Source organism: Astatotilapia calliptera, chromosome 13 (genome assembly GCF_900246225.1).
Source record: "Astatotilapia calliptera chromosome 13, fAstCal1.2, whole genome shotgun sequence".
NCBI classification, from domain to species: domain Eukaryota; kingdom Metazoa; phylum Chordata; class Actinopteri; order Cichliformes; family Cichlidae; genus Astatotilapia; species Astatotilapia calliptera.
In genome coordinates this window covers 17,901,964-17,964,881 of record NC_039314.1, presented here as the reverse complement: position 1 = coordinate 17,964,881, position 62,918 = coordinate 17,901,964, and the positions used below count along the sequence as shown (strand labels likewise).

Below are 62,918 nucleotides of genomic sequence, written 5' to 3'. Positions count from 1 at the left end.
TGATCTGAAAACTGCTCTTTTCTTTATCTCCATCTATCTCTCTATCATTCACACTTTGTTTGCTTTGGTGAAATAACAAAAGTCTTTGGGGTTGTCTAAAGATTCACTTTGTAATCTCGAGAGTGAGAATTATGACAGTGTAGCAGAGGGCTCTGGTATAACACTGGCTGGGGGTAAAGAGTGAAGGTTGGCTCAGGCAGGCAGCAGGCACAGCTGCAGGTTATCAGGTTGATTAGCAGCCTGATAAATAGCAGCCTGATAAATAGGCTTTCTCTTGGCTGAGGCTGCAGGGATATGCACACAACCACTGGCAAGTGTTTCACAATGAAGCTGAGTGTTGCATTTTGAATTGTTTAGTTTGTGCTTAAATGAAGAAGGTGCGCATGTCTATGCCCTGGTGTATGTCAAAGTAACTATGCAAAGCTAGTGCATTTCTTTTTTGTTGTTGTTAAGCTGTATTTTTTATACAGATGTAAAATGTTTACTTTCCTCCACTGAATTATCTTCCTGCTGCAACATCACACATTTGGGACAGAAATTTAAAAAGATCACAACTTGTCTAAACAAATGACTCCTAACCCCATGATGGAAGGGTAAATTTTTACGCTTCACCAAGGTGGAAATGCTGGCGTATTAATAAAATCAGACAGGCAAATACATCATGAGCTATATGAGGCATGTGACCTAAAAATTCTCTCAAGCTTTTTCATCATGGAAGGCAAACACCACCCTGGCAGGTGAAACCATCACATATGCAGTACCGTTTATGCCTCGGAGAGTTTCCTCCAGGTGCTATGATGATTCTAAACCGGTCATGGATGTGGTACATAAAGTCTTTCAAGTAAATAGAATAAAGTAATCTGTGAATGAATGGTTATGGTTGCATTTGGCTTGTAGTCTAAAGCACTTTGCGTGGTCAGTAAAAACTGAAATTATACATTATGTCACAGTGCCGTGAAAGGGTTCCCCCCCCCCCCCTTTCACAGATGTTAAAATCTGTATTTATTCCACAACCAAAATAGACAAAGTATTTGTGGCGGGGCGTGGCCTGCGGTGCCGTGCAGAGGAGGCGGACGCACCTGCACGGCATCCGCAATCACGCCCCGCCGAATTAAATATTGTACTGGGTCCTGTGGTTGGGGTGGTGATAGTGTTGAGCGGGCAGCGGGAGAGCTGCAGCTCTGTGAGTATTGTGGACAGCAACCGTCAAAGCTTTAATAAAAAGCATCAAAATGCCACTGGGTCTGCCGTGGTCGTTTACAGTGGTGCCGAAACCCAGGACGGGAGGCACGGCAGATCCAGGAGTGGGCCAGCAGAGGGAGGAGCTGGCGAGAATAGTGGCCGAGCTGGCGGCCACGCAGCAGGAGCAGGCGGCGGTGTGGCGCCGCAGGCGGGAAGAGCTGCAGGACCAGACTGAACGCCATCTGCAGAGAATGGAGAATCTGGCGGCGCTGATCCGGTCCTGCCCGACACCACCACCACCCCCACCGGCGCTCCCCAATGGCGCTGGAGTGGAGGAGATCCAGTCCGTGCAGGCGCCAGTGCCGGCCCCCAGGTTGCGACCAGCTAGCACGCAGCCTGCCACAGCGCCTGTCCCCACACCTCGCGTAGGAGCCGCTGGGGCTCTGCAGGGCCCGGTGCCCGTTCCTGCGCCCCGGAAGAAGGCGGCGGAGCCGGCAGCGGTGGAGGCGGCGCCCGAGGAGCCGCTCCAGCCGGGAGAGACAGCGGCGATGGCGGCGCCCGAGGAGCCGCTCCAGCCGGTAGGGGCAGCGGCGATGGCGGCGCCCGAGGAGCCGCTCCAGCCGGGAGAGACAGCGGCGATGGCGGCGCCCGAGGAGCCGCTCCAGCCGGTAGGGGCAGCGGCGATGGCGGCGCCCGAGGAGCCGCTCCAGCCGGTAGGGGCAGCGGCGATGGCGGCGCCCGAGGAGCCGCTCCAGCCGGTAGGGGCAGCGGCGATGGCGGCGCCCGAGGAGCCGCTCCAGCCGGTAGGGGCAGCGGCGATGGCGGCGCCCGAGGAGCCGCTCCAGCCGGTAGGGGCAGCGGCGGAGGCGCAGCGAGGGGAACGTGAGCTGCTCCCACCGGGAGGGGCGGAGAAGCCGCGGGATAAGTCGGTGGTGCCCGTGCTAAGGGAGTCCGTGCCACCGAAGCCCGAGGTTAGCAGGGTGAGCAGAGCGGCCTCACCTCCACCAGAGGCCGGTGCCTGCCGGACATCTGCCCAGCTGCCTGCGAGCCGGGGCGCACGACCGTACCGACCGCGCCGCGTCCACCTGCCACGTGGCCGACCTCTGGACCAGCTTCGCCGAAGCTGCTGGGTTCGCGGGCAGCCACTTGAACTCACAACTCCCCGTCGCTTGGCCAGGGCCCGGGGGCGCCGATGGTTCGGGCTGATCCCCTCTCCCGCTCGCGGTGGGGGGAGTACGTTCGGCCGGATGGTTCCCCGGCCTCAGTCGGGCGATGGGGGTATGTGGCGGGGCGTGGCCTGCGGTGCCGTGCAGAGGAGGCGGACGCACCTGCACGGCATCCGCAATCACGCCCCGCCGAATTAAATATTGTACTGGGTCCTGTGGTTGGGGTGGTGATAGTGTTGAGCGGGCAGCGGGAGAGCTGCAGCTCTGTGAGTATTGTGGACAGCAACCGTCAAAGCTTTAATAAAAAGCATCAAAATGCCACTGGGTCTGCCGTGGTCGTTTACAGTATTATTGCTTTTATTACAGTTTTTGTCTTTGCTACACTTTGCAGTTGTGATGAATAAAACTGCTTTGGGCCTCTAATGGACTGGTGACCTCTACACTGTGTATGCTACTTTTCTCCCATTGACAGCTGGGTTTATGGAAGGATTATAAATTAAGCCTCAATTCATATATGTCTGAAAGCATCTGTAGTGTCGGAAATTAATTCAGCGTTATTTATATAGTGCTAAATCGCAACAACAGTTGCTGCAAGGCACTTTATATTTTAAGGTAAAGGCCTTGCAGTAATGGAGAGAAAACCCCAAACTTAGATGATCCCCTGTGAGCAAACACCTGGAAACACAGGGAAGGAAAAATTCCCTTTTAACAGGAAGACACCTCTGGCAGAACCAGGCTTAGGGAAGGTCAGCCATCTGCCACTACTGGCTTAGGGGAGGACTAAGGACACAATATGTCAGATAGCCAGATTTTAATAATAACTAATGATTAAATGCAAAGCGGTGTATTAACACAGTGAAAACAGGTGAGCAAAGAAGAAACAATCTTCTTGTGCAATACGGGAAGCCCCCAGCAGATAACGCCTATTGCCGCATTACTAAGAAAGGATCCACCGTCACCTGATCCAGGCCTAACTATAAGCTTTTTCAAAAAGGAAAGTTTTAAACCTAATCTTAAAAGTAGAGAGGCTGCATGTTCCCCGAATCGACACTGGGAGCTAACATCATTTTTTTCTTTATTGTTTCTCTTGATATCTTAAATGTCGTTCAAACTGCGACGCCACTACAGAAAACACACATTTTCTACTGCGATACTGAATAGTGACATTAGGCAAGTGAGTGCTTACAAACAAGAGAACAGTAGATGAAAGCAATGTGAATTCATTTAACCATTTGACCTTTTGTCTTTTGGGGTTCTGTTGTTGACTGTGATAGCCCCTTATGGGATGTACTAAATGTCACGGTAGAGTAATGTGGCCAGAACTTTGATTCTAACAGTTAACACAGAGAACTGCATCTACTGGTGTATTTCCTGGTGACATAGAGACCTTAGAAAAATTGAGTTACATGTGTGATATCACGAAAAATCAAGATACGTACCGTATTTCCCGGACTACAAAGCGCACCTAAATATTAGCCGCACAAGCTAAAATCAGGGGAAAATCCTGTTTTGTACATACATTAGCCGCACCTGACCAAAAGCCGCAGGTGTTTCAATGTTGACTTATCATATGTAAGAGAATATGCACAAAGGGAATTGTCAGGAAAGAGATGGCTGTTTGGAGACATCACTTTTATTAATATTTTGAAAAACAAGTTATGGGTACATATTTGCACATGTAGTACATAACAATAACCTACAGCACACCAGAACAATAGATTCGGCCTACCTTTTAGGCTCAGGTGCAGTGACACAGCTTTAACAAGAAGAAAAGTCAGTCATTCACCACCATCTTTCTCTTCTTCCTACGCACTAAAACCACCAAAGTCCTCTTCTCCAGTGTCGGATACAAACAGGCTCATGATGGCTTCGTCATCCACTCTTCTTCTCTCCTTCGTTGTCACTTTCAAAACCAAAGAAATCCTCATTGTCAGTGTCAGAGTCAAACACCCTCAGAAGGGCCGTGGCGGTGTCCTCCTCTCCATCATGCAGCAGTCCAGCCCTTCAAAATCCGTTGGTGATCGTGGATGTTTTCACACTTTTCCACGCTGTCAGAATCCACCGGTGGAGTTGGGCATAACTTGCTTTTTGGGCATAACTTGCAAGTTTATCGCCGCTCATCATCCACGACTCCCGCTGAACGCGTAGCGCTACTTTGAAGTTTGTTTTTCGCGCTACTTCGTACGGCACTACGTTGCCTGGCGGACGGACATGTGACTAACATACCACTCTTGAACCCCGATCCTTCCGCCAGGCAACGTAGTGCCGTACAACAGCGGAACACACAAAACAAATCGTCTTACGATATGACAAAAATCATGGACAATCCATAGAAAAGCCGCACCTGACTAAAAGCCGCAGGGTTCAAAGCTTGTGCAAAAAGTAGCGGCTTATAGCCCGACATTTACGGTAAATAAAGTGGCATTTGTGTGTCTTTTACTTCAAAAGTATCAATGTTTTACACACTGGCTCAACAAGATATGACCTGCTGTCCCTGTTTTCTTTTGCAGTTCAAGGCTGCCGTTTGTGTCAAATGCAGACAGCCAGCAAATTGAACATTGGAAGTAGTGTACTGAGGGATGAAAAGGAGAAAGACAGCTGGAAGTGCAAGTAAAGAAGTTTTATTTTGTTGAGCTTTTTGTAAGGTGGGTTTATCACTGTCAGTGATGCAGGTGTTGATTTCCAAACACAAGCCAAAAATGAAGCTTCTGTGTTTTTGATCTATTGTTGGATAGGTGCCAGCTGAATGTTTTAATTTGAAAGTTGGCCTCGGTGAAACATTTGTGATTTGTTTGGTTGTTTTTTCATTAAGCCCATCTGATATTCTGGATAAATAGACAAGAAAATAAGCTAGCTGAAAACTCTCATTTGTGATGAGATGAAGAACGAAGACAAGTGTAGCGTGTTTGAGTTTTTGCCTATTACATTGTTTTGGTTTTATATAGCTGCGGAGCATTAACATTCTTGCTTGTGACACCCTAAAATATGTTACAGAATATAGACATATTTTTATAGACATATTTTTAATTCAGTTGATGACTTTTCAAGTGGAAAAGCCAGCAAATATAGACCAACACTACATTATGCTGAGTTTTAAAAGCTTGCACTTCAGTGTTGTTTGATATGTCTCAAAACACAAGAGCACTTTTATCAAAGCAACTAATGCTTTATTGTCATAGACTTTATAAGAGTAGAAGGCATATGTCTCATGATTTTACAGTAACACTTTTGAGGGTTTTTTTGTGTTGTTGTTGTTTTTTATTCAGGTGCTGAATCCTTCCCACTACACCACTCAGCAATTTCACACTATACAACTCTGTGGTTGTGATAATCTGTGTTTTGAAATGTCCAAAGAATAGTTATTCCCCCTGCACCAGCTTTTCTATAAATCCCAGCTGGTAGCTTCTTCAAAGATGACTTCTCAACATGCATTCCAAGACGAATGTGCATTGCTCTTATTTGCTGTCATAGTTTATGCTACACAAACTAGGTTACTAGTTCATTTTGAGGTCATCCTGGTTAATGGCCTTCCTTTTGTGAGAAGGTGCAGGACACCCGCTTTCCTAGAAAACAACCCTATCCTTTATGATAAATACAGTAGCTGTCTTTGTGTGTGAGATAAAATAGCAGTTACAGCAAATTGTGAAAAATGTGGAAAAATATTGACGTGCAAAAATCTTGTGCATGATTTCTTCAGAATATAAATGCAGGCATATGCATTTGTTTATACTCTGTCATTACCTGGCGATTACATGATGCAGAGTAATGCAATATAAATGTAATTAGTAGTGAAAGAAATAGATTTTTGCTGCGAGCAAATAAGTAATGCCTTACTTTCTCTGCTTTTTTGTTAAATAAAGACCCCAACATTGTCCAAGAGTGCACTGCTCCGGTGTACTGTGACTATGTTTTACTGCTGAGGTTTTGGATTTCCAGTCAAACAGATCAATTGTACAACAGTCTGATCCTGCGTCTAAGCCAGGGACACTCTTTCCAAGTCCAAACAAACCACAGCTTACCAGAAAGTATCACTGCAGCTCCTTTTTTTGGCTGCAAATCACCTCACTGTTCAGTCAGTCATATGCCATACATGTGTGTGCACACATAAACCCACACACAGACACTAAATACTATATCCAGAATGGAGTTAATGGCTAAAAGAGACTGCCTTCACAATGATAATGCGATGCAGGCCAAGCTTCTTGGATCCAGTTCAGCAGATAGACACTAAAAACAAAAAAAGAAAAAGAAAGCACACAGTGTCCCCAAATTTCCCCCTCAGACTCGTTCCTCAAAGCAGGGATTGAATATCTTCTTGACATATTTGGTTTCACCGTTTCACTGATGTTGCTTTAAAGCTTCATGGCAAAAACGGTTCAAGGTACCTGCCAATGAAAATGACAAAATTCCAAGTAGGAAGCAGTTTTAAGGATAGTATGTTGGAACCATGGATTTAAATGTTGCCTGGTGCAAAGTAAAATATCTCAGCAGTTGGACAAATTGGTGTACTTGTAAATCTCCTAACTCATATAACTCAAAGTGCCCCGATGTTCTCCTTGCACCACCATTTGTGGTTTTGAGCCGTTCCTGATAGATTCCCATGATACGCAGTGTGGTGCACATATGCAGCCCTTATACAGTGCAATCATTTGATGCTCCCTTATCTGAAACAGTCATCAAGTAAGACTTTTAACTTGTGTATGAATTTGGTTTATGACATTATATGAGCTCAGCTGACAACCCAATCAGCTGAGCTGGAGCTTATGTAAAGTGGTAATTAGCAAATGTTGGCACGCGTCTTGCATCCTAAATGAAGACTGTGGCAGTGTTAAACATTTTACCTCTTTCACATCATCACAGAGCTGATGTGAAGATGTAGGCTAATGGGCTTGTTTACAGTGCGCATGTATGAGTATGTTTACTTTTTGATGCATGATACAATGTGTTGCATAAACAGAGAGATGTCAGCACCAGTAATCGTTCATTTGAAGTCACAATATCTGAAGAAGAAGTGTTACATTTGCTTCACACATCTGGTGGCTAGCATTGCCTTTTCAATTTTCCTTAAACATTGTAGTAATTAATTCTGCATATGTTTCAGGGGACATAGTGTTCCTTCATAATTTATAGGACCTGACAACACAACACTTCAGACCCTAAGATGAAAGCATGCCCTTTCCCAGAACACTCAAATTAGTTCGTCAAACTTAATGATTTTTTTGTATAGATCAATTCTTCCTCTGGCACACCAAAGGAAAGATAGGAAGAGCTCTTAGAGAATCAAGAACCTAATAATACTTTAAAGCATCTGACAAGACCCAAAGACTGTATTTTGGCTCATAAATCACTCATTTTAACTTCAAGGACTTTCCCTTCAAGAAAACATCTGAATTATACAACGTGTTCCTGTGTAATACATGAGGGGTTTTAAAAAAGGCAGACAGGCAAAGCTATAGGCACTGTAGAAGTGTGTTACTATGTGTACACATATCTGCTGACATGTGTAGGCATCAGATTAAGTTTATTTTTATATAATTATTTAACATCTGATTTAGGAGAAGAGAAAAATGTTGCGTGTTCTGTTGACTCTCTCAGTTTCTGCTGTGACATGTGGATCGTGGGGTAAGAGTATGGTGTAAGGATCCATCCTGCCTTGCATCAACGGTTCAGAGTACTGATGATTGTGTAATAGTGCGGAGGATATTTTCTTAGCGTGTTTTGGGCGGCTTAGGACCAGCCGAGTATTTTCCATGACCATAGTTTATCCGAATGTTATTGCTGACCATTTCCATCCCTTTATAACCAAAATATATGAGTCTTCTGATGGCAGCTTCAAGCAGGATCATTAATGTGGAGCACCTTTGGATTGTGGTGGAATTAGAGATTTGCATCATGGATGTGTGCAGCTATCATGTCAGCATGGCCCACCCTAAATTAGATTTATATTTATAATATATATTTGGGCTCTCATCTCATTTGAACATGATTTAATGAGAATTTCCAGTAATTTAATACAGTGTAATTTCAAATGTATTATTTCAGTAATAATAAATTAAAAAGGTCAGACCCTGAAAGAAAAATATTTGGCTATAAAGCACCAGTAGCTTTAGGCGCAGTGTTTGCCATGGCTAAATAGAACCCACTTAATCAGCTGACAAAGGATACAACAAATATAGTTCCTCTATTTTTTTGTTACTTTATTAATGAATCTGTATCAACAAAGCCAGTGTTTAACCATAATTGTCAGGCTCAGGAGAGACTCGGAGGCAGACCGTCACTAAGGTTCACAATTTTATTTACACGTAGACACCAGGTGCGGGTATATACAAGTGAGGGGGCACAGGAAGAGGGTCTCCGGGGAACACAGGCACGGGAAGGGAACGGCTATATACACAATCCACTGAAGCTCAGGTAGCTCGGGCTCCGGTCTTTAGGTCACCGAACGGCGGTCCTCAGGCTGGCGAGAAATCTGGCACAGAGAGGAAAGGCAGGTAAGTAGTAGCACGACAGAAACTCGGAAAAAGGCTCAGATAGGTGATGACACTGACGAGTGTTACACAATAATCCAGCGAGGAAGCACTCTCAGCAGCCGCCTTAAGAAGTGAGTGAGATGATTGTCTGCAGGTGTCCGAGCCAGGGGCTGGAGCCGTCATGACTCTGCCCCGGTAGAGCGCAGTGCGCGGAAGGGGAGAGAGGGAGATGCAGCACAACAAAAACACTTGTAGCCATACAGAGTCAGCCGAGAAGGCACAGGGTCATGACAATAATTGTACCATATTAATACATTTTCAGATATTTTATGTAATTTTGTATATTTTTTTTAGTTTTGCTTTAAGCTTATGGCAAGAAACTTAAAGCACAAATAAGCTGATATCAGGTATATTCAGAAACATTCCTGAATAATAAATTGATTCTGGTTCTGCTGTGTTTGAATGTAATGTCATCTTTTAAATATGCTTTTTATTCATGTCAAACCCTTAGGTCTTGCTGGGGCTGCAAGATTGTTAGATCAGCTCACCACATGTTGGACTCTTTTACTCTCTGGCAAAGTGGGAGATTTATATTCAAAGAAAACAGGAGAAGTCATGAGTAATTTAAAAAAAAAAAGCTCAGTGGAAAAAAACAATATTGATTGGGCTGTGTCTTGACATTGCATAAATTGTAAGCATACTCAAAATCTTATTCTCATCAGTGTGCTTATATTGAAATAACAAGAATTTGATACATGTAAGCAAACACAGCAGTTTTATTGCAACAATTATTGTGAATTATGAATGTGATCACTCATAAAATTGTTTAAAAATGTTCAAGATGAATTTGAAGTTTCTTCATTCATCTGTCAATCTTTTCTTTTTTCATCCTGTACGCCAAAGATGTTCCAGGTGAGACAGAACGGAGGCTGATGAAGTCGGTGTCTGGAGTTTTGAAAAAGCGTCTCTGTTTTCTCTCTCATCCTACATCTGCTATTTTCAATTTCGACAGACACTTCTGCCGTCCACTCTCCTAGCTGCTAAAGTGCAGCTTTCACTGCACCTTTTATTGATCCTGCAGAGACACAAACTTTCAGATGTGCGAGCGGGATCAAAGGGCCAGAGCTTGAGCAGCAGTCATAAAGAAATAATAAACCCTGTAGGTGAAAGCTGCTGGTAAGTTTCTTTAAAACAGACTCTAAAGTGGAGCAGAACAGAACATAAATGACATCAGTATCACACTGACAAGTGCAGACGATAATGATGCATGAAAAGGCACTACACACTCGACAACAATGTCTTTAAGATAGAAACACTACCACATGTTTTATTCATATGATTGAAAGCATATGTTTTTCCCTTTAGCCTGTCATTTTTAGATGAACACGGTGCTTTTCAAATTTATTAGAACACCTGCCATAAAATCAAGAAAAAGCAAATTTTTTGGAAATCTTTCAAACTAATTTAAAGCAAAAAGAAATATTATATCATAATCATATTATATTGTTGGTTGTTGATTGATTTGTCAGACAAATAACAAACTGAATTCACATTTTTATACCCAAACTTATCTGAGAAGTAAGAAGTAAGAAGTTAATCAAGCATGACAATCAACCACTAAAACATTTTTTTTCTATTTTCTAAAAAATAATAAAACTGTTGGATCAAACATTATGGAAACATGGAAAGGATGTCGGGAAGTACCAGTTTTACTACTAATTTATGGCCGCTGTGGCATGAACCAAATTTTTTTCACCATTGTACCTCCTACCTCTAAAGGTCACATCCCTCATATACTTCATAGAGAATGAAAAAAGTATTTCAGATCAAACCTTTTAATATTTTTTAAATTAATTTTAAAAATATCTTAATGACCAACACTGATCTTTACTCGAGTTTAACAGCACAATGGATCCTATGAATGTAAAGATGACATGTACATTATTACAGAGCCCTGTCAGAGACATTCAAGGTGGAAAGAAAAGATGAACTAAATGAGATCCTGAGTTACTTTTGTGAGATCCTGCAAAGGTTTTGCAAGATCCTGGAAATCGTACTTCTAGCTGTCCAGAGTCTGCAGCTGGTTGCTAATCAAGTCAACAAAGAGGTCAGAGTACGCCTCACGATGATGGTGTCCCCTTAAACTAAGAACTTTCTTCAGATATCTCTCACTTATATAAAAAACGTGTCTCCTGCTAAGAACTGATTTAATGTCTTTATAGTGTAGGCCAAGCTCCAAATAAAAATTGCATGGTTGTGTGTCTTCCATCACTATAGTTGTTTCCAAGGTCTCAGTACTGACCTGGAAGTGCATGGACTTTTGCGCAAAAGTAACTCAGGATCTCGCAAAAGTACATTTTCGATCTTTTTTTACTCCGATGTCCCTTACAGGGCTCCTTACTTTCTATACTTCTTGTATTTCCTGAAAAAAACAAACATGTATGTCATATGAAAGGAAAGTAAGTTTTAAAATGCTTGCTAATTAATACAAACAGCCAAACCTGAAATGTTTTGAAATGCAAAGCTCCTTTGATTTATTTGGAAAAGCAGTGGAGCAAGGCTGCTGTCCATTAGAGACAAAGTGAGGCTGCTTTTCTCTAAAATCCTCTTGCAATTTGACCACTATTTATTGCAGGTGCAATAAATGCAAACACAACACATCCAAATACACAGACTAATACAGAATTGGGTTAATGATGGTCAGCATCACGGTTTTGCAAACAAGTGTTATCATTAAAAAGACATGATGTACCTGACATTATGCAGCACAGGGAGCAGTCCCCCCTTCAGGCAAGCTAAGCCTCTCTTATTTATCAAGTGATGAAGTAAATTCTAGAATGTCCAAACAGGTTTAAATGGGCTGACAAGCCAAGCCTTCAATGAGATTTCAGTGGAGACTGCACAACAGAATCACTTTAAGCTCTTCATAGTCACTGAAATCTTGATTTGCCATCAGTTAAAAAACATGTATGAACAAATCTGGGGAATAGTAAAAAAGAAAGAAAGAAAGAAAGAAAGAAAGAAAGAAAGAAAGAAAGACAAAAATGGTATTAGTAAAAAAAAATATTAATCAGTTATTTTGAAAAATACATGGCCTAGTTCTGAATAGCAAAACAGAAGCATAACATGTAGCGTATATTGAGCAAGTTGAGTATATCCGGCTGCAATAAGCTGCAGTCAAAAATAATGGCTAATATAGCACAATAATGTTAAAAAAAAAAAGCTAACAATGTGTGGCTCATTTGATGCTTTTCAAAAATGATAAAGAGAAATGCTTTCATTTTCTAATTTCAGTAATTATTGTGCTCCATCCCATAAACTGTAATGCAACCAAGCGCTGAACATTTAATGCTTGGCGAGGAGGAAAAAGGAAGCAGGACTCAGTCACTGGTGTATGCAGAGGCAGCGCATAGGGTCGATGCACAACACAGTCCCAGAGGAAATGCACAGCCACAGATCTTAGCAGCTCATAGTCAGCCCTTATTAAAAACCAGGGCCAGGCAAGCCTCGGCTGTATATCATAAGCCTTTATCTTTTAATGTGCTGGCAGAGCATTATACCACATTTAACCAGTCCAGCCAAAATGCAGTCACTTGGTGTCTAATTTTAACAAGTTATTTTATTTTTCGAGGAAAACCTTATCGCTCTAAACGCAGGACTGCCGAATTCTCACATTAAAAGGCCGCTTCATTCATTTCAGAAACGAAGCTCATGATGAGAATTGTATGAGGCTGAATTAAACTAAACATTCATATTCCAAACGCCACCTGTGTTTTGAAATGATCTTCTTTTCAGTTTTGAAGGGGAGTCGGTTGCCTTTTCTAAGCAGCTGGCTGTAATAAACAATGACACATCCAATTAAAAATGCACAACAATAAACGGTTTAAAATTAAGAACATTTCACACTTTACAACTAAGATGCTGTGAATTGCAGGTATGTTAATGCTCGCTATGCACACTTTTAACTCATCAGCATTTGAGCTGAAATAAGGTACATCATCAGTTCAAGGACCTAATGTCTTTTTGCTGATGAGGGAAATGAACATCACTTGCAAATGCAACCTGTGGCTGTATATTCTTCACTCTTTTTCTCTAACTAAATGCTTGCTGCCAAAAACTCTTTATGCTCCGGTTTAAACGTTATCCTTGAAATATGAGTGCGCTCTGTGTTATTTTTATTCTAGATTCAGCTCTTTTTTTCTTATTAACCCATCAGGCGTGACAGAGTAGAACTAACTGGCACTAACTTTAGGTGATTAACATGTGAGTTGTGTTAAGTGTCTGTGCTTTCAACTGACTATACTACTCAGAAACCACTGCCTCGCCTGCATCATTGACATCTTTAAACTGCCATCAAAGTGCTTGCTTTATTATAACCACCAGCCTCTCCCTGTGGCTAATATTACAAAGGGACTATTTGGAGAGCTGCCACATATGACAAACGTCCCACAAGCCTTTAGTGATTGCAATGAATCCAGCATGAAAGTTATTTGAATGTCATTGATATGGAGATTATGTTTATACACAGCAATTATGAATTGGGGATATTTGGGCTGAACTTCCCCCAAAGTCCAAACTTCCAATTTTTAAGCTGATATTTGAAGTGGATCTTGAAAAAAAGAAATTCCATTAGTGTATTATGTGGAAAAGCCTCCAGGAATGTATACTCTGTATGCGGCTGTGTAGGGCAGCGTACTGTGTATAATATGCATATTTTAAACCTTGACGTTGAGAAGCCAAATGTGAGCTACCTGCTAGCCAAGTTTATGGGGCATAAACAGTAAATAATGCTGCTGTGTCACATTTTCCTAGAAACTTTATTTAGATGCACTCACACTTTATTAAGTACCCCTTGCTTGTACCCACCTTTAACTACAGAACTGCAGCAAAAATCTCAAGCCACCCCTCATTTCTTTATATTTGTTTGGGAAATGGGAAACAGGTGCAGGCATTTATTGAAACATATGCAAAAACAGAATTCATACAGTTCTGATGAATTTACTGTAAAGTCCATATTTGGGTAAATCCCTTTTCAACAAAGTCTGAACTCTTTTAGGCAAGATTTTCTGTAATTTCTTTAAGTACTCTTCAGAAAGCATTCCAGGCTTCTTGAAGGACATTCAAGGCTCTTCTTATGATGTTGGCTGTCTTTAGTTTCTTTCTCAGTCAAGATGGTGCTACACTACTTCAATAATATTGAGGTCTGGGAGGAGGCCAGGATTTTGGTCCACATTAACATGACATGTATGCAGTGGCTGCAGATTTGTCGGCTGCACATCTGTGATGCAAATATCCATCACATGCCATAGGTGCTCTATTGGATTGAGATCTGGAACTAAATTAATTTATTATGTTCAACAAACTCATTTTTCGCTGATAAAATCCACTCAAAGTATCCAGTGTGAGTTAATATCTTTTGGCACTCAGCACTTCAGGGAATACTTGTGGACTTAGTATTCAGTCTTCTTCCATAATCTTTTCTTTTTTGACGAAATCAAAACTCTAGGAAACTGTGACTTCTGATCTCCAGTATTAAAGCCCTGTGCTCCGTACATTTGCTACCCCCCCACCTCACTTGAAAATTATTTTAATGAAAAACACAATCCAGGCAACTGTGCTTCCCCAAATATGCAGTTAGCAGTAGAATACAAATGTAGCAAGATGCTCTCAGATATCACAAATCTCTGCCTAGGCAGAACTGTATTGGATTTTCTATATGTTGCTTTTTTCCCTTTATTTTCTTTAAATATAATTTAAGTCTTTTGTACAGCAGTAAATATCAAATGAGGGTAGCATGACAAATATTTACTTTAATTACACAAAAATTATGTAGGAGTAATGGATAATACTGATAATATTGATTTATGAATAACTGGACTTGAATAACTTGAGCTTATTATATATTATACTGCAGTGTATTGCTGACTGAACAGCTCGTTCTCTTTCTCCCGACAATACTTTCCTTTAGGGTTATAACGCATTTTTGAAAGAACTTGACAGAAAAGATTTGAAATATAAAAGTGAGCTCAGAGGTCAAATATGACAAACTATAATTCTAGGCAGTTAAATTTAATGCGTTGTTTTAAAGATGAAAGAAATTTTAAGAAATTTTGACCCTGAAAAAGAGGTCAAACTAACATGAAAGTGAGAATTACCATACATCCCATTCCCTTTATGCCTACATGTTGTTAATACAAACAACAGCAGTAAGAATCATAGTTTTAAATAGCTCCTTTTAGCTATCATCGCTTCGGACTTCAGATCAAGCAATTAACCTTGAAGGAGAGGTCAGAGGTCAAATGTGACATTTTTCTGTTGACAGAATACCCATACTTCTAAAAATCCTACTCTCTAAGTTATAAGGCTTTCTGTCATTTTTCGACCAATAAATCATTACGTTGAAGACCTTGGTGGACATGAGCCAAATTTTTAGGGACCTTTAATACAACCCTTCTCCATACCACTAAAATGTTTTTAAGAATGCATTCAAAACATTTTGGGCTATTGTCTTCACAGACAGAACAGCACACAGGCATGCACACACGCAAACACTACCAAACATGTAATCTTTCTGATAACAATTAGTAAGACACAGTAGTAAGAGGGTGTCCTTGTAGTGCAGTTTTAGTACTGCACAATTTCAGCATTAATGAACATATATCATGATTTAACCTATCAACATTTATCAACAAGATGCTTGCTTAAGGTCATCTTAATATTTTAGGTGTTTTTACACAAGTTTCTGTTAAGTATATTTTAAGGTATAATAGCTAGTATACGATTAGCATCAGGCACATTTTATAAACATTTTGTCATGTATGACGATAAAATGATTTAAGCAGAAACTTAATCTGAGCATTAGCTGCATATTGTGAATAAGACCTTAAAAGTGAATTCATAACTGTCTTGGATACAGTGAATGCAAACACTTAAACACTTAAGCCCTGTCAAATGTAGATCTCTCTCTCTCTCTCTCTCTCTCTCTCTCTCTCTCTCTCTCTCGCTCTCTCTCTCCCTCTCTTTAAGTCTCTTTACCTGGGAGGACTTGCTAATGGAGAATAATCCCTTTAGAACTCCCCAAATCCTCTGTAAATCAAAATACAGGGGGATTTTGTGGGACATGTATTTACTTCAATGAAAAATGTCTTCAGAGCACACTAGTAAGATGATAGGCATCATAATCTGCTCCAGTTTGGGCTTTTTAGACCTAAATTCCATCTCTGAGTGCACTTTGTATTTTTGTATACCCATTCTTTCCCCTAGTTCTCTAAAAAAAACAAAAAACAAAACATTAATAGAGAATCCAGATTTAATGCAATTCCACATGACTGATGCTTTTAGCATCTTCCCAAACAACCAGAGAAAACTAAAGACATCTTGCAATCTCTCCACTCCACTCCATAGGCAGAGGTGCGTGACAGGGGCATTATCGGTGCATTACTCTCCACTGATTCAAGATAGTCCATGCTAGTCCATGCACTGGGTCTGAGCATAGACTGAAGAAAACTGGGGCCATGTGTGTGTATTTTTTAACAGTATTTTGTGTTTCTTTTTTTCTGCTGAGATGCAAAAAATCCATCACAGAGAGTCTGAGTTGAATCATTAAATGTATTACTTTATGTGGCTTAGTGAAAAAAAAAAATGTACACAGCAGCAGCCATTAAAAAAAAAACATACCTAGGAAAATACTTGACGTATTATAAAGAAGCAAAGTGGAAAATGAACAACGCACTGTAAAATGCATGCCATTACATTTAATTTTAAAATGCACTGGAACAAAGAGCATTAAAGGAAGAACCAATGACTTTTCTTCTTTCTCATTCTCACACTGCTCAACCTTTCCCCTGCTCTTTGTGTTGAAGAATGGAAACAGAGAGTGTGTAATAGTGTTCTCCACTATCAAAGACAATCATTCATGGAGCATGAGGGTCCATTAACCAGAGGTTTGCAGTGCATTTCAGGCCCTCATTTTGTCTTATTGTTTTGCTACCCATGTTTGCTGAAGTCACACTAATAATAACAATGCAAGTTTTCAACTTACTTCCAGTTTTCTTTTTTTTACTTAGATATAACAATGTTTTTGAAAAACTTCAGTCTGGATCAGGCATTTTGGTGTCTTATGAAAAAAACATTACACTGATTAATGACCGCTATTACCAGGTTTTCCCCTCTTGTAGAATCTTAATCTACAAATCTTCTCTTTTAGTGGTATCAGTGAAAAGATTTTGACTTTACAATGTATGTTTAGCTTTATTAGGGTAGATTGTGAGTAGATATCTGTAATCTGGGCTGTCTTTGGTGTGAATATGTTGGTGATTTAAATCTGAAATCGGTCTTTTTATCATGTGACTTGAAGGAATGACCTAACATGTATTCTGTCATTTCTCTAATTTACACTGAAAGGTGTTTGACATCAATTGCTGCAAGAGCTTTTAGTCAAAGTAGATATGTCTCCTTAACATGTCTTAAAATAATCATATACTATGTCAGTGTAAGTGAAATAATATACAAATAGAAGAGAAAGATGACTCTACTATGAACAAATGCCAAAATAATGTATTTTTTAAATAACCATACAGCCCATGGGAGTTTTTAAAGTGAACTGTCCTTTTAAGGGTCTAAGAAATATTGAAGTTAAAGTTATAAAATTAAATATTAAATTCAGGTGTGTGGTATGTGTGCTCTCACTGCATGAAAGTCAGGCGCCCTTTCCCTGCACTGGCGCTGCATATTGGCAGTAAGTAATGAAATGTAGATTCATCTAATATGAATATAATTCCAATTTCCATTATCCTCAGTGCACCTCTTTTCCAGTCCAATTTCTCTTGGTTCTTTTGTAAATAAGTTTATTAGTAAGCCTTTGAAGATATTGCAATTACGGCCCAGAAAATATCCATCCATTTATCCATGTTCATCCATCCGTCCATCCATCCTGCTTATCCAATTTAAGGCCCTGCTGGGCTAGACCCACACCCTGCACAGGTGGCTAGTCTAATATAGGGAGACAGACAACCATTCACCTATGGCCAATTTTAGAATCACTGTTTAATATAACTAGCTCTGCTTAGGACTGTGCTTGAAGGTTGAAGTGCCTGAAGAAAAGCCACACACACACACACACACACACACACACACACACACACACACACACACACACACACACACACACACACACACACACACACACACACACACACACAGAGAACATGGAAACCCTTCGTGCTGCGAGGCAACAGTGCTAACCACAGTCCCACTGTGCCCATACCTAAAAAAACAAAACAAAACCCCCCACAAAATATAAATCCTTCCATCAGTGGAGTACAACAATACTATAATAATGTCATGAATAGCTTGAGTGCACGAGAGGAACATGCTTTGTTTTTCATGTCTACACTACAAAGGTTTGCAGGAAAATGGTTATTGTAAAATATAACTAGATTGTTTGAGCACTATAAAAAAGCAATTATCTTTTACCATGCAATCTGGATAATTATCTCTATTATCCCGCTTTCATTATTTGCCTTTGCTTACATTGTTTCTTTCTTTAGAATGGCAGAGTTGATAGAAGTGCTAATGTAACATTTAGGGATTCTACAGGCACGAGTCTGGCAGGCGTCCTACTTTAATTTGTATGGAAGCCGTGATGCATGTGCAATGCCACTGGCTGAGTTAAAAAGAAGTGGTTCTAGTTGATGAGACTGAGGAATTGATAGGACTTAGCCCACTTAGATGGTGTGTCCAGAAAGCATAAGGAACACATATAGCACTTGGAAAATCACAATTTGGGGAAAGAACTCTGATTGCCTCAGTAAGTTGTAATTTCAGAAGTGACCCATGTTTAAGTGTGAGGTCTCTGCTTTGCTAGTGTGTGGCTGTTGTGTGGTTTCTCAGGTAACATTTGACTGAACTTTTTCTATATAATTGATGTATCTGGTAGAACGGCTCAACTTGTACTCTGCAAGTTGATAAGTAAAACTTCACAATTACATAGTTTGTGTAACAGTTTGAAATGTTTTTTCGTGGATGTGTGTGTGTGTGTGTGTGTGTGTGTGTGTGTGTGTGTGTGTGTGTGTGTGTGTGTGTGTGTGTGTGTGTGTGTGTGTGCCACCCATGTTTGAGAGGTTGAAAGAGAGGAGCGGGGTTGGTATTTGCAAACTGAGCCGCACACATCGTGATGTCCCACTGTGCAGGTAAGAGGGCCAGTTGTATTCAGAGGCGAAAATGTTACGCATAATGTGATTATGGTCTCAGTAGAGACAGAATTGGAAACACATTTCAAGCCATTATTAGGAGCGCTACTCAAATGCTAAGCCAGAATTGTTTGTTCACGGCATAACAAGTTTATTGTTTTGTTTTTTTTTCCTTCTCAATATTTCCGTGCTGCTGAAGAGCTCTTCTGAGAGCAGCAGGTGCTTCTTGATCCCAGCAGTGCTGCTCTGTTCCTCCCTGTGCTGCTTGTCAGAATGACATCTACCTCTGCACCCAGGTCTCGCCGCTGCGGTCTGTTTACCTGACAGAGAATTAATAAAGGTTCTCCACTGTACCTTACTCCTGCTCTGAAAGTCTGTGGTTTAGCCCACTGTGCTTCAATTACCCCTCGTGCTTTTCCCTCAATATACATACTGTAGAGTTGAGCAACTAAAATGGCTCAGAGAGTCTAATTTGTACACTTACAATTCAGACAAATGAATTAGTAATATAAAGTGTACTGTGGAACACTGATTGAAACTTGTAGTTGCCAGAGGGGGAAAAAGAGATTATTCTAGTAAGCAACTGAATGTTCAGTAAATCGCTGCCCTGAGGAGGAATTGTCCAATCATAGCTTAACCAATGTAAGCTGAGCCGACTTGTCAAGCTTTGTAATTCTGCTCATGCAAGAGTGACGTAAGAGTGATACTTCAAGCATAGTGTCTGTTTTTAGCAAACAAAATCAGAAACACAACAGCAAAAGTGTGAGGAATGGATTAAACTGTGCTCTAATCTGACATATTTTGCTTGTCCAACAAAGTGAACATTTAACATTTAACTTGCAATTTGTTGCCTTAGAAATGGTTGCTTTGAAGACAGAGACCAGGCCTGTGACCACCTGAAGTCGGTTGACTGAGCCATTATTCCGTACAGTATAGCTGCTATTAATCCAGGAAAGACAAAACAAACTAATTACATTAGTTTGTAGAATTAGAATGTGTAATGAAATGGCCCATTCATGACTACCACATCCACACTTTACCATTACCAGCTGGACATTCAGCTTTTTCAGCTAGGAACTTAATTGGTAAGTCAGCTGATAAAGTCTGCCAACTCCTGTTGTGATTTTCAGCTGGTAATTGCTGGCTAGAAAAGCAGAAAAGAAAAGCATTCTTTTGTGTACTTCTGTTTGAATCCAACCCCATTGTTCCAAATAAAGGTCGTTCCAAATAAAGCAGTAAGTCTCCCATCGTATTCCAACATTTCAATTTGAAAGCTTTAGCCAGGTGGCATGCTTAAACAGATGGTCAGTTGTAGGAGGAAAAAAAGTTTTTTGGCATCCCTGTCAAGTTTCCATCTGAGGACATCAAACCTTCATCCATGCTGACAGTGGCTGCTCTGGAAAACAAATGAAACATGACAGCACAAATTCCTTATGCTTAGATGCATCAATGGCCAGTTGCCAGAACATGTACTGCTCAACATCTGGACTTCTCATGAACTTATAAGTGCAACTAAAGACAGCAGAGCAGTACTTCTCCTTCAGAGACTTGGGAATAGACCAGTTCTTAAGTTACTTAACTGCAGTGACGTCCCTCCACTGATGGCTAGCATTATTTCATTATTTTTGACGTGATTAAAGGAAGCATGCAACATTTATCTGTGGGTTTTGTTCTGCTGACTGCTGTCAACCACATCCTTTTCCTCTCAAGAAGGCCGATCAATATTTAAGTGCCTCTTTTCTTTTGTGTGAGATGTCTAAAGTTCATCTCACCTCAAGCATGTGGCAAGGATTTTTGTCTGGTCATCAGCTCCTCTCTCTTCAAAGTGAACACCTAAAATATTTAGCAAGAACAGTCAGGTATTCAGATGCAAACCCTGCTCGGCCAGAAATCCTGGATGCTGGATGAACTTACCAAGCAAAACTTTTTCTAAGACCTGAAGTAAACAAGTTGCAATGCTCCTTATAGCTTTCAATTCTCCATGAGTGCTGCATTTTGCACAGCTAGGTGCTTTTTTTTTAAGGGGTGTGTGTGTCTTGTTTACACCAGTTGACCGAAGGAATGACATCTAACTAGAACAAGCAATCCATGCTACAGCCTTGTGATTAATAAAGCACATATTGTAGTTGAAGGGAATTGGGAGGATAAGTTGAGGCTGGGAGGAGACAGCTTTCACTTAAGTGTTCACGCATTTTGGAAAATGGCTTACAATCCGAACAGAGGATGGAAAGTATGGTCAAATCTCTGCAGATTTTAGTGAGTCTGAGACAGAATCGTTTTCTCCCTCAACAGGCAGCTTTATACTGTTTTGTCTTCCATATCCACTGTACACTCGGCCTCTCCTCTGTACACACCAACACCGTTTCAGGATTTGCAGATAAACAGTTGCCTGCAAATTACATTAAAGATCACTTGCTGTACATAAAAGGAATCAAGTGTAGATATGACCTAAATGTTAGGTGTTGCCTCTGGTATTTCTTAAATCTTATAAACGAAAAAGCCTCTTTTTTCATGAGCTGATAAGTGGCAGCTGCATCATGTGGCAGTGGAAAAAAAAATCACTTTTTTCTCCTGGGAGATTGTCGTCTTGTCTGAGCTGTGGTAAAGCTCCACTGGAAATCCCTGGTATGCTGATGAGGGTTTAAAAAGGAATAGCTCATATAATGGGGTGATCCTGGGTGACTTATCCAGATCCCTCACTCATCTTCTTTTATTGCTGTTCACTTTGTCCCCTGTGGCTGATCCACACATGGTGGGTGAGCAATGCTGGAGAAATCCTCAGTGTATTGCCTGTTAATTTTCATCTGCTCTGGTTTTGTCTCATCGGAACAGACAGAGTTATCAAGAATGCATTTTAAATGATTTTGAGTACAACTTTTGCAACAGCCAAAGCAGTGATGAATCAAGGGTTTTGCCAGTGGAGATTTTAAAACCAATGAAAGGGGCTATTATTTAATTTCCATTCATGGCTCAGATATTAAACTTGTAGACACAATGTGAAGGCATACAGGGAATCACAGTATAATACAGTGCTGCAAAGTCTTTTGAGAATACAAACCGTAAGATATCTACTGGCTCCTGCTTGTCATTTCAGCATTTAGCAAAATGTTCTCAGACTATTGTATCTTATCAGTTACTGCACTACACAGTTATTTTTCAATGCTAAACTGTGGAAGATGAGTTCAGTAATCTCACAGCCTGAGGAAAGAAACCACTCCACAGTCTCCTGGTATGGCAGCAGATACTCTTGTTTTCCAGATGGTAGATGGTGGTTCTGGATACTTTTCATCACCTGTTACACTCCAGCAGTTATGATGCTTTCTATCTAATACAAATCTGGTCTTCTATAATTTTATTAAACAGTTATTTGTAAGCTTTCTGTACTGGGTGGGCCATGACATCATCTGTGTGATATTGATATAAATTGGTCAACCTAATATTGATGTAAACAGGAGTGTCTTAGACTCCTTTTTTTCCCATTTTCCTTAGGTTTGTTGATACTGAGCAGCAGGTTGTTCTCTGTGCACCACAGTGCAAGATGACTCATCATTGTTTGTAAAATTCCAATTTCAGTACACAAAATAAAGTGGAAGCCACGTCATTAAAATCCAATTTCTATGAACAACTTTTCTATTGTACAGGTAACACGCTGAGACATTGTTTCCATTTCTGCTGCCAAACTGCGCCGAGGCTTTGCAGATTACAGTTTGTGTCCTCTGACTTATTTCTGGGATCAGTATAATATTTCACAAGTCAGATCACCAAAGATAAAATATTAATTTAACCGATTGCAAAGAATTCTAGATGGCAGACACAAAGATCCAGTTAATGTTCTGAGCCTCGTTGTTGTGTTTGTGTAATTAGACTTTTGCAGGCCTTTATCGGCATAAGATGGTGTTTCTTTGCATCTCATTATAAGCCGCAGTTTCATGAATTAATCATTTTTTGCAAAATATCTGCCGGATCCAATTACATTGTTCCTTGCATGACCAATATTCAATTTGTCATCATGGCATGTCTCTTACTAAACTTTTAAATTAGGCACACGCTCTTTAATGACGATTCAGCAGCTAAATACAGGATAATTGCAATACGTACATGATATTAATCAGAAGTGTCAGGTCATGTTTTACACCGAACCTTTTAAAACTTCAAATCAAAGACAGAGAGGACATGATGAGGGACGCTAGACGTTACACAGAAGAATGCTTCACTAACAGTTTTCTGACTCTTAAAAGGATCTAGTCAACTCTTGACAACGCTAATGTGGCTATTAGCTATGTTTGAGTTGTATTTTCCATTTCTGGGAATATTGTTTTGCGTTACAATACAAAACTGAATTTTATATAATAGCTAAATTTACAAGTTGCACTATTTTGCAATGTTATGTTCCAGTAAGTTTCAATCACCAATACATTACTGAATTTTGGTTTAGGCTGAAAAAGTTGACCTCGGCAAGGATGTCAAAGGAGAATGAATTTTCCACTGCATTTCAACAGGAGCAGAGTAAATAGCAATGTTTGACTTGTATTGACTATTTAAAGTAAGCTGCAGCCATTTGCTTTTGTAATGTTTCTAATACACACAGCATAAAATGTTGTTGTTCTTTTTCTTTATGTTTAGTCCTGCTTCAGTGAGCTCCATGCAGGCCTACTCCTCTCAATAAAGGTTATCTAATATTTGTTTTGGTAATGAGCAGGTATATAGGACTGACATAAACTTGTCTGTGTTGCTTACATCTACTTTTTTATAGTTAAACTAAATTTTAAACTAAATTTAAATATAGATAAAGATAAAGTGAGCACTGTATTCTTAATAATAGATATTATCAGTTAAGGTTTTATCCATGGGTACGGATGAGATAACATAATGGATGCCTCTAATTAAAATTCTGTGGAGAGGACAGTTAGGCCTCATCCTCATCCTGAAGTCAACTTGAACAATAAACAAAATGACTTAAAGTAAAAAAAAAGTTGAAATTCCTGTTTGAGGGGATTGCATCAGACCAATAGACAGCGTTACTTAACGACCTCCCTGCAACCTTGAATATATTCACTGGGGTTTGTGCAAGAAGTGATGTTATCGTTATCCCTGAATAAAATGCAAAGATTATGTCCTGAGGAAGATGTTCCTTTGAGAAAAAATGTAAATGTAACCCCAAACTAGTCCATTTAATTAATTCATCTTAACTATGGCCTGTAAAAAAAAATATATATACATCAAATGACTTTGCTCAGAATCTGCTCCAGTGTGTGCGCATTTGTAAGCCTGAGTTTCTGTGTGTATGCTAGAGCATGCAAATGCTGGCATGCGTGTCTCAGTGCTTGTTATATTAGCTCGTAAAAAAAAAAAAGAAAGAAAGGAAAAAAAGGCCTTTAGTTATGAGAGGATCTTTTCTCACCGGGAAGATGACCATCCACATCTCGATGAGAGATGTTTGTGTGTAAATAAATCAGTAAAGGTCAAAACCTCCACCAGTCTGCAACCACAATTAGAGCCAGTCCTGAACTCATGGGTCTCTTGAGTGCGGGGGCACAGTGTCTCTAACCCCCACCCCCCTGTTTCCCACCAGTGTAATGTCAGAAACCCAAGCAGAGAGAATCTGAGTGGGAGGTAGATTCAATGGGAAGCTCTCACGCTGTTTACCACTTCTAATGCTGCACTGGGTGTGACTGGGTGTGATGCTGACATATGCAGCGGGATCCTCTTCTGTTGCTAGAGCTTTGCTGACAAAACCTGTGTATAAGTCACGGATTGCCTAATAGTTACTTTTTGGAGTTGAGCTCGTGCACCGCTGTTATTAGATGTGAAATCTTTTCAATATTTAAAAGCCTCTACAGCAGACCAGGATCTGGCTGACAAATATGTTGGTGGTGAATAATTTAAAGGGAACAATTTACAAAGACTAGCCACAGCAGAGGTTATGAGTCTCTCTTTTTGTTTTCCTCTGCGGCATCCTGTTGAAATGAGAACAGGAATGAGACAGAGAGTTTTTGCATGGACGGTCTGTGTGCACATGCTTTAAAATCTATGCTTACATATGCATGTGTGCCAGATGAATGTCCTGCATCGCACTGTGTGGCATAAAGGGCCTGAAGCCATTTGTTAGTTTGCTGTGAAGGCAATTTCATAATGTCCTTGTATTACACAACAGTTTTTGTCTTTTTTTCCCTCAATACATATATTCATGAAAGCTGAAAGCAGGATGGGGCTTTGTTATCAAGATACCCAATGTTTTATTTTCAGTTTTTGTATTTTTTATGAAGTGGAATGATAAGGCTGCTTCAAATTGTTGTTTATGGTACAGTGATGATGCAGCAAAACATTTTCAAGGTGAAATGCATATTACAAAATGGTGTTTATCACAGCAGGGAGGATGCTTCCACCCATATACACTGCAAACTTATAAAATCTATATTTGTCCTATTACAAGCCAAGATATCTTTCTTGTAAAAGTATACTATAAAATGAATCTCAGTGATGGAAGGAGTCATAGGCCAGTCAATTTATAAGGAAGAGATGGAGACGAGTGAGAGAAAGAGGGAGACAGGGTGAGAAAAGAGACTGATTGCCTTCTCTCTTTTTATATCATTGATTTATTCACACATGGAAATGGGGGCAAAACAGTATTTTGTCACAGTGATTAAAACTCAATAGAAAGATTGAGCCTCTTCTTCTTTGTCTTTGCACATTCATTTTGCTTCACATTTAAAGGGTAATTGATCATTGATGATCAATATTCAGCACCAAAGACACCAAAGACCAATCAACCAATTGGAGACGGAGAGTCTCCCAGAGCCCACTAGACTGCAGACCCCAATTATGGGCTCACGAGAAGGGATAGCTTGTGATGTATTGGATGTTGAAGATGGTAATAATGATTACATAATGAATATTTAGTGATGCTTGTGCTCACATTCATAAAAGACTATGTTGAATGCAGCCCATGTAGCAAAGAAAGCTACTGTTCAAACAAATCCATGAGAAAGAAAGAGAAAAAACATGGAAAAAGTAAACCAAACAGCCTATTATTAAATTAATTAAGCAGCATTTCATGTCTTGAATAGCCCAGGCATACATTTCGCCATCTGTTAGGTGAGGCGAGCAATGCTGCAGTGGAAATGCATGCTAATACAAAATGCAAACTTCTGACACTGGTCACACTCCAGGCATTTGCAATTAAAAAAGTTGTTTATCACAGCTCCCAGTTATTGTATTGAAAAGCATAGCAATGAACTGCAGTGCTTTAATCAGACTTAGACAGTGCTAAGAATTAAACCGTGTGGGTGAAAGATGATGGCCACTGCTGGTTTTTATTATTAGCTTTATGACACCCGCCGAGCTTCGCTGAATAATTATAAGGTTTATTAATTATTATGAAATACCTCATTCCAACTTAGCTATATGAGAAAGATTTTGCCGAAGATGTTGTTCTCTTGCTTAGTGAAACATTTAAATTGTGTGCTGGTAATCTGGTGATAAATATGAATTGAAGATAGTCACTGTTAAGATATTAGGGTTGGCTTGAATCTGCAAACAAACATTAGGGTTCTGTGGTTTTACCAGAAGGTTCAGCAGTGTAAACTTTATCAGAAGGCGAGTGGTCACAGAGGTCAGAATCAATGCTTAGACATTATGTGGCAATCTAAACGATGCTCAGCTGGTACTCAGTGGCCCAAAGCATGCCAGGAAAATATTCTGCACACCACACCACCACCACAAGCCTGAACTGTTACAAGGCAGGATGGCTCCAAGCTTTCAATGTAATGCAAAAGTGTGACCCTATTTCTGCTGTGACAGGTCACAGCAGAAATCAAGACTTATCAGACCAGGAAACATTTTCAAATCTTCTGCTGTACAGTTTTGGTAAGCCTGCGTGAACTTATTTCCTTTTTTTAGTTGAAAGGAGTGGCAGTTGGCATGGCCTTCTGCTGCTGTAGCCCATCTGCATCAAGTTATGCCTGTTGTGCATGCAGATATGCCCGGAGATGGTTATGCAGAAAAATCCCAGTAGATCAATATATTCTGAAATACTAAGTCCAGCCTGCCTGATTTCAACAAGTCACATTCACAGTCACTTAAACCATGAACTGAGATGGTCTGTCTGTCTATCTATCTATCTATCTATCTATCTATCTGTCTATCTATCTATCTATCTATCTATCTATCTATCTATCTATCTATCTGTCTATCTGTCTATCTGTCTATCTGTCTGTCTGTCTGTCTGTCTGTCTGTCTTTTCATTTTGTTGATGTTCCTTGATTTGAAGGCGTCTCCTCACAGCTAAAAAAAGCACAGTTTTACATGCAGTTGTTTGCAGCATTTGCTGTCGCTGAGTTTTAATTTCAAATAGCACTGTAGTTTTATACTTTATTATGTTGCACTCTAGTTTCCCCTTGTCAATATTCCCGTTGCTGTTTCACATGACAAAAAACAAACAAACAAACAAACAAAAAACAAACAGCATTGTTCTGTCCAATTTCTTAACTGCTGATTAAATTGAGAGCTGTGGGGGGGAAAGGAAATCTTCCACCAAAAAGTATACCACTGTCTGTGTCATGTAGTGATATTTCTTGTTATTAAACAACGAACAGTAATCTTTTATGACAGCAGAAATATTTAGTTCAGGTTTCAAGCAGGTTTATTACATTAGTAGCTGACAGCAGCCTTTAATTTGGCTCACATCTGTGTTTGTTGACTACCCGGTGTGTGTGTGAAGACACAGGATATAGATTTACATAACAACAAAAGCATATCCAAAAAATATTCTGCTTCGTTTCACATCAAGCAGAATATGTTACAGATGCATAAACATCAGGACAGTTCTGCCTTTTTTAAAACTGTCAGATGAAAATGTCAAAACTACAATGAAATGCGATACAAAGGTTAGTCACTGAGAGCACACACACACACACACACACACACACACACACAAACCTCTCCTTGATATATTTAATTCATGCTGAGTGAACAAACTGTCCAAACGATTCTCCTCTGTTTATGTATGTGTCCTTTTAAACAAAATAAAAAACTGGATGTGCCACAGCTTTAGAGAGGTAATATTGCCTGTTATGGTTATCTGCCACATACTTAGGTGCAAGTTCTCACGAGTGACTGACTCATTTTCCATCAGTCGTACAGTACTAAAACACGGCAGCAGGAACAGCAGCAGCCTCATCGCTACTACAACAGATTTAAAAGCAAAAACACAAAGCTGTGAAACTGAGCAGCAGTGCAGCGTTTGCAAATGTCTGAACATCTATATGTGTGTAAAACATCAAAGCTTCTTCTCAGAGGCCACTCGCTGTGTTACTCCTTTAATGAGTTTAGGCCATGTGGTAACAAGTTAGCTGATAGATGAGGCGATTATATCCCTCCTTCACTTCACTCGAGGACAGTCCCCAGTTTCTAATTGGTAAGAGAGCTTATGACAAGGGAAGAGACATCTCCCGTGTTTTCTCTCCTTTCCCCCCTCTGTCCCTTACTACTTCCCCAGTTCCCAGTCATTTAACTAATCTTGTTTTATCCCCTTGTCGACAGGCGCAGGACTCAGGCAGTAAAATGGAGTGCAGTAGAGATAACTTGCATGGCAGGGCCACAGTAATTTAATGGGAACAGATGTTTTCCCTGCCAGACTGACAGCAGATCCTTCTCCGGCTCCCTAAAGGGAGGAGAGGACACATTACAGATGGTTGGTGTGCCGCTGGTCATCATTACTAAGGCCCGGTTTTAGACTGGGCTCCAGTTTGGTTGAAGACATGAAAGCAGTGATGGACAGAAGAGCCCTAGGATAAAATGACTAAAGAAGTCTTGGGATTAAATCTTGAAGCAGAATCCATCGTGCAAAAGCATGGCAACTAGAAGAAGAAGAAAAAGGAGTCTAAATACTGAAATACAGCATGTGAGATTTTTGTGTGTCCGCGCGTGTGTGTCCTTGTTTCCATGAAGTCATTTTCCGTGTTTGTACTCAATGTGTGGGCTTTCCTTTATTTGTGTATGAGAGTACACGTGGGCATCTGAGACACAGTCTTCACAACGCTGTCACCAGAGATATCTGTGAGGCAGCAGACCCTGATCAGCTCAGGCACCGTACAACAAACAGTGGCAACAACACACAGCATTAACACTCCCAGAGAGACAAAAATGTGCCTGAAATGTATTCCTCTGCATTTTCTCTCTCTGTTCACATTCGGAAAGATGAATCCCTCGCTCTAACCTGCTCAAATTGAATTCTTTTCTTTTGTGCTGTGGGGGAAAAAAAGAAAGCATTTCATCAAGCCATAGTTTTTCGTATCATGCTTGTAATTTGACTTGTCAGCTGTGCTCTGTAGGTCAGCCTCACACCACATTTTCTTGGCTGTGATGCCATTCACTTCTTCTATTTTAAGGTCAAATATGAAGATCTGATGAATTTTAATGTTTTACTTTTTTAATCAAAGTTTCTAATAATATTTAAAGCCTATTTTTTCATGACCGAAAAATCCTGAGTGTGTGCACTTCAAGAACAAGCTTAATAGGAGATGAAAAAATTGTAATCTATGATTCTGAGTCAAAATGAACTAAATGCATTTGAGAATAAAAGCAGTAATACCTAATGCTATTTAGTTGATAAACACAACACAAGTGGAATGACACTGTAAAGCTTATGATCATTAAAAAACGGCAACATTTACTGTAAATCCCATGGCCCCTGCGGAGGATGATAACACTTCCAAATCACACATCCACTCAATATTGGAGCTTTTCATTTTGATCATCCTGTCAGCTCGTTCTGCACCGATATTTTTCAGTGATTGCACATCCTAACAGTTTCTCTGAAAGGTGATCCATTCAGGTAAACAAGGATTTTGGTAATCACTCCCTTTGCTTCTGTCCAAAACTCTTCAGCAAAAATGTATTTTATGATACAATCTAGCCACACTGCACAAACGCTGCCATTTTTTTTTTCTTTTGTATGGACTGTAAAAGCTGTATTTTCTTTGTATCTCACATGTGTGTATTTTTCTTCGTTACTTGTATTTCTGCAGCTTCCTGTTTAGCAGTTTTCAGTGGATTTTAAAGTGCAAAGAAAGCTCTAAAAGTGCATTTCTGTCTCTGCTCATATGACTCTCAGTCAGTCTTTTCTTCAAATCTGTATTCAAACTGCTTGCTAGTACTTATTCTTATATATTCATCACACTGAACATTAACTTTTGCAGTTATTTATATGTATGGACCGTAAATTATGTATATAAGCATGTGCATGTACAACTAGAAATCTTTTGATTGGATAACAATAGCATCAGAGCTGAAAGGAGTGCACCATGGGACTCCCAGAAACTTTCATCGTTAACTGACACATCCAGTGTCAAAAAGCCCCACCATACTGACTTTACAGTATATGTAAGCTCCCCAATAGGCAAAAATGCAATTTATGTGCATATTAAATGCAAGATCACTCCTGGTTTTGGGAAAGAAAAGCTGTCATATTCGTAAGAGGATGTGCCAATTGGAAAGGTCACAAATGTCTATAGAGAACAAATGAGGCCGGTAATCGTTTTTCCTGCCAGCCTTCTACAGGCACATAAAAGACCAGGTGCTTGTCTGAATCTTGATGATCCCCTCTAAGTGAAATCATTGACGCACATCCAGCTCAATTAAGCAGCTACTATGGTGAGCAAGAAATGATCACATTCTGTAGTAGAAAAATTCACACTGTGCGACAAGCATCGTGAGGATACGTTAAATTACTGGCTATGATTGGCTGTAATGTAACAAATGACTCTGTGAGGAACTGTTCTTAAATCCTGTTTCGAAACAACTTATTCTCCCATGAAGTCCAGCAGCAGCAGCAGTACATCTGAGTAAGTATACCTCGGTGAGAACTCAGGAGCTATTAAAACAGCGTGTAGTGTTACACCTCAAGGTCGTGTGTAGCAGTGGGTGAGGAGGATTACAGGCCTAATGGACACTGCTCAAGTTTAATGAAGAGTCCTGATGAGGAAACAGATTGGTCTCTATCAACTGTTCAGGCGCTGCCATTTCCATTTTCATGGGTGCCCAGATGCTTCACGTGGGCGAGGGATGTTACAGCTGACTGCTGATCCCTGTGGACTAAATCTGTTGTTCAAACACATACACAGCGTGTGCATTTATGTGTTTGATTTTTACAGTAGTCGAGGCCAAAACTAATCCATTTCAGATACGTTGGCGAGTTTATCCTGAATTGTCTCGCTGACTTCTTTGATCCTGATCTGGGTTTCACAGCTCTATCATGTCTGGAAGTTGTGGATCATTCAGAAACACGATGTACTGAAAATAGGTTACAGACTTTACTGTATGTCAGGCAGCCATACACACATATGAAGCTTATATGAAGACTAATTTAAAAAAAAGAAAAAGAAACGGTTAGAACTTCTAGCCTGTGAAGAAGAAAAAAAATATCTGATGCAGCTTTTTTGCAGTCTGCAGAGCAGCTGGGAATGTGAATTGGATTGTGGTTGAGTCCATGATACTTAATCATTTTCTTATCAGTGGTTGCTGTCAGCGCCCAGCTAAGGAATGACCCCAAAAGAAAAAGGAGAAATGAAGGACGGAGGGCGCCTTATGTTAGCCTGTCTTCTTCCTTGAGCTCAGCAACACACCTGCCTGTTGACACTGGTGCTTTATTCCACCTGAAATCCCCTCCTGATATTCACTCTGTGAAGGTTAATGGGGGATAAAGCATTTTGTCATAAAGCTCACAGCAGCACCTTTTCTCTTGCTCTGGCATTAGACCCAACAGGCAGGACAGAAAGAAAAATTTATATCACTGCCAGCGGTCACTAGTGAACAACTTGTCACGATGGCCTATTTCAGAAAAATATGCCCGCTAGTGCCAAGCTGCAGATGTTTCAAGTACAAGGACACCGCTTAAGATGTGCAGCTTGGATTTGCCACGGACTGCAAGCAGCATTCCTGTGTTAGGCATGAATGAACGAAATCAACACTGTAACTGAACAATCTAAAGAAATAAAAAGAAACCGTGATGTTAAAGGCTTAAAGTCATGATGTGAAGAAATCGGTTCTTCCCATGGGATGAAAAGAAGTGATGAAGGTCAGGCTGAGGTGTTTTTCGGGACAGAAGTCTATTTGACATGCAGGCGGAAAACATTTTCCTCCCTAAAGGTCTCTTGAGCCTTGAGGAAGTAAATGTACATACAGCATAGTGTCTCATTGTCCACTGGCAAAATGACCTTCGCTAAAAGCCTCGGTCCTGTTCACTGTGAAGGTGCAAACTTTTAGTGATACACCAAACATTTGTCATTGGTTAAAACTTAATGAGAATGAGACAAATAAATTATTTTAAAGTAGCTATATTTAAAGGATCAGTCTTCCTTTTTTTACAAAAAGAAGTGGTTTAAGTGTTTCTTCTGTGGCAACTAACATCTGGGCGCACAATCCTCATATTTCACACACAGTTCAGCTTGGTTATTGAGCACAGAGCATGACAGCTGGTTCGCTTTCTTTTACTTTCTGTGGAGCGAACCAAAAATATATTATTGTGTGATTAAGTAAATCTGAGTGAATGGGTCATTGTTGCATACACACACAAGCCTTAATGACTCACTAAGCACGGCTCAGCATTAGCAGTGCTCGATGCAGAATTTATAGAGCAACACTGCCCCCAGCTGAATGTGTCATGTGCAACTGGTGTTCAACACATTTCAAAAGGATGGCTGTTGTTTAAATGACACACATATATTAAAAATGACTTTAAGATGATAATGCATAAAGAACATGAAAGGAGAGCTTCTTCAATTCTTTGCAACTTTTGAACTGTCATGATTATTTCAAAAACAGAGTTGCTACTTATTCTCAGTTCAGAAGCTACATTATGTTTGCAAATCTTTCAGAAGTAAATGAGTCAGAATTACACAGCAGTTGAATCTTTTTCATTATATGTAATATGTATGTATGAAGTGCATTATTATTAATTATAGATTTTGCCATCTGTGTTGCAAAATGCTTAGTTATAGATTTTTATGTAAACACTAAAGGGTCTTTTTTTATACTGTGCCCACTTTTATAAAGAGAAGTTGTATATTATATTACATATTTTTCTGCAGGCATCCACCCAGAACACTGTTAATTGTCTCAATACAAGTGAACGTGTCTGTGGCCATTTCCACTTTGGAGGTATGAAGTATGACTGAGTCTAAATGCAGCGAGTGGAATCGTTTTCAGTGAAATGAACAAAACTAAAATTACGTTTATATAAAACTGGAAAGCACGAGCTAATTTTCTGGAGACACAGATTTTATAACAGGTCTGCAACATAGCTTTCATGTTTGTGAGCCAGTCTAAAGTGTTATTGTCAGCCCTCAGTTGACTGTCTACAAGTCTTATTAACACATCAAATGCAGCTTTAAAACCGACAGACAAAGCTCAAAACAAAGATACTCCATAATCATTTATTATTTATCCCACAGCATTAACACATTTATTGACAAAATTCATTTTCCATAGCTTAAGACTTATTATTGTATTAACTGATATACCTTCCACAAGAGGTCAGCAAAGCTGCCCATTTATATTAAATGTTTTCACGTTATGATGCCACGGAGGATTATTCCATTAGAATATCTTTAAGAGGCACATTTTTGTCACAACTAATTCTTATAATGTAGATTTTGTTGATCTTGTTTACACATGCGTATGTATGCGTATACATATTTATGTATACATGTATATGCACGTATGTGTGTATATATGTATGTCTACATATTGGTTTGTTTGTTTTATATGTACAAAAGGTCATTATCATCACCATAATATTCAACAGCCTCTGCATACTTAAAATTTACCTTCAAATCTACGGGTATGAAAGACACTTTACCCAGACGCCCTTCAAATTTTTACCTTGGAGCTCATGAGTCATAATGACTCCCATGCAAATGCCACTTGCTGTGCAGGACTTAATGTTAACGCAATGTGACTGCAAACATTTTCTGAGCAACAGTGGGCTGAAGACAAAGACATATACATTAGGGATGATTCATGCAATATTAATTTGTACACTAACATCTACTTGTAAATACCATGCCCAGTGTACACATAAACCCAATATGATGCATTATTCATGAGTGTTCCATTACTTTAAACACAAAACTGAAATAAAGTGTTGGATGACTTGCTAATATGAGAGAAAAACTAAGATGTATAAACTTTTTGTCAGAAATTCGTCGTATCTATAGCATCATATAGCCGAGGTTAATATGTGAAAACATTATAAAGTTAAATAAGGTCACTTCTGAACTCCTAATGTAAAACCCTCAGAAGAATACTAAAGGAAGGCTTTTTGAGCATTCTTTTGAGCAAACATCAACCTAAGATGCCAGCCGTAAAACGTACCATAAGGAAGGAGACAAACTAAGGCCGGCTGAGCATTTATATGCAAAGGCCTGCCCTTTATCCCTCAGTGATGCAGGAATGTGAAGGATGCTGAGCGTCCACCTGATACTGCTCTGCGCCCGGGGGAGGGTCTCCAATCTCCACTCTGGCTGCCATAATACGGCTCAGCGCATGTAGACAGGCAGGAGGGGGAAGCACATCCTCAGAGAGGTCTGCTGGAAACATGATCATCAGGGGAACCTAAACGCATTCTTCGGATCCTGTCAGATGATTCCACAACTGAGTACGTTTTGTGCTTTTCTCCAAACGACATAAGCAGAGACCGGCGTCCGGACGAACCGTGCAGAACGACACAAGCCGATATCAGCCGCCGCTACGTGTGAGGCGAGGTCACCGCAGTACCGCGGTAAGATACGCTGAAAAACACAGCGAAACCAGACAGGCTTATTATTATTATTATTTTTAATTCCGTTTGCGTATTTATGCGTAAACACCGACTGTTTACCCTCGGTTATTAAGCAAAGCTTTCCAGCTGCTCCCGGTTGTCAGCGTAGCTTGCGTGCATCCCACTGCCCGTGTGTATCACACTGTCCATCAAGCAAAAATCATAAAAAGCATCTGCAAGAGCAGCAATCCAGAGAGTGGATTGCAGGTCACGGAGACTGGACATTATATTTCTTCGTCATTCCTGGACATTGGCAACATGGACTACAGTAAATGTGGGTTAGTGGAGCAATGCCATGCACCCTGCTACCACCAGGATGCCCCATGTGATTTATATATATTTATAAAATAATTGCTTTTATATTCATTATACGGCGATCTGCATTTTTTTTAATCATTTATTTAGATATTTTACGTATAGGTAATTCTTCAGTCACAGTTTTTGTACTTGCAGCAGCTCCCTGCTCTAGACAGAAAATATATATATAAAGGGATGAGTACACATGCAGTAGTAGGCAGGCCTCTAAGCTCCTTTGCAGTTGCACATCATGCTGTAGCTTGATCTGTTTTTGCTATATCGTGTGAGAAGAGAGTAATGTGTCAATTAATTTGTATGTGGCTGTTTTGATGAAAGGACATGCTGTGCTCTGATTTTGAGTTTAAAAAATAACAGTTTAGAAATTAAATAGCTGGTTTTGCTAATTGTGAGCTAATATGAAAATGCTGCAGTAGGAATCAAGAACAAGTGAGCACAGTACGGGCAGGGAGCTTCTATGTAGCTGGTGAAGATGTTTGGATGGTACTATTTAAATGGGTGAATGAGAGAATGGGGTCTCTATAATTGCATTAAGGAACTCTGATTCAAATGCCTTGTGTTCAAACATGAATTATAAATGCCCCTCATTCACCATAACCTCATTCACAATAACCTAACCTCCTGTTCCATCCCTGATTAAATGGGCCAGTAAAAGCTAATGGGAATTTTGGTATTACCTCACATTCCCCATCTGTTGGGTGAGTATCAAGCTACTTAGCCCACATCTTTTTCACCTTGGGAATACACGAGCTATAGTTAGACACATGTTAATAAAAAAAAAGTTAATTTGCAGATGATGACTTTTCAGTATCCTAAGGTAAGAATGGTAGATTCTGGCCTTTTTAAAACAGGTTTGCATAGCTGAAAGTAATGGCCAATGTTAAGTGTTTTGCATGGATGGATGAAACGGATGCCTGGTTATAAAGCTGAACATTAACTGAAGTGGTGAACACTGATATGGCAACTGTATGTGTAGAAAACATGTTATTGTTGAGTGAATATTACAACATCATCCACTTTTCTGTTATTGTTTGCCCAAAGTGACATCCTTGAGGACCAATTCAGTGGTTGCCATATGCTCTCTCAGATGGAATTTGTAAAACCTAATTTGGGGTTTCGCTGGTGTCATGTGATGTGAGACAAGTGCTGAACACCATTGGTGAAGAAAAATAGAGAAAAAGTCTGGAGGGACATAAGGCTAATACATAACAATATATGCACTTTGTTTATTTTAAAATCCTACATACATATGCTATTTAAAGGTGGGCACATATGTCCCCTAAAGTTGATTGTACTTGGTTTGTATCCATAGTTTACAGACTGTCCCATTGTTACACCTTGAGCAGAACATTTTCACCATCTTGGTCATCAAGGGGTAGTCCTGACAACTAAGAAACTGAACAACACTACATGCTTGTATGTTAATGAGTTGGTTATCATACTGAAGAATGCCTTTCTTTAGTCACTTTTTTGGACTTTAGCAATTATAATTTACAAAAACAAACAAACAAAAAAACCCATCATGTTGGATACATTAAGACTTGAAACTAACAGCCAGTTCAAAAGTTCTCCCAGGAAAGCTTTAGCTGAGGTCATAGATTAAAGAAGCTGAGGTTGCTAACCATTGGAAATGATATCATATTTAAGGTACTGTATCAATCTATTATATACAATCTATTATATATTAATGTAGAGAAAACCTGTGATTCATGCAGATATATATATCTATAGTGAAACCAGTGAGGATTTGTGCAAAGCAACCCTTCTATGTTGCCTTACTTAAGTCCAACTTCGTTTTATCTGGCGCTTGTGCAGCTGCTTTATTGTTCTCTTATCGAAATGGGCTAACCTTGCTGTTGACATTATATGTTATACTGATAAAAGAAGCTTATATTTCATTCTATGGATTGCATGTGTGCACTTAGCACTATGAGATGCTTTTTGGACCAATTGGATGCAAGAGACCTCATAACCTCATAAACCATTACAGTTGTGTGTAGATGACCGCACCTTCTTCAGTCATGATTATGATAAAGTGTGTCGAATGACATGGACTGTCATTCTTACATATGCACTTAAGGCACACCTATACACGTTTATTTATTAAGAAGTCTACATCTTGACAGACCATTTTTAAAACAAAGAAGCCTGCTCAAATTTATCTCATCACTCAAGTCTGTTTTTTGTTTATAGAATTGATATAATCACAGAGTCTGTTTCAAGCTCGGCTACTTGCCATGCTCACTCAGGGTTTCTTAAGTAAACCATGATTTGAGGTGCAGCTTGCTGTGAGAAGAGGAAGTGCTAGCCTTGTCAGTCTGTCTGTTAGTGGGGGAAGAAAGCCATTTTTCACTTTAATGAGACACTGCACTTAAACACAAAGATTCTTTCAGGCAACTCTCATGGTGACGGAGTCAGAGAATACACCTGCATCAAGCAAATCTAAAGAGAGCCATATTAATTAGATGAGCAGTTTGGTGGGTCAAAATGAAGCTGAAAACGAAATAAAACAATGTGTGTAGCAATATGTACCGCACGCTCTAAGTTGAGCTTTAAGTATATGATAGCCTAAAGCAGTTTTGCTCTGTTTGCTCACACTTTATGCCACTTGTAGTGGACTCCAGTAAAATAAGCTAACTCGTTATCCTTGGCTGAGCAGCAGAAGAACGAGTGGCGATGCTGTAATTGCAGTGATTATCATCGCTTGTCCCTGGTTTTACCTATAGTGTGCCCTAGAAGTGTCACTTTCAGTGTCCTCAAACTGCAGGCTGGAGATTACTCTGCTCATTCTCTCATATGGGTGTATAAAAATAACATTTAAAATAATATTAATTGCTAATTTCAAAGCACTGGTGTTTGAGGCTCAGGCCATACTGACATGCTCAATGAGCAAGTCGTTAAAGGTTTATGGTTAGTGTGAGCAGAGAGGTTATGAAAAGCCTCAAACTCGCTATGCTTTAAATAAACACATAGGAGGCATTCTAACATCCTTTTTCTCTTGCTGCAAAATCAGCGTTTTGTCTTGTCGTCCTGGCAGTTTTTCAGTGGGCAGCCCCACACACAAATGAAATCAAATTTGCAAACAGACAGGCCGTGTGATCTGCGTGAAATCAAATTTTCCAACCGACAACTAGCAAAATACAACCTCAGCTGGCTCTCCACACTAAGCATTATGAATGAAGGTGCCTGCAGACATTATATGCTCTCCGAAGACCTACTTTAAACATGAAATCAAGGAGTCATCATAACAGGGAACCGCATGAGCCTCAGATATCAAAGCCATCAATTTTGTATTAATGGCTTAGGAAAGCAGGATTTGAATAGCATGATCATTTACAATCGAGAGCATGTGAAAAGCACCCATCATTTTTGAATGGGGATTATAAATATTTTCATCACAGTATAATACTACTACTATTACTACTACTAATAATAATGATGATAATGATAATAATGAACAGATTATTTACTTCAAAACTGCTTAGCTACGGTTCCCAGGGTTGCCTGTTGTGGTATGAATTAATGATTGAATCACACAGTGCTGGGTGATGATGCACTCACATCAAATTTTAATGACGTGCATGTTTCCTCTGTTAGTCAATGGACAGGGCGGCACAGAAAGTGCTTTTGCCTGGAATAAACTGCATGCTCTGAGCATGTCTCGCTTTTCTTTGGACTGAATGTTCAGGGCTGAAAGGACCAAAATACTAAGGCTGAAAAGTTGAAAATGATTGTCTAACTATCTCCGAAGAGACCTTTAAACACATGAAATACAGTATGAATAACTTAGCACATTTCATACATTTTTTATACCTATTATAATTTAACTCAGCCTTTTTAACATTCATAATAATATATTACATTGTGAAAAACCCAACATAATTCTTTAGCGTGTATAACTTCAGTATAACACATTACCTATTTTTATCCATCATTAATATCTTTTTTTTTTTTTTTTTTTTACCACTGCTTAATAACTACACTTTTCTTAAACCCTCTGAAACAGTATTTTTTATAGATAGACAGCTGGGATTTCTACCAGAAAGCCCCAAGGAGCTCAGCTTCGAGTGTGTTAACCAGGCAGGATAAAATCAAATCTACTAACTGGTTTAAAGTGGCAAAAACATATTACCTGAAATGATCTGTCAGTCTCATTTTAGCTGTATTGTCACCGAATGTCTCCAGAATTGAACTTCTTCTGGAAATGCCAGCCAACAAAATACAGATTTAGGAGTGCTATTAAGGACACAGTCTTCTAATTGACATATTATTTACATTTGCCAGTTCTTTCTTTTTAGTAATAAAAATCTTTTTAATTTGTCCCAGTGTTTATAGATTTAAAAGTCTGTCCATTTGGGACTTTAAAACAATATAGCACATAATTGTTTTAGTGGCATATATAAGGCCTATAGAGCCTTTAAGAAGCACACGCACAAATTTAATATCCTTGGTGGGAAATTAATAAGTTCACTGCAATGACAAACCTGTCAGCTAAAATACTGTTAAGTTACTTTGTGACACTATCTTGTTCGGGAAGTGGTTAATTTGGTATCTGTGTTCCTTGAAAAAACAGAAAAACTATGGTGTTTTTCTTGAAGATCTTCCATCTTTATAGACATGCAGTTCAAAACCATTACTGATTACCAAAGTCTCAGATACAAAGGCGTTGCAGTTCTCAGGTCAAAATGCCAGCAGCTGTAAAGCACTTGGAAAACTTGCTCCTACTTCAAGGGGTAAAAGAGGTGTTTTCCAAACCTTGTTCATTTATTTTCCTCACCGCAGCTCAGACGGACTGAGTGAGCTTATCCAGCTGGATAAGGTGACTAATTCATCTCTTCTCCTTGTGCTCTATTAAGCTGCGTTACAGTGGCAAGTGTTAACAATATGCCTTTGTGTCTCACACCTGTGGGCAGTGCAATACCGGTAAAGTAGGAGTGAGTGCGCAAAAAGGCCATGTTTTCTTTCTCTGACTTCAAGACAATAGAATATCATCACTTTTATATCTTTGTGAAAACAGTAAAGAAATAATTCCAACACATTTTGTGTGGTGGTTATTATTGTGTAGGCACATCTGTGGACGGGTACAAGGCCGTGTGTGGTGACAACTTTATTGGACAGTCCTGTTTGTAACCAACACCTTGTTGGAATTGAAGAAGATATGTTTGGTCAGAGATCATTAACGTCTTAACAGTTTTGGCTTGCAGTAGGATGTTATAGAAGAGAGGACAATACAGTATATGAATGCTGGGCATGCACAGTAAAGAGAGCTGCAGATACACGTACTCATTCAGCTGATTAAATGCAATGCATATTCATTTTCTCTGGCGTATTTTACAGATGCAAACCCTACTCATTAACCCTGCCTTTTATTTTGCACTCGTGCATTTCTCATGTGTTTGAGTCATCTGTAAAACATGAGTCATAGAAAAGCTACATTCATTATTGCTTCAGAATATAATACAGTACATACTGCATAACAGTAGGATGGTTAATACGTGTCTAACTATTGTATTTTTGCTTTATTTTCCAGGTTTTCTCTTGTGATTTGATCCAAAGCTGAGAGTAACCTCAGGCACTGCCAACGACCTCTGTGATCTCTTGATTCAACACTATTATCGGTGTCTTAAATGATGTGTAGGAGAAGGACTGGGTAGAAAACCCCCATAAAGTCAACAGAGAAAAGGAAAAGGAACTAGGATCACATGGTTGGTATGGACTGACGAGTCAGCTGAAAGCAGATCAGTGTGGCTTTGCTTGGAAGTGTAAGTCTTTTATTGCATCTGACCACAGAGCAGGTCAATTATCTTTTAGAGGATCAATTACAATTCAATTCATTAATAGGAAATAATGAAATGATGACTGTGTCCTCTTTGTAGATGAGACTAATTTAATTTCAAATTGTTTCTCCAAATTGATTCTTTCAGTCATTACTATGCAACAGGCAGGGATTTGAGCTGTAAACATGGTTTAAACATTGAGATAAAGATACAATAGGATTCCCACTGTTAGGTTAAACGTCTTTCTGATAAAAAAAAAAAAAAAGCTGTTGTAATATGATGTTTCATAAAATCTGTGACAGGTGTATTTTGAAAAGTTGCATTTAAAGATATGGCAGTGATTTCCCCAAACCTGTGAAGCATCATTCTTTTTACTACCTCTGTATAGTAAGGATGTCTTCCATTATGATTGTTATCTGTGAACCCAGAATCTTGACATTTATCTCCTGCAGCTCAACTCCTCTCCTCCCTCTTCTCATCTCATCTCTTCTTTCATGTCTCCTGCCTCTCTGCTGTCACACTTTACTGACATGTGTTTGTGCTCTCATTCCATCCTTTTCCTTGGCGCTTGACAACGGAAGTGGTGGCTGTTTCTGGTATTCGTTTCTTTCTTTTTTTTTGCACTGCCTTTGTTCTTCTGTTCCCTGGAAACCAAAAAAATCTTTTTATCCTTTTTATCCTTTCATGCTGAGCACACAATGTGAATCTGTCTTGGAATCTTTATCGATCTGAGGAAACTGAGACACAATTGGATGTAGCTATCTATTTGGATTTTTTTGTTTTTGTTTATGAACAGTTTTTATATTTCTTTTTTTTTTAAAGTTAAGTTTGCAGTAAATACTATCCATATTCTTTAAATGCTGTGTTGGGCACATATATATAGTCATGCACTGCTCTTCTCTAGCACTGCATCTGGCAAACAGCCATAGATGCCCTCTACACAGTGTCATTGATGGAACATGTTGAATAATTTACAAATGCATGCATTTTTCAAAGCAGTAGTGTTTTCAGTAGCAGTAAGCTTTCAGCAGGGTCAGCTCGGTGTACCTGCTATTTGTTAACCAGACATACATACTGCGTAGTTGTAATATAGAGTGTCAACTGTAGTTAAAAAGTAAATAACCCCAATGAAATAGAAGAAAGTGCTATACTTTGTAAGTGTCCAGAGGCAATGTTGATCTGAATGTCATTTGGGGTGAATAATGCTTAAACGAACCATTTATGAGTGAAATGCCCCAACGTCCTTGACATCAAATACATTTTAGACATTCACATTTTCTTTCATAGTACTAATTACAAATGCCAGCATGCTAGCTATCCTCCAAATGGCAGACTATACATTACAGTTGGTTTTAATTGGATCAGTTGGAGGCATTTGGAGAGTGCATTGGGAGGCAATGTAAAGGCACTTGCTGTCATTGGTTATTATGTAGTTAACTATATTTGATTAAATACCTTGAAACCTGTCACAGTATAGCATGTGTAGAGCCCAAATGCAGGAAATGAAGTCAAATGGTATAAAAGAAAAGGGCGGCTTGTGTTGGCTGTTAAAGTGCCAAAACTAAACTAAGACAAAAGTGGGATCAAAGTAGGAAATGAGGGAGACCTCAGCGAAGATTAATGGATGTAAGGAAGGAGGAAATGCAGAGGTTTGCTGTGACTGATGAAGATGTTAGGGATAGGGTGAAATAGAGGGAGATGATCTGCTGTGGCGAGCCTGAAAGAGAGCTGCAGATATGTTAATGCTGTCATTTTGGTCATGTTATAGCATGCTGATGTAAGTACAGTCACAGAGGCTTTAGGCTGTTAGCCTTTAACCACACAGTGGCTAGGCAGGTGGTCATGGTAAACTACACAGTAAACTGCATTTACATGAAAAATCAGTTTATCTGCATGCATTTGACATCGACAGTGTGCTGCTGAAATGGACGGCACAGAAATCAAGTGAAAGGAAAGTCGAGTGTTGACTTTACTAAAGAAAAGAAAAGCTGTATGAGCAGAAACAGATGTGTTTGACTAACCGATTTATGCAGATACTGAATCAGGGTTGAGTAGCACATACTGCATGTGCAACAATAGACATGGTTGACGTCAGCAAATTTAAATAGTAGCATTGTATTAAAGACTGTCTGTTAAAACCTGCTGTAAATGCCAGCTCATGTTGAATAGATTACACAGAAATAAACAGCTGAAATCTATTGTTTGTTTCATACTAGTGTATATATGAGAGTATATATACTAAAGTAACAGAGCAAAAACAGTGACCACAGAGGAAGTGCATGAATGAAATGTTCAGTTTCCGTGTGAACACTCAGAAACTGACTTAAAAGATTTGAGAGATACAAGTGGCCTCACAAGTCAGTCTAATTTGTATGTATCTTTTCTCCTTTTTTCTCCTTTTTTCTGTAGACTCACTCTCCCATAATTATGAATAGCAGCACAGCATCACATTATGGAAACAGGATGACTCAAATAATCTAAAAATCATTATGCTTGCATGAATGGGCATTACAGTTGACAGATATTACAATTTGGGTCTGGGTCAGGACAAATCAATATATAATAAATAAAAAAAAAAAAAAAAAAAAAAAATATATATATATATATATATATATATATATATATATATATATATATATATATATATATATATATATATATATATATATATATATATATATATATATGTATATGTATATGTGAGGACTTGGGGTGAAACCCTCCATGCATGGTAAGGAGCTTTCTTGTCTTTATGTCAGTGGCTTCTATCTCCTCCTTTGGCCAGCCTATTACCCCAGCAGGGTACCTGATCACGGGCAGGGCGTACGTGTTGATGGCCCGGATCTTGTTCTTACCATTCAGCTGACTCCTCAGGACTTGCCTGACCCTCTGCAGGTACTTGGTGGTTGCAGCCTTTCTAGCGGCCTCTTCATGGTTCCCATTTGCCTGCGGGATCCCCAGGTACTTGTAACTGTCCTCTATGTCTGCAATGTTGCCTTCTGGTAGTTCAATCCCCTCAGTTCTGACTACCTTCCCTCTCTTTGATACCATCCGACTACACTTCTCCAGTCCGAACGACATTCCAATGTCATTGCTGTATAGCCTGGTAGTGTGGATCAGTGAATCGATGTCTCGTTCACTCTTGGCATACAGCTTGATGTCATCCATGTACAGGAGGTGGCTGACAACTGCTCCGTTCCGTAGTCGGTATCCGTAGCCAGTCTTGTTAATGATCTCACTGAGGGGGTTCAGGCCTATGCAGAACAGCAGTGGGGACAGAGCATCTCCTTGGTAGATCCCGCACTTGATGGTGACTTGTGCTATGGGCTTGGAGTTGGCCTCTAGTGTTGTACGCCACATCCCCATTGATATATATATATTAGGGGTGCAACGATACATTCACGGTTCGGTTCGGTTCGATACTTTGGTGTCACGGTTCGATATTTTTTCGATACAAAAAAATGTTCATGCATTTTTAATTTGTCATTTATTAAAATTATAAATATATATTTTAACTCAAAAGTACAGTTTTTAAATTTAACCCTAACCCTTGTGCGTGTTTTTTATTTTGACAGCGAATGCGCACCTGCGGACCACTTATGTGCAGCCCTGGTTATTTAGCTCGTCATATTGCAGCCACAGAAATTCTTTTGTCCATGAAACCATAAAGCTGCACTTTCTTTTTGCCTTATAGTCTGATTTGTCATAACTTCTCCGTTTTGTGGTAAGCTTTTCTTTGGCTGTCACTTCTTCACCCTGACCTGTCTTATTTGGCTCAGCAGAACTGAAATGCTTTTACACGCTCACTCACATAAGCTCAGCGATTCTCTGCGCGATCAACCTCTCACATGTTTAAGCTTGCTGCGGGAGATTTCACTTGTCATGTTTGCGTAGTAAGCTAACGATTAATAAGACTATGTCAGAGGAATTGGTGCACAAATTATCATCACTCACAGATCAGTACTGTCGCTCTCTATACACAGTTCGCACGATTGCAAAGTGAAAGCAAAAAAACAAGCGCAAATTCAAACGCGACTTCAATATGTCACATATTGACAGTGGCTCACCGATGCCAATGACATAATTACCCAGCTACATTTCTGAAAGAATGCAAAAGCATTGACATATATTTTTCCTACAATAGCCCGACGGGCAGGGCAGAGATAGATTTTGGTAGCCCGACTGAAAAAATCGCTAGCTCCGGGACGTCGGGCTAGCGATATTGCAAGCCCTGTATCTGATTGAGGAATCACTCATCTTTGGAAAAGAGAGTTTATTACAGAGAAATGTCTCTTTCCAAAATAAAAGCTATACTATCCGCTTCTTCTGGGCTATATTCTCAGCAGCATAAGGAGAATCATGTGCTAACAGCTGTCTAAATGACTCGGCTAAAGTTAGTAGCATGCTTGTTGTTTTTGTCTTTGCACTAGGATGATGTCGGCGTAAATGTGCAGTCATATTCGTCGTGTTCCCACTAGTGCTTTCAGGTTAATCTCGTTGAAATGACCTTAACGCCACAACACGGCAAATCTCCGTTAACGAGCTACCGCCGATCGCCCCGTGCATGGGGCTAGACGGCCAACACGTTAACGAGCTAACTGCGCTAACAGACTAGTTCACACCAATGTAATTGAGCATTGCATGGCACATCCAACATACTGTTTTACTTTAGTCCATGACTCGCTTACCTTCAGGGTCATACGTCACATGAAAACCAAAATAATTCCAAACGCCAGATCTGAATGAGGGTGGGGGAGGTGCCCTGCGCTCTTCCTTCTGACTATGCTGTCTGTGTTGAGCGCTCAGTGGATCTGCGCTGGACAGTGCAGCCTAGGCGGAGTAGTCGAACACAGATTCACTGAGCGCTCAACACAGACAGCATCGTCAGAAGGAAAATTGATAAAATAAATTACAAATGTTGTATTGTTCGATACATATGCGTACCGAACCGAAAGCACTGTATCGAACGGTTCAATATCGATACGAATATCGTTGCACCCCTAATATATATATATATATCTATATATATATATATATAGATATATATAGATAGATAGATAGATAGATAGATAGATAGATAGATAGATAGATAGATAGATAGATAGATCTTTGTCCTGCTTATCTGAGTCTGGGTCACAGACCCAGCAGTTTAAACAGAGAATCCCAGGCCTCCCTCTCCCAAGGCTACCTACTTCAGCTCATCTGGGTGCGATCCTGAGGCATTCCCAAGGTAACCGAGAGATATAATCTCACTTAGAAGGCACCTGGGAGACATTCTGGAGGAGGAGTACCACCTCCACTGTTAACCCGTTCAGAATGACCGAGCTCCTTATCCTATCACTAGAACTGAGCCCAGACGCCCTTCGGAGGTCGTTCATTTCTGGAACCTCAGTCCTATAGTCACAGCTTGTGGCCGTAGCTGAATCGCCACCTTGGGGAGGTTTTTTACCCTAGTGACCCCAGGAGCTGTGTCGCTTGGGGCAATTTGCTCCTGATAGGCTCTCCCACGGCAGATTGTTCCTGGGTGAGGGGCCAGAAGAAGACAAATTCAGTGAACCCCCATGTAAAGAAAGCAAATAAAGTGAGCAAGTTACCCTGTTCATGAGAGGACCACAAGAGCCCCACCCCAGAGCCATGCCTAGGAAATGTGGACTATCATAAATAATTTTGAAGTTGCTGTATCTATCTACAGAAATCGATAGAAATAAGAAAATCAGATTTTTGTAAAACCTTCATATTATTTTATTCTCTCTGATCTGTGAATATAATAAATTATTTACAAAAAGGTGTTTAACCAGCGTCAGATGGTAAGCCTCAAGATGTGATGCTCTGCTTTATTTAAAATATGTTAAATTCTTCACCAGCATTTGCTCAAATAAACAGCAACAATAGGGAACATATTTGTGGTGGCTTCATACAGCTGTTGTTTTATTTAAGAAGACATTGCCTGGCCACATCTGTGAGGATAAATACAAAACTAATTAAGAGTGAAGACAATCATTTTGATAACAGAACTAGGAAATTCTCTTACCCAGGTTAGCAACATTTTTTCTTGCTTTATTTTGTGTTTTCTTTGTTTTATTGTTGGAAATAGATCTTTTAGGATATCATAACTCTAGGAGGGGAGTGATTTGAAGTTTATACTGCTGAAATCCAGCAGGGTCTGTTTCTGCAGCTGCCACACACATTTATTTTCATGTGCTGATCATTGTCTCCTCTGTGCTCACAAAGCAAAGTGGATCACTGATGAATAATGCATACGTGCGTTCTGAATCGTTGCATTACATCATGCATGGATGGGATGATTTGCGTCTGCACTCCCAACATAAGTGATGCAGTATAATTTTATTTCCTGGGAACATTTATGTCAAACAGGTGCTGCAGGTTGAAGTAATCGCACTGCTGCAAGTATTTCATTAAAGAGAAAAAGCAGGCATCTGGAGTGAACGATGCAATGCCTGCTAGGAATGACACAATCATCCATCCATGCTTCCGCTTATCCTTTTCAGGGTCGCGGGGGGTTCTGGAGCATATCCCAGCTGTCATAGGGCGAGAGGCAGGGTACACCCTGGACAGGTTCCCCTTTCTATGAGGGTTAAATGACTGGGTCTACTAATTATGATATATACCGCCAGCCGTAAGGTTAAAAAGTTATAAGCGTGTTTTTGTTATGCTACAGCGTGTCAGTACAGCATATAAGCTGTGCTGTTCCTCTGTTGGTCACACTAGAGTTGCTTATCTTATCTTAAAATTCATTCACACTGTTCTATTTTCCGCTTCTGCTTTTCCCTTTAGTGATACAAAAAGATATGACTTACTGTTTCTTCTTTTTACGATTTTGCTCAAGGTAACAGAGCATTTGACATCTTTTCACAATGAAACTCTTTTCTCCTATTTCCTGGCTATACGGTGTATATACAGGAGCTGCCAGAATATGACAGATATGCAATGACCTGTGCGGTGACCCCCATACGCGCAATATGCCTTACAACATCTAGTTGCGGGATGTACGATGTGAGCGAATGTGACTTGCCTCGTGGGGGAGAGCGGGGAACAGGTGCTGGCACTGTCAGCTTGTTAACACTGGGTAGAGAAGTGGCTCCTTCGGCAGAGTGCTGCACATATGCAACACATTGCCTTTGGCTGTGGGGCGTACATTATGTGCAGGCATGCGTACGTGTGAAAAGGCAGTGAGCGTATGTGCATTGCACACAGTCATGCTTCTGGGCCATTGATTGGGTGGATTTATTTGATTTGTCTTCCTGGGGATTATTCAGGTAAAAAAAATGCACAGTAGCCTCAACTTTCTGTGTAAATGTGTGTCTCGATCATAGGTGTTGTGTAGCGTGTTGCTGCAGAGAGAAATTGAAATACAAACAAAACACAGCCACTTATTTGTTGTCCAATAGTAATTTATAGGTTTTGGCATACATTTTGTTTTGGGAACATTGTTAGAGGGTTATTATGTAGCTCAGTTTTCTACAAAAGCTTTGGGAGCCATAGTTATATGAAACCTCCCTTGGGTTATGTGCAAAAAATTCTCTCAAACATCACAAATTAGGCCCCTAGATGACCCATTTCTAGAAGAACTAAATTGACACAATGAATTATTCCATCCAGTCTTGTGGCCTCTATAACAAGTCGGGGAGGTAGAACAGAGGATAAATTAGGACACTCAATTCTTGCTTCTCCCATTTATTCCATCAAAGCCATTTAGACAGATTTGCCCCATTTGCTCAATTTATTCTGTGATTTTTATGCCCTCTCGTTTGGAGGATGGGAAAGAAAGAAGAAATGGATATGATTTTGGAGAAATTGGTACTTTGTAGATAAAAAAGACAGACATAATGTGTTGGAATTAATTTAATTCTGACGAAGTTGTAAGGAATTTGACATACTGTTTTCCTTTTTGCAAGGACACTCGTGGCACTCTGCCCCAAATACATCACTAAAAGCTTTCAGCTATAAAGCCAAAGGAAAGAGTTAGAATATAGTTTAGAGTAAAATTATGGTTCGGCGGAGAAAGAAACGGTGAAAGATGGAGAATATGGGAGAAGGTTCAGTGGGGCAGAGGTGTAACCTATTTAGATGTGCAACATGAACTTACTTTTGTAAAAAAACAAAGTACAGTGAGTACACACGTGTGTCTTGTTGCCGCTAAGCTTTGCATAGTGCTGTACATCAAACAGACCACAGCAAAACAAGATAGTCTCGAACAAATACTGCTTGAGCTCAGCTCCACTGCCAAATCCTCTAGGCCCATAGGGTATATGGTTACTGTCACCTGTGGGTTAAGGCCTCCTCTCTGGTTTGATGTCTGAATATTAGGTTATTTGATGCTGCTCTTTCAAGTCAGCCTGACAGGACAAGACAGCAAGCAGATTTCCCACAAGTACTTTAACTGCTCAGCAGAGAGACATCTTCAAAGCCCAGCTCCCCTTTGTGCCCTCTATGTTTTGTATCCAGCTGTAGGTGCATTTCATGTCAGTTTGGTGCCGTCTAGTGGAGTTTGTATAGAATTGCAGGATTTATTCTGTTATTTTTTGTTTTTTTCTGTTGAAGTGACTGCTTTGGGTTTTTTTTTTTCTTTTATCCACAGTGACAATGGTGTTGTTTCTGATTGGGATCTCAATTCCTGTGAATAATTCTTCTCATGAGAACCAAACTGCAGGTAACTGATGAAACAACTGAGCAATTATATTGTCTAAGAAATAAATGTTAAAGCCAGACTCTAGAAGGATACGATTTTTCTTTTCACATATAAAGGAAAACCAGATAAACTGACTTGAATTCAACGTTACTCGAACTTGTATATCTCGTACCTTATGATTTAATAAACAAACTTAAGACATATATGCTGATCTTTTCTGTTACCCTATATTTTACTCTATTTTATGCACCATTGTCATTTATGGCTTCAGTTACAATTTTTCAAAAAATGTACAAAGTCATGCTGTAAAGAAGAGATTCACATTTCACATAATAATGCTCTTTCTTAAGTTAGATGGACTGAACATTTTCACGTCTGTCTGTCAAATCTTATACTAGCACCAGTTAGATTAGCACAAAATTGCACTATTTCTAGACAGTGATTAGTGACTTCCAGTAAAAAATAGTCCAGGAAATGCCCTTAAAACCACTTTACAAATTAATTTGAATTAAATTTAAATAAAACAAGGAAAAAATTAATTGTCAATGAGTGCTCTTTAAAGGTTAAAAAAAACTGATTTCAACCGAAGCTCTGCTTCATGTGCAAATAATGTATTTGCAGTATATTTCTTTATTATAGTCCAAGGTTGTCAAACACACAGTAAGCCCCGGGGGCCAGAATCAGCTGAGCAAAGACTCCAATCTGGCCAGCTGGATGGCTTTGGAAAATGTCAAGGCAAGCATAGATTTTGGACTTTTGACTGTATTTTCATAAGTTTTATAGCTTTTCCTACTCATGAAGATCTCCCCATTGACAAGTAGTTAAGTAATAGATTAATAATAGATAAAAAAAAAAAAAAACCAGACAAAATAAAAAACATAAAAAATCAACAATAAAAAAAATGTCTTCACACTGACAGAAAGGGATCAAAGTGGACTACATGTGGCTCTTGACATCCCAGATATAGTAAATTCCGTAATATGTGATATCTAGATTAAAAGCTTGTTTTGTTGTAAACTAATATATGTTGTTCACTTTGTTTTTTTATCTAGGAAACTCCACCCATCAGGGTGTGCATGTGTTGCCTTCAACACTGGTTTTATCCCTTCTTCTTATCATCGTTGTCCTGCTGACAATCTACTGCCTGCGGTGAATAAATCTGTACATACACATTAACACTTTCTCACTCATTCCAGCTCCCTTTTCACGTGTATGTGCGCGAGCATGAGGGTGAATACATCAGGTTGGGGCATCGGGGTGGGGTGGTTTTTAAATAGGCGGTCAGCAGTGGCTTATGGATAAACAGCTGCTCTTCCACTAAGACAATAAACAAAGACGGCTAGGTCAAGTCACGCCAGAGACACTCATTCACTGACCAGCCAGCTGACAACAACATGAGGAGGAACAGCTTTGGTTCTATGAGATGGTTGATATTGGTTTTGGTATTTGTTGTTTACTTATGTGCTTAGTGGCACCATTGTAGAGATCAAGCTTAGCTCTTTTTTTTCTCTTTAATAGATGGTTGTGCTTTTCTTCACCTCTCACCCTGTCTTTACCGTAGGTTCAAAAACCACAGGAAAGCTCTGGTTACCTCAGTGGATAAAAAAATTCCAAACGGCTTCTTGGAGGAGCAAGGTACGTTGGTGCTGTACTCAATATAACCACTGCATGAAAATATAAAGCAACCTTTTTGCTTTTTAAGCCTTTTTTTTATTTGGTTTATAAATTCAGTCTCTTTATGGACAAGAAAGATTTCACGATCTGGAGTCCAAAGTAGCTGTGAAGGCTCTTACCCTGTAGGGAACCATATGAAGTTTCACTTCAAGTAAAAAAAACGACATAAATAAACAGAAAGGCCAAATTCTGAGTTAAGACAGTTTTGTGCAGCAGGGGCATGTTTATGGCTTAAGAAATCATTTCTGTCATGATATACCCCCTGAAGTAGGAAATCTTAATAGCTATCAGGCTTGTTTTTGCAGGTGCTGTAAGAGCTTGTAATGTTCTCTACAGGGAGACATTAGCAGTCTGACCACCATATATTCTTTTAACCACAGGAGAGCAGACAGTGGTCCTCCTCCCAAGATCTCCTTCACCATCCAAGAGGTACTTCCCTATCCCTTTGGACTCATTGGAGGAGGAGTACCGGATACGCTCTGCAGATGATGGCAAGCTCTTCAGAGAAGAGTTCAATGTAAGCATGCATTTATTTGGTGTGGATTGAGATCTTTGTTCTGCAACCATACAGCAAAAAGTGTACAAAAACAGTACTAAGATTATATGTTAGCAGCCTTTGTACCCGTGGCTTTATTTTTATCTCATGAGGATTGGATTCTCTCTTTATAGTCACTGCCGTGTTACTACCACCATGGGTCCTTTGAGGAGGCGAGCAGAGAGCACAACAGAGAGAAAAACAGATATCCAAATATTTTACCATGTGAGTGAGGATCTATATTCTGCAGTTGGAGACAGTATTTCTGCAAAAGCCCTCTGGCTTGCAGACTTATTGATAGCCAACATAAGGAAACGTGCTGTGGGCTGAAATGAAAATTAAGAACCACTTTTATTTACCTTTTTTCCCCTCTGTTCCACAGACGATCATTCAAGGGTGGTGTTAAGTCATCTCGATGGACACTTGTGCTCAGACTACATAAATGCATCTTACATAGATGTGCGTAGTAATTAGGTTAAGCTATAAAGTGAATAAAATTCCTCATCAAAATGTTCATTCACTACTGTTTTTTTTTTCACACATAGGGTTATAAAGAAAAGAACAAATTCATTGCAGCTCAAGGTAAATGCACATTTTCTTTCATCTTACCCAAGTCTATAACCATTTTCACTTTGGTTTTACTACATCTCATGATTCTGTTTCAGGTCCAAAACCTGAGACAGTGGCTGACTTCTGGCGGATGATTTGGGAACAGAAAACAACAACTATAGTAATGCTGACGAATTTAAAAGAAAGGAAGGAGGTATTCTCTCTCTGCACTGCATTATTCTAAAGAAATCTAAAATCCCTTTGCCTCCGATGCACGTTTAGTGAAAACCCTTTTAAGTTCTCAAGACCCAAAGTCATGGACATAATTTATTCGACCCCCTCTCTTAACTGAGAATCCATGCAAAGTGTCACCCAGCAGATTACTTAGCATCGCATTAAATTTAGCCTCAAAGGGATGATCAATTGAGCGCTCAACAGCAGGTTTGATGGGGCAGAATAGAGGCAATGGGGATCAATGATGAAATAATTGTTGATAAGATCCTAGGAGGCTTCATGATAATTAGTCTGAGAATGTATTTAATGAGTTGAAACGTCATTGTGAAGATCTTATTGACTGAAAGAGTAGCACAAAGTCGCTGTGAGTGCCTTTGAATTTGTAAAAGGCACACATCAAATAGATAGTTTTATATGTAGCTATAGTATGTACAAAAGAGATGCATGTCTATAGCAACAATTGCAAGGACAAATGAGCTCCTATGCATTTTTAGTGGCATTCATTTTCCTTGCAGTACCACAAAAATAATTTGTATTGTTTTTCTCCATTACCAGGAAAAATGTTATCAGTACTGGCCAGAAAAAGGCTGCTGGATGTACGGGAACATCAGGGTGGCGTTAGAGGATGTCATTGTACTAGTGGACTACACCATTAGAAAATTCTGTGTTCAATATGTAAGTAAAATATGTGAATCTACACATACTACAAATGTACTGACAACCTACACGTTAGTCTTACAGGAGCTGCTCAGCCATGTAAACCATGGCATGAAGCACAGAGTGCACAGAGGTTTAGAAACTATTTGTTTTAAAGTCAGCACAGCGCTGGAGTCTTTTACACACTATGCACCTTAGCACTTGCCTTGTAGTAAAACTGTAGCACTTATACGTGATAGCGAAATATCTAGGAGGGAAGAAATTGTACAAAGATTCATGACGAGGTGCTTGATTTTATACAGCCGTGGCTATGGGACTGAAAACACCTGAATTCACAAATTAAGAGGTGTGACCCAATACTTTTGTGCATATAGTGCATAAACACCTGCAAAAGTACTGAAAAACATCTTTGTGGTAATTCCTGCTAGAGTAGGTGTTTCCAGGAGTATATTTCACACACTGGTGTGCGTGTGTGATATGGTTTTGCAGCTGTTAAACACTGTACTGTAAGGAAAGGAAAAATAAACGTACATTGCTGCTTTTATTTAAACATCTACACATGGTTTAAAAGTAATACTGTAATTTTACGAGTTATTCTTAATATTCTTCTTAATTACTGTAATAATGTAACAACCTATGTGTGTAGTTGCTAGATTCTTATTAAATATTGAAGATGAAACTAAGCCGCGGTGAGATGGTGCAAAAATGGTCCCCATGGGGAAATTGGAGCATTTTAGCAAACGTTAATAGGATCCAAAATATAATAAATAAATGAAAAACCAGTATGGAAACATATTAGAGAATATCAAAGGCTACAGATAACAGACACAGCATAAATTATAAATATGTAGGTGTATTTAAAATACAGCGAGAACTGTATTAATATGCAGTGTTTGGCTCCGTCATTTTATCTTTCGAAATTCATACACATACAGTATCTGTATTTTTTCTTGTCTTTTTGACTGTCGAGTTGGATGCCAACTCAGTGTACTGCGAAGCCTTCAGACTCCAAAATTCACTTTGTTCCCTCTCCATCTGAAGCTAGACGAGCACAGATATCCTCTCTGACTCTAAAAACTGTGACTGCTGTAGCTCTTCAGTACAAGCTGACAGACTGGGTGCTTTAACATTCAGCTCTCAGAACACAAAGCAACCAAGTGTTCAAGAGAATGGAATTCTGATCTCTAGAGTATCGATGAGAAATGAAAGTGAGGCAAAGTGTTTAATAATTACATTCTACCCCAAAAAGCAAAATGACAAAAAAATCAATAAAACTGAAGTTCCTTTTCTAGTAGGTACCAGTTTGTGGTTGACTGGCTTTGTAAAAAATAAAAAGACAGATGACTTATTTGTGCCTTCAAAGCATTATTTATGCACCGATATGAACCTTGTGCGTCTTTGCTTCACAGCAGGGCAGCGATGGTCCCAGAGCTCCCCGGCTGGTCACCCAGCTTCACTTTACCAGCTGGCCAGACTTCGGAGTGCCATTCTCACCCATCGGCATGCTGAAATTCCTCAAGAAGGTCAAAGCTGTCAATCCATCCTACGCTGGACCTATTGTTGTGCACTGCAGGTAAAATGTGCAGTAAAAAGGAAGCCAGAAGAAGGCATCTGAGCACAGTTATATAAATCCGGTGTGAGTTGATGCATTTCATTGTTAGGATGCAGGAAAGACTTTTTCAGTGCTCATAGTTATGAGTAAAGGTAACAAATTTAATAAAAACTACAGTTAAGCCCATTGTGGATGAATAAAAATCCTTGCATAGGGTGTATATATGTTCCCTGACCAACCAGTGTTAAGCCCCACCAAAGAAATCTGCAGCCAACTGTAGCAACTGGTGCAACAGGTGCTCAGGGAGGTGGAACTGTTGTTCTTGAATGGGGCCCATTGAAAAGACCTCAACACCCCACCGTGGAATCCAAGCTCTGTGCTCCCAGAGGTGTCGTCTGCTGAAATGACCCCTGTAAATTTATTAGGGCTGTGCTTGGGCTTCAGAGGTGAAGTACTTCTACATATGGTTGTAGCTGTTCACAATTGACTTGTATGTTAAGAGAAATATAATAACTTGTGCCAAAAAAAAAAAAAGCGCTTAGAAAATGAAATGTTCAGGTGTTTGTGGTATGTATACATTCACTCCTGTGAAGGCTCTTGCACATGTAAATAGAATGTTACATTCAACGCTTCCCAACCACATTTTTCGGTGTTCTGTACACTTTGCTGTTTGTTACAGAGAAGACCTTGAGGCTTCTTGTTTGTGTTTCCACAGTGCCGGGGTTGGGCGGACTGGGACATTCATTGTCATTGACAGCATGATCGACATGATGCACATAGAACAGAGAGTGGATGTCTTTGGGTTTGTGAGCAGAATACGAGAACAGCGCTGTCAACTGATCCAGACAGATGTAAGTATTGACCCTCTCCGACCTGTTGTACCTTGGACTGACAGCTCAACTCGCTGCTCTGGTCGTGGCATAAACAAGCGAGGGCATAGGAAACAACAATGTCTGTGATGCAAAAATAGTGGGAAATAGTTTGGCAAACCAAAGCAACTACTTCTATAACTTCGTCTCGTCTTCCTCTTTCTTAGATGCAGTACTCCTTTATCTACCAGGCTCTGCTGGAGTACTATCTGTATGGAGATACAGAGCTAGATGTGTGCTCTCTGGAGGGCCATCTGCAGAGGCTTCACAACACCAGGGCTCCCCACGACAGGCTGGGCCTGGAGGAGGAGTTCAGGGTATGAAGAAAGAAGCTCTCTCTTAAACATTTCAGACAGTAATGAATCGTGCCCATCACCCTGCGCCCTGCATGGGTATATTTTCATGGAAAACTTGCCCAGGGTGCAGCTCTTGGCAGTAGTAACATAAATAACAATGCTTTGGATCAACTAAACTTTATAAGGCACCACCATCTGCCTCATAGAATTTACTGTAGCTCTGTGAAAATTTCACATTTTTGCTACAAAGTATCTTCACAGTTCCCTACACACTAGAAGGAATTATTCCCCAATGCCTCTTCTTCACCTCTTCTTCGTCTCTACCTTAATGTTTTTTGTCCAGCTTCTTGGCTTTTACTTGTTACAAGTATGGAAATGTTCCAGCATCATCTGTTTTTAAAAAGACTCACCAGCTTTATTAGCATTGTACTTTTCTATATGTACTTTTTCATCATTTCCGTCTGTGCGTGTTTTCTCCCATCAGAAGCTGACCAACGTTCGCATAATGAAGGAGAACATGAGAACTGGGAACCTTCCTGCCAACATGAAGAAGAACCGTGTGCTTCAGATCATTCCGTGTAAGGACTCACTCATACTCGGAACAGTTTCATAATACATCACATCTAAGTAACATCAAAGTATCACCCTGCTGGTGATTTTATAGATGCCGTACACAGATATCTGGATAATCAGCTCATGTCTCTGTGATCAGTGACATTTAAATTGGGCTTCTATCTTTACTTTATGTTGCAGTTGGAGTAGGAAAAGTAAGCCTGGGTACAACTTTTTACACTGAAAACAGATATAGACTGCAGCGCGTTTGGCCTTAATAACACAGCTAAAGTTTTAGCTCGGCTAGGTTTTTTTTTTTTTTTCGTCAGCCCTTTCAAAGTTTTATTTTATTAGGAATCACTTGTGAAAAGTTTCATTTTCCTTTTTTCTGTTTGCAGATGATTTCAACCGAGTAATACTCTCAGTGAAAAGAGGACAGGAGTTCACTGACTACATCAATGCCTCCTTTATTGATGTAAGCACTCCCTCACGACCTCCTGTATAGATTTCCCATAGAAGTATATATAAAGCTCATTGTTTCCTTTACAAACAATGCAAAATATTATGTTTGCTGCACTCTCAAGTGTTGTTTACCAGATGATCTGCCCTCCAGGGCTACAGGCAGAAGGACTATTTTATCGCAACCCAGGGCCCACTGTCTCACACAGTGGAGGACTTCTGGAGGATGGTGTGGGAGTGGAGATGCCATTCAATCGTTATGCTCACCGAACTCAAAGAGAGGGAGCAGGTACAGTATGGTGTTCTTGCAAAAGTACAGGTTGAAAAGCAGAGTTGAACATTTAAACCATGTTTTATTATTCAATTTTTCATATTTATTTTCCATACAGTTTGCATAATTGTCAATGTGTGTTGTGGTTTTGTCTTTATTAATTTTCATGTTACAATAACCAAACACTATATAAACCAGTTAACTGTAGCCTGTTTGCGTTTCCATTTGAACTCTTCAACCAGGAAAAGTGTTACCGGTATTGGCCATCAGAGGGCAGTGTAACATTTGGAGATTATACGGTGGAGCTGACTGGAGATACACAGTGTGAAACCTTCACTCTCAAAGACATGGTTCTCACCTACAGACCAGTGCGTAATGTTTAATTAAAACACTTAACAATATTAAAATTGACATTTCACTTGAACAAATTTCCCAACCTGTTTTCTTTGTGCTGTTATCATCAAAGCAAATTAAAGTTCATGTCATTTCATTCCATTTACATTTTTTAATTAGATGAAAATAACAATCAGATTTGCCCAACACCAGGAAAAGCAGTCACAACATGTCCGACACTTCCACTTCCACGGATGGCCTGAGATCGGAATACCAGCCGAGGGAAGAGGGATGATTGACATTATTGCCGCTGTGCAGAGGCAGCAGCAGCAGTCTGGAAACCGTCCCATAATTGTGCACTGCAGGTGAGGAACTTCAATTTGAGAATTCTGCAGCATGGTGCACATCATCAGATGGAAATTATATACACTATATTACACTTTGTGGCTGTCCGCTCATGCTTTTTAATATAACCCGTTTCATTTTCCCTACTTTTTGGTCCTACAAATGTCTGTTACAATAAATTGTACATTTTTCCTCTCCTCGGTAGGCTTGGTGTTCTATGCCTAAACCACTTATGTGATCCCTTATAAAGACTTAGCTGTGAAAGCTTTGATCAGAACCTAGCTTCAGGTGAAGTGATTCTAAAGCAGCATGCCCCTGTGGGATTGATCCAATCCACTGATTCACAGTCAATTAAAACCTCTCAAAGTGAAATCTCCTCTGACTCCCACTATGATTAATCTGATAAGATGAGCTAACGACAGGAAATGGTGTCATCACTCTCTTCTATTCCTTCATCACCACTTGTCTAAGAGGGGCTTTTTAAAGCTTTTTCTCTGTCTCTTGGGAATGGGGCTAACCCGCTGCAATCCCTAACGTCTCTCTACACTTCTCTTCCAAATCGCACATCGCTCTCGCGCTCACTCCTTGTCTCTCTCTGTCTTTCTCCCTCCATCCCACCATCATTGTAAACATTGACTCAGTCAAACACTGAGCTTCTAGACTGATTAGTGTTAGCGTTTGGATTAGCCTCTCTTTAAGTGGGGATAATTATTAGCACCATTACACAGAGGTCACCTTTTTCTCCCGCTAACTTTTTTTAGTTAAATGGAAAAAGGATGTGGTGAGATTACAAGAGTTTCATTGCAGTTTTACTCTTAAAAAATGGTTCCTTTTCTTGTTGTTCATCTTCTGCGGTGTGTTTCATAATTATCTGTAAAGTTTTAATGTTCACATTTTATGATGAGATTTCTAATATTTTTGTCCTAATGACCTCAGTGCCGGTGCAGGACGGACGGGCACCTTCATTGCCCTCAGTAACATTCTGGAAAGAGTGAAAGCTGAAGGCCTCCTGGACGTTTTTCAGACAGTCAAGAGTTTACGCATGCAGAGACCACACATGGTTCAGACCGTGGTAGGTGAAAAACTACATAACATCAAACCTGCTGTGCATAAACATGTTTGGAATCATTTCTGCACGGTGACACTTTTTCTTTCGCTTTTCTCTGCAGGAGCAATACGACTTCTGCTACAGAGTGGTCCAGGATTTTGTTGACATTTTCTCAGACTACGCCAATTTCAAATAGTGTAATAATGCTCTGTATGCTGTGTGTCAAATTAACATATGCAATTTTTTCTGAATGTTGTTTTCTAAAGCAAGCAATTGTAGTATTTTGCACATGAGTACAGATTTAAACTAAATGGTGTAATATACTTTAATATAACTGAAAACATGTGGTCTACAAAAAAGTCTGTCTCTTATGAGAATGTTTGATCTTCAAGTACCCCACTGTAAAATGTAGTAATTCAAATTTTACTTAATGGCTTGGATAAATTGTAAAAAAAAAAATTATAATGCAAATATACAACATTTTAGAATTGTTAAAGGGAGTATTAACTGAATTGCAACATTATCAACATTATATATGTGTACATATATATATATATATATATATATGTGTGTGTATGTATGTATATTTTCTTACCTACAAAAATACCCAGTGCATTGTACAGTGCAACAGTTTTCATTTTAGTTACTGAGCACAATGCCTTGAGTTTACATTGTACTTTATGTCGCACACTTAACATGTTTAATTGGTGTGAAAAGCAAAAAAGTGTGTTTCACAAATACAGTAGGATGCAATTAATAATGTTTTTTCTAAAATAACATTGACCAGTATGTGTAACTAGTATTTATGATCTACTTTTATTTCAAAGTAAAACATAAAATTTCAGACAAAATTCATTCTGTTAGACGCTGCAAATTACCTCACTTCTGTCTGGGAATAACTTAACAGCTGCTGCCTGCTGCAATATTATTCAACTTCACCAACTTTCTTTTTGCCTGTGGCAATATTACTTAGTGGATTCGTGCCTGACTCTGCAAAATGTAATTAGCCCACATTGGAACAGGCAGAAAATATTGTATTATTACATGAATTCAAATGTATCATTGCAGTCACATTTTACTTTTAAAAAAAAAATTTTTATACACCTTTTTGCATGTTTGCATAAAGCAGTGCCATACTGATTAGAAGTTCTAGTCGTGAAAGACTTGTCACCAAGTGACACAATTTTAATAAAGATAAGACAGATGTATACTGTATGTTTAATTTAGATATTATATATACATTTTTAAAAAAGCATTGTTTTTCAATGGTGGTCTCATGTATGGATCATCGGCTAACTGTTTGTAGAGACACTTCTCAGAATCTAAATTATATATGTAAGTGTGTAAGAAAAGAGAGGAAAAACACAGTAGAAACAGCTGATAATTGATGCAGCTAAACCTTTTTCATTCACAGGAAGCAAGAAGCGAGAAGAAAGCATTGATCTCAAATAACAATGCTCGGGCAAAATATGAATCATGCACACGCTGGCGTTTTTTGACTGTAATAGCTACAGTTGTCTTGGTTTCATATTTAAATGGCAAAAACAAAGCATATATTTTTGCAAGGCTTCTACTTAATTATTTTTCAACAGTATGCTCGGGAGTTTTGGTGAAGAGCTTTCTACTGTGTTTGTACTTTCATTATTGTAACTTTGTAAGATTGGTTCATTCATGACACACTGATCATTTTCTTCAGTTAATTTAGTATGTACATAAATACTAGTGGCCATTGATCATCACTAAGGTTTACTGCAATGTGGACTTTAATCTTTTGTCATGCAGAAGGAATATTATGAAGTAAGGGTATTGACAGTGAGACCTTGCTGCAGATGTTAGAAATGCACAAGCATCTTGTTTCAGTGATGTTTCTGCCTTTTCCATCTGTATGGATTTGAACATTGTTTTCTGAAAGCTGAATCCAATAAATATTTGATGGTAAGGAACATCGGAGTTCATCTTAATGTTGTCTTTTTGTCTGCCTCTTTACTGCAAGCGCAGTGATGTTTGTTGTTATATTTTTAATGCTGTGTGAACTGTCACGGTGATGTCAGCATATCTGAGCACTTAGCCAACTCCATTAGTAGTATTTTGTCCCATTAGTCAGTGAATGTGTCACACCTGCAGATGGGGATTATAATCCTGACAGCAGCCTTGTACAACACCTATAAAATCCCCCCACTGCCTAATGCGACACATGCTAACAAGGCAAATACAGAGGTGAGTCAGTAGTCACTTAAATTTGTTCAATGTTCATTAAGTTAAAAGTACTCCTCTCCTTAATTACTATCTAAAATGTTTACTAGTGTCTGGTGATGCTTTACAGTCCCTGCTCTGCAAGCCAAGGAGCTGTGAGTGAGGATACTGTGGCATTATTGTTTCTTTTTGGGGGTTTTTACTACAATTTTGGCTTCCCCTGCAGTTCTAATGGAAGCAGGCAGCAGAGTTATAATGCAGGTGTTGTTGCTGGCGTTGGTGGTTCAGGTCACCCTGTCCCAGCACTGGTCCTATGGATGGCTACCAGGTGGAAAGAGAAGTGTGGGAGAGCTTGAGGCAACCATTAGGGTGAGTAATTATTATATGTGGAACTGAATGAAATGTTAAATAAGGGCAAAATATAACAGGAACGACCAAAACACTTCAAACCTGCTGTTAATGGGATCAGATGGGAACATCTTCTAAATTCTCTTTTACTCTACATAGATGATGGGCACAGGAGGGGTGGTGTCTCTTCCCGATGAGGCAAATGCCCAAATCCAAGAGAGACTTAGACCATACAATATAGTAAGTGCCTATTATGCATAATTTATCACCAATGTCTAGTTCAATTGTACAATATTAATGTACACTACACCACTGTGTGCCAGTGTGTTCCAAAGCGGCAATGACAATATACAAACTGCTCAGTGACTGTTTTTATTTTTCCCTCTTTGCATGAAAGAATATGGGTGTGACTCCTTTTAGTTTTGGGAGTGGTGATAGATGTACTGCAAATTTTTCTCTCTTGTTTGGTATCTACTGAGCCTACATATCAATTCAAATTGAAATATTTTTAGATTAAATATTTAAAGAAGCAGCTCGAATGACTGATTAAAATGTTTAATTTTAATCTCTTCAGATTAATGATGATTCCAGTCACTTTGACCGAAAAAAAAGGTTCCCTAATAATTGAAGAGCTACATCATTATCAGCAGCACATGGGAAAGATCGCCCGGCAACAAGATGGTGACTTCAGCAAATCATTTGTTACGCAGATGTTAATTATTTGTTATCGGTGGTTAAAGCCTTGTAAAACTGTAATAAACTTTAAAATCCAGATTAGCTAATTGTGTATTGCTCAGTGTGTTTTTTATAGATCTTGTTGATCTTGTTATTGGAGATTAAACGATATAAAATGCTCTTTTAAAGTCTTTAAACAGATTCAGCCGCCTTTGTAAAGCAGACACGACCGACAAGCATGACAAACTTGTGACACAACAATCTTAGCATGACAACAGCTGGTGATTAAGCCAATTTATTAGAAATCAATGACTTAATTGAATTTGTTACAGTTTTGGTAATTCCATTTTCTGCCACACCAGTCACTTGCATATGCAATATGGAAAATCTCACCAGCTGATTTTCCTGCTCACACTTGAATATTGATTAGACACCTACCTAAATATTTTCTGCTTTTAATGTCCGCAACTGCTTTCTGCTAATTTAGGATAACTGCAGTCATCCAAAACAGACCAAGAGTAGAACTTTATTTCCCCCCTCTCTGTACAGGAAATTGGTGTTCATTAAAAAAATTGGAATTTCATATCAGGAAAGGAAAAGAATCAGCAGGGGGCATATGTTTTAAAGAGAACTCATTTTCTGGCAAAGCCCCACAGACAGAGCACCATACTAATCGCCTGGTGCATAAGGGGCTAGGATTCATGAACTGTGCTGACACCGGGGAGGCCCGGCATTGTTAGAGCGTGGTTGTAATGCACACC

The 62,918-nt window shown here is 39.5% G+C and overlaps 2 protein-coding genes across 4 annotated transcripts; both read left to right on the top strand.

Annotated features, from left to right (window-relative positions):
* Window positions 1-33,752: 33,752 nt before the first annotated feature.
* Window positions 33,753-60,902, top strand: LOC113034951 (receptor-type tyrosine-protein phosphatase epsilon-like). Of its 3 annotated transcripts, none has more exons than XM_026190138.1 (21): window positions 33,754-34,786; window positions 40,671-40,845; window positions 49,517-49,588; window positions 50,620-50,716; window positions 51,129-51,202; window positions 51,622-51,758; window positions 51,911-52,001; window positions 52,159-52,235; window positions 52,322-52,358; window positions 52,442-52,539; window positions 53,115-53,234; window positions 54,626-54,789; window positions 55,484-55,619; window positions 55,805-55,954; window positions 56,418-56,511; window positions 56,884-56,960; window positions 57,099-57,233; window positions 57,458-57,583; window positions 57,762-57,913; window positions 58,830-58,965; window positions 59,063-60,902. In XM_026190138.1, exons 3-21 carry the CDS (start codon window positions 49,522-49,524, stop codon window positions 59,135-59,137), a joined length of 2,043 nt encoding a protein of 680 aa, XP_026045923.1. In that variant the 5' UTR covers window positions 33,754-34,786; window positions 40,671-40,845; window positions 49,517-49,521; the 3' UTR covers window positions 59,138-60,902. The 3 variants fall into 3 exon arrangements, with proteins under 3 accessions (XP_026045924.1, XP_026045923.1, XP_026045922.1); XM_026190137.1 differs by having other exon boundaries at window positions 33,755-34,786; window positions 40,671-40,902; XM_026190139.1 differs by lacking the exons at window positions 58,830-58,965; window positions 59,063-60,902 and having other exon boundaries at window positions 33,753-34,786; window positions 40,671-40,902; window positions 57,746-57,870.
* A 243-nt stretch (window positions 60,903-61,145) lies between these two features.
* gnrh3 (gonadotropin-releasing hormone 3) lies at window positions 61,146-62,247 on the top strand. The gene is made up of 4 exons (XM_026190140.1): window positions 61,146-61,158; window positions 61,265-61,503; window positions 61,642-61,722; window positions 62,057-62,247. The coding sequence occupies exons 2-4, from the start codon at window positions 61,366-61,368 to the stop codon at window positions 62,108-62,110; spliced, it is 273 nt and encodes a 90-aa protein (XP_026045925.1). The 5' UTR covers window positions 61,146-61,158; window positions 61,265-61,365; the 3' UTR covers window positions 62,111-62,247.
* The last annotated feature ends 671 nt before the right edge of the window (window positions 62,248-62,918 follow it).

Bases quoted from the DNA above. Each gene is read 5' to 3' on its own strand.
- gnrh3 (XM_026190140.1), top strand. From the start codon at position 61,366: ATGGAAGCAGGCAGCAGAGTTATAATGCAGGTGTTGTTGCTGGCGTTG. The intron at 61,504-61,641 runs GTGAGTAATTAT...TACTCTACATAG, and splicing joins AGCTTGAGGCAACCATTAGG to ATGATGGGCACAGGAGGGGT. The intron at 61,723-62,056 runs GTAAGTGCCTAT...TAATCTCTTCAG, and splicing joins GACTTAGACCATACAATATA to ATTAATGATGATTCCAGTCA.
- LOC113034951 (XM_026190138.1), top strand. From the start codon at position 49,522: ATGGTGTTGTTTCTGATTGGGATCTCAATTCCTGTGAATAATTCTTCT. The intron at 52,002-52,158 runs GTGAGTGAGGAT...TCTGTTCCACAG, and splicing joins ATATCCAAATATTTTACCAT to ACGATCATTCAAGGGTGGTG. The intron at 56,512-56,883 runs GTAAGGACTCAC...TTCTGTTTGCAG, and splicing joins TGTGCTTCAGATCATTCCGT to ATGATTTCAACCGAGTAATA.